Consider the following 72,089-nt stretch of genomic DNA (forward strand, 5'->3'; position numbering starts at 1 on the left):
TTTCGGCGGGAGAGGTCACTTGCAAATCAAACACGCCAGACTACTGTCGGTGGAGTTGTCGCTGTAGTAATTATATAATAGGATAGGAGAATAATAATTGTCCCCTACCCTGCGGGCGCAACAGAGAAATCCCCAACCCTCAGGTTGGTTATTTGGTAGTCTAACCCGAGGCAACACCGAAGTATAGACCATCAAACTAATCGCCTTCGGATTGGATGGTGATTTCTCTGTCACGCCCATAAGGTAGTGGATTGTTTTTTATAAAACCTTATTGTGAATATGTTCATGTACAATTAGACCTAGGTTTTGATACCATTAGATATCAGTAGTATGGTGACAAAACTCCCCAGATTGACATGATGTGCCTGGTCTGTAGTCGTATAAAATAAATACACATATGATAAGCACGTATACAATTTCTATGGTAAAGCCCAAGATGATACGGAAATGAAGGTCACTGAGTGGTTTCTCGGAAAAAAAACTTGTACATCAGGTTTTGATCGCCGTATCTCGAAGTGCGTTAAATGTTTTAACAATATTGCAGGGAGACGGACATAATTATCACTACTCAAGTATACAGAACAGAAATATTTATATTGGAATTACGTACATCAGAAAGGTATGGAACGATTCACACAGTATACAATTAATATTGTTTCATGGCTATTTGGGGAACAATCAAAACTATCATCCCGAGGTACATGTAAGGGAAAGCCCTGGGAACTGTTTGCCCGAGGCCGCTAGATCTAACGAGAGATGATAGTTTTGACTGTTCACCAAACTGCATTGAAACAATTGTTTTATTACCAAATACATATAAGTATCAACGCTGCATGTAATGATGTTAACATTTTTTTAAATAACGAGAGAAGTCAATTAAACGCTTGAATAGGGCTCTCGAGGGGTATTTCTGTGCATCGAATTCGCGCCGGGAAACAGATCGCTCTGATCGGGAAAACAGGTTTGACAGTTTCACCTCTACAGCCGAATTAGGACAAAAACCAGAAACAGTCAAAAATTACTCATTATGATTAATATAGACTATGAATAATAATTTATATTATAACATTGACATTTCCATTATACAGTCATTTTATAAATATAGCATCAAACGGCAATGGTATTAATCAATGATAGCAAGAACTATCACATGTGAATGTGTTCCAGTTAGAAACTTCCGTTGTTTCCATTAAATCGTAAAAGTAATTCTTGACCGATCACGACGTTACCTAAACTTCCGGAATTGTTTTTGAACAGTTCTGTGCTGCATTCTATCATGAATGTTAAAAAGAATTATGTGTAAATCCTTCATTCTCAAATTCAAGGAACCACGCTTAATTGTGTTCTCTGCACCCCTGGACTATCATGACAAGACAAAAAGGCACGAAGTAATCTATTTGCTTGGATTCAAGCATAGAAAAAACCTAACCAATCGCTTGCAGTCAGCTGTTCTGTTTTACCGTGAGGCTGCCGCACGATTCTTTTGATGAAATTTGAAGAAAAAAAACAGTCTACGTATATTACACTCAAAGTGGCCAGTATAAAACTTTCAACTTTGTGATGGCACTTTTCCAGGAGTACAGAGAACGTGAGTGAGTGTCATCCATGATATTGCGAGAAAAATAGTAAATCCTTTAGTGATTAACATCGCTGAACATTTTACACAATTTATGTTTGAATTTCACATGCCAAATATTATTTCCATACAAAAGGAAAAGAGTCGATACATATACAAGGAATGCTTAATGATTAAACAAAACGCAAATACAAGTGTAATATATTCGGGAGAGGATGGAATCAGTCATCAAATGTTAATAAATACCTGTCAAGCCGGTTGTATTCGTCTTGAAATAACTTAATATGTTTTCAGCCACAGGTGTTTATCCAAACACATGGAAAATACCAGAAGTTACGGCATTGTTTAAAAACGTGACAGACATTATCCATCGAACTATAGACCTAGTTCTCCATTATCGCTAGTTGGTAAAGTGTTTGAAATGGTTACCTTCAAACACATACATAATGTTTCGTTGCAAATTCCTTGTTTTATAAGCATATATTTGTTTTTATGGCTGGATATTAGACCTTTTATCAGCTCAGTAAAATTTATCACAGCATATGCCTTTAATACGTTTGCTTTTAACTGTAGTTTTAGTGACTCACATCATATGACTTGGACTGTTTTAAAGGGAATATTAAACCAGTTGTGAAAGAAAAGAGAACATTCAGGTGTTTTAAAAAAATTGATTAAAAAACGTTCAGTGGTGATATATGTAAAATCCCTTTCCATGCAACTTATACTTTTGATGATGTTGATGGTGTTGATGATATTTATTGGGCCAATGAAACACTTATCACTAACATTATTGATGAACATGCTCCTGTAAAAGGAAAGGTTGTAAAACAGAAAAAGTGTCCATTTTTTAATTCAAACTTGCGTAAAGCTGTATATAGAGACATATGCTTTTTAACAAATATATTGGTTGCAGATTAGACTCAAATTTGGAAGCATGTTGTAACCATAGAAATTATGTGTCTAAATTACGTAAACAATCTATGCGCAATTATTGTTTTCAAACGCTGTGCAGGTGGTCCCAAAAGAGTTCTGGCCCACCATTAAACCATTTGTATCAAATAAGATGCAATACTGTACTTTTAAAGGAAGATGAGGACATCATCAGTTATCAAACAGAGGTCAGTAATGTTTTTAATAATTGTTATGTTAATGTTGCTTCTGATATTGGTACAGAAGATTCTTCTGATGAAACTATTTTAAAAGATATAAAGGCACACAATAATGATGAGTCAAAATTTTGTGTTAAAGGCTATCTCTAAGGTGAAGGCGAAGAAGGTCACCGTTATCGATGGTATATCTTCAAAACTCCCTAGAGCCTGTTGTACAGACATCAGTGTGCCTATGAGCGATATGATTAACCACTGTTTTGATAAATCAGAGTTCCCTTGTAGGCTAAAGAAGGCACTGGTAATTCCTGGGTTTCTTTTAAAGACAAAATATATTTTAGAAAAAAATGAAGCCTTCCGACCAGGATTTGGGTGTCTACCACCCTGTTGCGACTTGTTGAGGATTGGCGTAAAGCCCTGGACAACCATGAGTATGTCACCGCCATACTGATGGACCTCTCCAAGGCTTTTGACTGTGCTCCCCAAAACTTGTTGGTCGGGAAGCTGGAGGCCTATGGCCTGAGCAAAGCCTCAGTTAACATGGTGTCCAGCTACCTGAGCAGCAGGTAAAAATTGGCTCCAAATGCGGTGACTGGCTGGAAGTGCTAAAGAGGGTACCACAGGGATCTATTTTAGGACCCTTTCTTTTTAATGTATTTTTAAACGACATGTTTTTATAAGTGATATCATGTAAATTGTATAATTATGCAGACGGCAACACTGTCAGTGACTCAAATATAGACCCAGATGTTTTAAAACATAAAATTGAAAATGACTGTCAAAAATTAATACACTGGTTTAAATTAAACCAGATGAAAGCAAACCCTGATGAATTCCAGACCATTTGTATAGAGAAACGTTTGTTAGATGCTATACAGTCTTTTAATGTTGGTGAAACAGATATTGTCCCTGACAGTGTTGTCAAACTTTTAGGTGTGAACTTTGATTCAATTTTAAACTTTGAAGCTCATATCTCTGAAATTTGTAGGAAAGCTTCAAGGCAATTGTCCATTTTAAAGCGAATTGGGAGTTTTTTAAATTACAAGGTAGACTTGTAATTTGTAATTCTTTAAGGGTTATTAATAATGATCACAACTCATCCTTCAGGCACTTACTCAGTATTACCAACAACGATAGGCTACATGTAAGGCGTGTGAGGGATATGGGTTGTGAGGTTTTTATATATGAATATATATTCATACCCTTATAAATATTTATATGTCTAATTATGACTTCAGGAAAGAAAATACAAAGCTGCCCAGGGTCAACACTGTGAAGTATGGACATAAATCGTTTGTTTTAGAGGCTGCCTAGGTGTGGAACAGTCTCCCAAATGATTTCCGAAAAGTTGAACAACTTCAAAAAATTCATGAGGCTGGTCCATTCCTAGGATGGCCCCATCTGCATTTGAAAAATCTGCAAAGAGTGATACTTCATACTGTGCACTGGCTACCTCTGCCACCAGACATTTTGGATTGTGTGATACTATTATTGTCTTATTTCATTTCGTATATGTTTTAATTCTATTCTATATTTTTGCAGCATCTTATTCGTATTTTAATTCCATACATTTTAAACTGTAAATCTTTACAAAACTTGACAAATTTTGTTAATTGATATTGGTATCATTTTTCTAATTTCACACTATATAAGTGTATATTCTGTCAATTTGTATATTTTGCTATATCATCATTGTATGTATATTCCACTTCATAGTGCTTTAATCCTTAGTCCTAAGTAAATCTTATGTTATATACAAGCATTCATTCACTATTGACTATGTCTTTTATTTACTTATTCTGAATACTACTCATCTGTGATATTAGCACTATTTTTATATGTTTATTGTTTCAAAAGGGTCATATCCCGGTGGCCTTTGAAGGCAGAGGACTCCCAGAGAAACCTGGATTATGATACTTTCTTTTTTCTGTGACAATTATAACTGCTTTTTATTATACATGTGATTATCTCCCTTAACGTGTAATATTATTTGTTATTGATTTTTTACATATGTTTGTCGCAATAATAGCTCTCAAGAGATAATGTTCCTTGTTTACCTGTATGCGACGTTAAAGTTTCTTTTATCTTGCTCTGGAAGATACTTTGCGACATTTCTAAGGCTTCCGATCAAGTTTGGTAAAAAGATGTGACGGCTAAGTTTAAATTCTATGGAATTACTAGTGAATTGTATATTGTATTTGTTAATTTGAACTACCCACAGCACAATATAACGGGTAGTGCTTATTATTCTTACCATACATTTGTTTTTATACTTTTTGAACACTTTTATTCATGTAATTACCATGCTAATTTGGTACAAAGGCCACGAAACTGTTATCTTTTAATTAGAAATGCATCCGACTTTCAGAGATATTAGTCCAGAATAAAAATAAATATGTATAAATGCATACTTTTTGATATATCTGAAAGTCGGATGCATGTCTTAATAAAAAAACAACAGTTCAGTAGTTGTGAGACTTTTGTGCTACAAACACTAATTATGAATAAAAAGTGTTGATGAAGAAAATTTCTCCCCCTCTCCACCGCTTATTTCGACTTCCTCCCATCCACCCGATTCTTTCGACCCTCATTTATTGAAATTTGGTAACGATACCTGTAAATACAATTTAGTAAGTTCATTGTATGGTTCTAATATGTATTCAGGCACATAAAAGGAAGAATTGTTGACATAATTAATCCAATATATAACAAGGTCACAGTGACCTACTTGTACAACTATGTGCTACTATTTTCGGCCATTGTATTATTTGCAGCTTTAGTGTTACACAATAAATCAAAATTATGATGGAACTTTCAAAAATAACATGTAACTTTGTCAAAAAGAGACCATTTGTGAGTATGTGTCCCCCAGTTTACCCAATCATATCTCGGAATGATCCCCAAGCTGACCTTTATTGATGGCATAACCCCAATGTATGTATATACAAAAAAGAAACTTACCAGAAGGCCCAAATTAGTACCCCTCCTTTGTCTCGCACTGCAATTGTTTAATGACGTCAGTAACATTCAAAGTGAGACAGAATTACATTGTTTCGTTTGGGGCAAGTGATTGTTAATGACGTCATTAACAGTAAATTACACATCTTTTCTGTTCTCTAATTATACACGTTGAGACGGCATATCGGGACCCCATTCTAATTTATTGAATCTTATATTACATGGTAATTTCGAACTCTAAATAGAACTGTTTTATTTATTTATTATTTGTTTTGCTTTCATGTTTTATATCCTTTTCAGAGCGGGTAATAATACGTCCGATTGCATTCCATCGCTAAAGATCATGAAAAGACGAACTTTCTGCGGGATGCTATAAAAAATGGACTATCCAGTTGGTATGCATGTTTTTATCTCTATAACTCCATTTTTGTTTTGATCTTTCAAAAGTGCAAACAAATGAAAATTAAAAAAAAAATCAATACATGTAAGTTCCGATTTAAGTCACTATCACTGAAGTTAATGTTTTTTTAGTTTATAACCTTTAACTGCAACCGCTTATAGAAGAAATTAACTCGGTGATGATACTTTGTGTTTATTGTAGAATGATTATCTAGCATATTTTTCATTGACCTTTAGTGAATTTCCGTGATTATGAAATACTGGTAAGGGAAAATTATAGTTGCTGCTGACTCGCTTTGATTTTAAGGAAATAGCACCAATATGTTTCCAAAAAATACAAAAAATAATTTCTTGAGGCCTGAATATCTTACAAAATAGTTAGATGTCGTGCCTTCCCGGGTTGCGAAGCTGATATCTCAAAGACAAATGTTGTTAAACATGCTAAATTTTATATAATAAAATAATAAAAATACATTTTTGAGTGCTACCATCTGATATTTAGAGATGGTCAATCTTTTGTAAATAATTGGCTCTACCATTCATCCTTATTAACAAATTATCACGTCCAACTTGTATTACAAGCTGACAATCCGCCACAACTTGTGTTAATATTGACTCGATGTTATAGCTGGCACTCCGCCACGACATGTGTAACTCTTGACTCGACACAATAGCCGGAAACTGCCACGACTTGTGCTATTATTGACTCGATGTCATAGCTGGCAATCCGCCACGACTTCTGTTATTATTGACTCGATGTTATAGTTGGCACTCCGCCACGACATGTGTAACTATTGACTCGACACAATAGCTGGCAATCCGCCAAGACTTATGTTACTTTTGACTCGATGTTATAGCTGGCAATCAGCCACGACACGTGTAACAATTGACTATCGACACAATAGCTGGCAATCCGACACGACTTGTGTAACTATTGACGCGATGTTATATCTGGCAATCCGCTACGACTTGTGTAACTATTGACACGATGTTATAGCTGGCAATCTGCTTCGGCTTGTGATACAATTGACTCGATGTTATAGCTGGCAATCCACCACGAATTGTGTAACTATTGACTCGACGCAATAGCTGGCCATCCACCACGAATTGTGTAATTATTGACTCAATGTTATAGCTGGCAATCCGCCTCGAATTGTGTAACTATTGACTCGACGCAATAGCTGGCAATCCGCCGCAACTTGTGTTTCTATTGATTCGATGTTATAGCTGTCGATCCGCCACGACTTTTGTTACTATTGATTCGATGTTATATCTGGCAATCCGCCTCGGCTTGTGTTACTATTGACTCGATGTTATAGCTGGCAATCTGCCACGACTTTTATTACTATTAATTCGATGTTATAGCTGTCAATCGTCCACGACTTGTGTTACGATTGATTCGATATTATAGCTGGCAATCCGCCACGACTTTTGTTACTAATGACTCGACGCAATAGCTGGCAATCCACCACGAATTGTGTCATTATTGGCTCAATGTTATAGCTGGCAATCCGCCTCGAATTGTGTAACTATTAACTCGACGCAATAGCTGGCAATCCACCATGAATTGTGTCATTATTGATTCAACGTTATAGCTGGCAATCCGCCACGAATTGTGTCATTATTGATTCAATGTTATAGCTGGCAATCCTCCACGAATTGTGTCATTATTGACTCAATGTTATAGCTGGCAATCCGCCACAACTAGTGTTATTATTGATTCGATTTTATAGCTGGTAATCCGCCACGACTTGTGTTACGATTGATTCGATATTATAGCTGGCAATCCGCCACGACTTTTGTTACTATTGACTCGACGCAATAGCTGGCAATCCACCACGAATTGTGGCATTATTGACTCAATGTTATAGCTTGCAATCCGCCTCGAATTGTGTAACTATTAACTCGACGCAATAGCTGGCAATCCACCACGAATTGTGTCATTATTGACTCAATGTTATAGCTGGCAATCCGCCTCGAATTGTGTAACTATTAACTCGACGCAAAAGCTGGCAATCCGCCACAACTTGTGTTATTATTGATTCGATTTTATAGCTTGTAATCCGCCACGAATTGTGTTACTATTGATTCGATGTTATTGCTGGCAATCCGCCACGACTTCTTTTGTTACTATTGACTCGACGCAATAGCTGGCAATCCACCACGAATTGTGTCATTATTGACTCAATGTTATAGCTCGCAATCCGCCTCGGCTTGTGTTACTATTGACTCGACGCAATAGCTGGCAATCCGCCACTACTTCTGTTACTATTGATTCGGCATAAAAGCTGGAAACCGACACGACTTGTGTTACGATTTATTCGATGTTATAGCTGGCAATCCGGCATGACCTGTGTTACTATTGACTTAATGTTATAGCTCGCAATCCGCCTCGGCTTGTGTTACTATTGACTCGATGTTATAGCTGGCAATCCGCCACGACATGTGTAACTATTGACTCGACACAATAGCTGGCAATCCGCCAAGACTTGTGTTACTTTTGACTCGATGTTACATATACAGACTATTTAATACTTCCTTGTTTTGAACAACATTATAACGAGTTACCACAAAGATGTAAATATGTGTATAACTATGTCAACATACCCAGATCAGGATCAGATCAGCTAGATGCTGATTTCCTTATTAATACATAGTCGTAGTTTCTATTCTTTGATCTGAATGTCAATATCTATCAAAAAAGTGGTAGGAATCCCTACCCAAAGAACGTTTTTCATATACATTTTTCTCCTTGTAACACTTAGTTTCTTAAACAGTATGTTGTAAATTACCCTAAAAATACTTTTACGACTCAGACTTTCTAATCAACATTCTACCTTAAACGAGTGCGAGGCGTGGACGAGTCATACAATTATCGCCAGGTTGTATCTGTATTTCTATATTTTTTTCGAATCACATTATATCGAGTAACAAGAGATCCCGGAGGAATCTTGACATCCACCATTGTACAATGTGTACCATCTTATTAAGTTCTGTCAGTTCGATCTTTTCTCTTATTTTCACCTATCTGTTTGATCGAGTCATGCTAACAATAATTGCACCTTGAGGTAACTGTTGATCTGAACGTCATACTGATGTATATAAAATAAAACCCTTCAAAGTGAAGTTGTCTTTTCACATGCATTGTATTTACTAGTACAGTATTTACAGTATGAAAGAAATTGACTCGATCATTGCAATATGGGGAAGATCTGTTAAGTACTTTCTGTAGCCATTTTGATTCCATGATCACTCTACAAATATAACAAAAAGACGCAACAGAACATACATATTAGGTTTGGAAAATATCCCTCCAGCTGCTTCCGAGAAATAGAGATAACAAACATTAACATTTACCACTGTCAAAATCCAAGACGGTCGTCTGTCGGCTGTTTTGTAAATTTGATCACTCTAAAAAACAATTCACACAATTAAGAACCAGGGTTAGTCTACATATCAAATTTGAGAAAGATACTTCCAGAACTGCATGTGAAATAGCGATAACAAACATTCATTCACAAATTCCAAGATTGCCGTCTGTCAGCCATTTTGTTTATCCAATCAGTCTCATGAAAATAAATTGAATTAAATGCAATGAAAAAATCCGAAGAGTAATTCAATGAATGAGACCATTAAATAACTTTAATTAATTTTCATTTAGAAATTAAATATTACATTTTAAATCAGGAAATGAAAACTTACTATTCAAACCGAAACAAATATTTGTCATCATCCATCCCAGCACTTCACCATTGTAGTCATTTAGTCGTGACGAGTTTCCCCTGTCAGTAGAATGATAACTGTTGCTTACATTAACAATATCTGACTTACGATTGTAGTACATCGTTGATGCTGGACTATTAACGCCGGGTCTATTTTTTATACAAACGTCACACAGGTTCGCATTCACTAACGATAAGACGTTGTGGTGTTCTGTTCTAACATCCAAACACACTCTTACACCCTGAACAATGAAACAGACTATAACGCGAACGATAAACAAAGAAACCGAAAGTAGGACATGACTAAACAAACCCCCACATATACACCCTGCTTGTGATGATGTGTTATCAAGATGAATAGATAAGGGGATGTGTCGCCTTCGCGAGCCAGACACATACTGACTCGCATATCAGAGTGGTCAACTGAACAGGAAGTTAGTAAGGTAGAACCGGCGGGAAATTGAAGCGTGTAATATGTGTTCCGGTTTAAATGTCTTTAGGAGAATCCCCTACATTTCTACCATCAATAAGGTTTATCCTATGTTTGATGATCTTTTACAAAACAAATCCATTGTATTGGTCAGCAGATTTTCTTCGGCGAGCCTAAGTAGTTAAACATGGCTGAAAAACTCAGAATAAAAAACCTAAGGGATGACAAATGGAATTATGTTATTAAACAATTATGATTTTTTGTGATACTAAAACATTTATTTCCGGTCTAAATCTCATTATAAACACTATAAGGAAAGTCAATATTTATATAATAATATATGTAAGAGGTCATTTTTTCAGTTATGCAAACATCATGGTCATATCCATTTAGCAAACTCTGTTCAATGTAGATGCTGCTAATGCTGCTGTTGTCCAAGGCAGTCTGGAGAAACTAAAGGACCTCATTAAGAGTGGTTGTCCAGTTGACAGACAAGATAGTTTTGGAGAAACTCCTTTGATGGAAAGTATTATGAATGGTCATCAACATATAGCCGAGTATCTACTAGGCAAGGTATCGCCTTGTTCCTTTGGGTTGAGGAATCATAAAAATAGATGGAATGCTCTTCATCTCATGGCAAAGTATGGCCGTTCTTGGCTTGATATATGGCACAAGATAGAGCAGATTGCACCGGAATGTTTACATCATAAGGACAAGGAAGGTCTAACACCTACGCAATTACTTCAGCAGCTGTCTACGAAGAGTGAGGGGTATAAAACACTTTACAAAGGTAAAGAGGATTTGATTTCTACTCAATCTGTAAATTAGGCAACACGTAAAGTGCGTAGTGTAGACCATTATCATCTAATAAACACACTTGGTTCAAACACAATCACGACATTGCTTTTAAATTCTATTACATATTCCCAGGTTTTTTTTCGAACAGCTGATTGCTCGAGTAAATACTCACCAGAAAACAACAAAGATAACAACGAAGTGTCGATAAAACTGTTTTTCGACTAACAAAGGAGAAATATTCTAAATGAAACATATCAACTACTTCAGTTCCCTTGTTGTTTATAAAATATTATTTACAAATTACACTAGCTGGCCAATTGTTATAAAAAAAAAACGTCATGGGTTTTCGCAAGTGTATTGACTTCCTTGCTTGTTTCTTCTTAAACATACGGCTGGCAGTATTATATATGTTGATTCATTACTCTTAGTTAGGCATCAATTTTTTAGTAGTTCTGTATTTCAGCAAGAAGCAACGTCCAAACGACATAGTTGTTTCATTAATCTAATAATTATAAGAATGTATGTGATCTTACATAAGCTTTACTGAGATGTTGCCATTGCAGTCCATTAGTATATAAACATATTTTTAATGCATACATTTTTTACGAAGATGAAACGTTTTAATAAAAGTGATGTTTGATCGATAAATACTTGTAATTGCGCGTTTCTTTTATAGATTGTGTTGCCGTTGATGTCAGTAAATTAATTGAAACAGGGGATCTTCAACAGCTCAAAACTCTTCACGGAGAAGGACGGACATTTACGACAGAAAACGCAAGCCGGCAGGATTGTCTTATGAGTGCAATTACACTTCAAAAGGGAGACATTGCACTGTTCCTTGCGAAAAATTTATCTCGGAAATCTTTAAAGGTAAAAGACATTAATAATAACAACTCTCTTCATTGCATGGCTGTGTGGGGGCGTCCATGGTACGAAGTCTGGCGGATACTATCTCAGAAATGTCCAATGTTTTTGTCCGAAGAAAATGATGATCAGATGACGCCGGTCGCCTTGGTGATCAGGAACCGAGAGAAAAGTATTGGACACAAAAAGTTGCTCGAGTATGCAATGAAGAAAGGTGAACTAAAATTTAATCAATTATATTGAATATATTCTATTGCATCTTGTTCAGTTCATCAATAAGAATTTGAATAAATTACCACAAATGAATTTAATTGCTCATTTGGTTATCAGTGCTTATTTGTACATCATCATGTCATTGAAATTGGTGATCTTTACCTCTTTGCTTAATAACATTAGCTAATGTTTGCATGTTGATATTATTGCTATTGTACTGTTTCGAATGTCTTTATTCAATGTAAACAAAAAACCCGTAGAGAGTAGAAACCTACAATACAAACAAAAGGTATTTGAGGATCTAATAAAATGGACAATATCCCATTATTTATATGATATAAGTCTCACTAAATCTGATTACCCTGTAAACAATAACCTAAATAACAGACGTAATCTCCATGTGCGTTACATGCTTACATTAATATTGATATTAACACTATAGCTCACTTGGAAAACAGTATACGTTTAAAACAATATGTGTCAAAAAGATCATGTGCAAAATCATGCTATGGACTATTACCCCATAAATCAGCAGCAGTGAGTCCTTTCGCACGAGGAAGGGTTTCACCGGAAACTCATAACAAGAACATAAATGATGTAGGCCTCTCGTGCCAGTCAGAATTATAAAGGTTTAGCAACACCAAAGGTCAATGTTACGTTACAGCTATTGTTTAATACATGTATTTTCTCATTTTGCCTTATTTATTATGCTACAGGTGATACGGAAAAAGTCCCGTTAAAGACGGAACATGTCCACAAGGAAGGTATTTATTGTCTTTTCGATGTTTCAAGATAAATCGTATTCAAACAGAAAAAGGAGATAGACGCCAAATAGGAGACACATCACTGTTGTATGTTATGACTAACATTTTTCAAATGCATGTAACCATTTATTCCGTGCCTTCATTTCACCCTTTCCTGCACGGTACAAGGCTTTTCATTAGTCCTATGATGTATTTTGAAACTGGCTGGTATTTATTGCATGTTCAGCGTTAGATTTGTATTATGAAATAAGACCAACAACTGTGTATTAAAATCATGTTATGATGCTTTATTTGATTTAAATATCGGAAAACTAAATTGTTTATCAAACTCGATTATCAAGTTAAATGATATGTGTAGAATTGGTTTTAACCATATTTGGATATCTCAAAATGTACAAAATGAAAGGCAGTTTTTTAATGGTATTCTCAACGCTTGCATGATATATTTATTCAAGAATGAATAACGTTGTGCAATTGATAACTCTTCTTAATGTGTCTTATAAAAATATCTTGCTGATAAATTTCAATTCAATTTTACTTAACAAAACTCCTTAATCCAGTATCAAAAAATTACTGAGTAAATATTGCCCAGGGTTGTAGGATAGGGAAATTCCACCCGAAGGGTTTTCAAATTTGGCGTTTTTTTCCAAATTTGAAAATCCCGAGGGTGAATTTTTCCCTATCCTTCACCTTTGGGCATGAAAGAGTATTTTTCTCTCATTCCAACCACCAGAATAAGCTCAGAAACCACAAAAATGCGTTTGGACTGGCCACCATTTTGAGAATATCCATTTTTCTTTTTAGTTTTTTAGACGAAAACGAATCCGTCAGCAAGATTTAGAATACCCCATATTTGCAAACATTTTTTGCGCAGAAAAATTGATCACCTCTTTCTTACGTTTACGGTAAATAAGGTGAACTTAAATTTAATCAATTATATTGAATATATTCTTTTGCATCTTGTTCAGTTTATCAATAATAATTTGGATAAATTACCACAAATGAATGTAATTGCTCATTTGGTTATCAGTGCTTATTTGTACATCATCATGTCATTGAAATTGGTGACCTTTACCTCTTTGTTTGATAACATTAGCTATTCTTTTGCTTCCTGTAGCCATTTTGATTCCATGATCACTCTACAAATATAACAAAAAGACGCAACAGAACCTATATATTAGGTTTGAAAAATATCCCTCCAGCTGCTTCCGAGAAATAGAGATAACAAACATTAACATTCACCACTGTCAAAATCCAAGACGGTCGTCTGTCGGCTGTTTTGTAAATTTGATCACCCTAAAAAACAATTCACACAATTAAGAACCAAGGGTAGTCTACATATCAAATTTGAGAAAGATACTTCCAGAACTGCATGTGAATATCGATAACAAACATTCATTCACAAATTCCAAGATTGCCGTCTGTCAGCCATTTTGTTTATCTAATCAGTCTCATGAAAATAAATTGAATTAAATGCAATGAAAAAATCCTAAGAGTAATTCAATGAATGAGACCATTAAACAACTTTAATTAATTTTCATTTAGAAATTAAATATTACATTTTAAATCAGGAAATGAAAACTTACTATTCAAACCGAAACAAATATTTGTCATCATCCATCCCAGCACTTCACCATTGTAGTCATTTAGTCGTGACGAGTTTCCCCTGTCAGTAGAATGATAACTGTTGCTTACATTAACAATATCTGACTTACGATTACACCTACGCTTTGTTATACACTAGCAAATGATGATGTAGATGAGAGTCGTACATTGAAGTACATCGTTGATGCTGGACTATTAACGCCGGGTCTATTTTTTATACAAACGTCACACAGGTTCGCATTCACTAACGATAAGACGTTGTGGTGTTCTGTTCTAACATTCAAACACACTCTTACACCCTGAACAATGAAACAGACTATAACGCGAACGATAAACAAAGAAACCGAAAGTAGGACATGACTAAACAAACCCCCACATATACACTCTGCTTGTGATGATGTGTTATCAAGATGAATAGATAAGGGGATGTGTCGCCTTCGCGAGCCAGACACATACTGACTCGCATATCAGGGTGGTCAGCTGAACAGGAAGTTAGTAAGGTAGAACCGGCGGGAAATTGAAGCGTGTAATATGTGTTCCGGTTTAAATGTCTTTAGGAGAATCCCCTACATTTCTACCATCAATAAGGTTTATCCTATGTTTGATGATCTTTTACAAAACAAATCCATTGTATTGGTCAGCAGATTTTCTTCGGCGAGCCTAAGTAGTTAAACATGGCTGAAAAACTCAGAATAAAAAACCTAAGGGATGACAAATGGAATTATGTTCTTAAACAATTATGAATTTGTGTGATACTAAAACATATTTTTCCGGTCTAAATCTCATTATAAACACTATAAGGAAAGTCAATATTTATATAATAATATATGTTAGAGGTCATTTTTTCGGTTATGCAAACATCATGGTCATATCCATTTAGCAAACTCTGTTTAATGTAGATGCTGCTAATGCTGCTGTTGTCCAAGGCAGTCTGGAGAAACTAAAGGACCTCATTAAGAGTGGTTGTCCAGTTGACAGACAAGATAGTTTTGGAGAAACTCCTTTGATGGAAAGTATTATGAATGGTCATCAACATATAGCCGAGTATCTACTAGGCAAGGTATCGCCTTATTCCTTTGGGTTGAGGAATCATAAAAATAGATGGAATGCTCTTCATCTCATGGCAAAGTATGGCCGTCCTTGGCTTGATATATGGCACAAGATAGAGCAGATTGCACCGGAATGTTTACATCATAAGGACAAGGAAGGTCTAACACCTACGCAATTACTTCAGCAGCTGGCTACGAAGAGTGAGGGGCATAAAACACTTTACAAAGGTAAAGAGGATTTGATTTCTACTAAATCTGTAAATTAGCCAACACTTAAAGTGCGTAGTGTAGACCATTATCATCTAATACACACACTTGGTTCAAACATGTTGATATTATTGCTATTGTTTAATACATGTATTTTCTCATTTTGCCTTATTTATTATGCTACAGGTGATACGGAAATAGTCCCGTTAAAGCCGGAACATGTCCACAAGGAAGGTATTTATTGTCTTTTCGATGTTTCAAGATAAATCGTATTCAAACAGAAAAAGGAGATAGACGCCAAATAGGAGACACATCACTGTTGTATGTTATGACTAACATTTTTCAAATGCATGTAACCATTTATTCCGTGCCTTCATTTCACCCTTTCCTACACGGTACAAGGCTTTTCATTAGTCCTATGATGCATTTTGAAACTGGCTGGTATTTATTGCATGTTCAGCGTAAGATTTGTATTATGAAATAAGACAAACAATTGTGTATTAAAATCATGTTATGATGCTTTATTTGATTTAAATATCGGAAAACTAAATTGTTTAACAAACTTGATTGTCAAGTTAAAATGATTTGTGTAGAATTGGTTTTAACCATATTTGGATATCTCAAAATGTACAAAATAAAAGGCAGTTTTTTAATGGTATTCTCAACGCTTGCATGATATACTTATTCAAGAATGAATTAAGTTATGCAATTGATAAATCTTCTAAATGTGACTTATAAAAATATCTTGCTGATAAATTTCAATTCAATTTTACTTAACAAAACTCCTTAATTCTAGTATCACACAATTACTGAGTAAATATTGCCCAGGGGTGTAGGATAGGGAAATTCCACCCGAGGGGTTTTCAAATTTGGAAAAACCAGAGGCTTTGCCGAGCGTTTTTTCCAAATTTGAAAATCCCGAGGGTGAATTTTTCCCTATCCTTCACCCTTGGGCATGAAAGAGTATTTTCCTCTCATTCCAACCACCAGAATAAGCTCAGAAATTACGAAAATGCGTTTGGATTGGCCACCATTTTGAAAATATCAATTTTTCATTTGAGCTTTTTAGACGAAAACGAATCCATCAGCCGGATTAAGAATACCCCATATTTGCAAACATTTTTGCGCAGAAAAATTGATCACCTTTTTCTAACGTTTACGGTAAATAAGGTGAACCTAATTTAATCAATTATATTTAATACATTTTTTGCATCTTCTTCAGTTTATCATTAAAAGTTTGGATGAATTACCACAAATGAATTTAATGGTAGCGACAATTATCAAAATAACAACTAAGTAATAGACTTTGGAAGTATAATGTCACGTATTGAGTTCGATAGATTTACACCCATTTCATCCTTCATATTTTTTTTTTTATTTTTTTTTTTAGAGAGACACCAAAGAAAGGAAAGAGTAGGTAAGAGCGATTAAGGAAGAACAGACCCTAAGTATTGCAATGGCGGTGGCAGATCAATTATGGTCTCCTAAAAGTCTTATTTCTCGAAGTCACCGAAGAATATAAGGCTCTTTCATGCCCAGGGGTGTAGGATAGGGAAATTCCACCCGAGGTGTTTTCAAATTTCGAGGCTTTGGCGAGCGTTTTGCCAAATTTGAAAATCCCGAGGATGAAATTTCCCTATCCTACACCAATGGGCATGAAAGAGTATTTTTCTCTCATTTCAACCACCAGAATAAGCTCAGAAACCACAAAATGCGTTTGGACTGGCCACCATTTTGAGAATATCAATTTTTCATTTAGCTTCTTAGACGAAAACGAATCCATCAGCCGGATTAAGAATACCCAATATTTGCAAACATTGTTTGCGCAGAAAAAATGATCACCTCTTTCTTACGTTTACGGTAAATAAGGTGAACCTAATTTAATCAATTATATTGAATACATTTTTTGGCATCTTGTTCAGTTTATCAATAAAAGTTTGGATGAATTACCACAAGTGAATTTAATGGTAGCGACAATTATCAAAATGACAACTAAGTAATAGACTTTGGAAGTATAATGTCACTTATTGCGTTCGATAGATTTACACCCATTTACGTACTCATGTAACTGTATATGTTTTTGTCTATGAATACAAAATAAAAATAAAATAAAAAATGTACACGCATTTCATCCTTCATATTTATTTATTTTTTTAGAGAGACACCACAGAATGGAAAGAGTAGGTAAGAGCGATAAAAGAAGAACAGACCCTAAGTATTGCAATGGCGGTGGCAGATCAATTATGGTCTCCTAAAGGTTTTATTTGTAGAAGTCACCGAAGAATATAATACTCTTTCATGCCCAGGGGTGTAGGATAGGGAAATTCCAACCGAGGTGTTTTCAAATTTTGAGGCTTTGCCGAGCGTTTTGCCAAATTTGAAAATCCCGAGTATTTTTCTCTCATTTCAACCACCAGAATAAGCTCAGAAACCACAAAATGCGTTTGGACTGGCCACCATTTTGAGAATATCAATTTTTCATTTAGCTTTTTAGACGAAAAACGAATCCGCCAGCCAGATTTAGAATACCCCAAACTTGTAAACATTGTTAGCGCAAAAAAAATTGATCACCTCTTTCTAACGTTTACGGTAAACATATTGCAAAAGGTTTAGTTTCATCACGTCGCATTGTCCACATTGCAGCATCGGCGATTTCAAAATTCGTGCCGTCACGTCATTGTTGAGCCATTGTGACATCACGTCACGTGAAATTGGGTGTAAGATAGAAGTTTCCTACATCCTTTTCTTACCCTGGACAACTCTATCTTACACACAAGTATATGAGACAAAACTATCGAATCTTCAGTGGTCCCCCATTAGTCGGCTTCTAGACATGAAGTGCTATACAGCAGGCCTCTTTTCACGAACCTGCTGGAGAATAGTTACGTATGGATGGAAGGATCATTTTATAATTTTTAATAAACACATTAAACTTTATTGTTTTACAAAACAAAAATGGCAGAGAAAGCATTTCTACCCTATTTGTTTCACGTTTAAAAACATTTCAGAAAACGTTTTTGATCTTAAAACCCAAATATCCCAAAAGTTAATCGAGAGTTTCAAGTTTCCTTTACACATTTAAAACATAAATGCAATCAACACAAACATAATACATCCGTGTGTTGATATCGGTACAATGCGGTATATATAGAAATTGACACTGATTATGAGTTTTCAACTTTGCGTAGCAACGTTGACAAAGATGTTTAATTATTCTAAAGTGAATTAAAACTTAAGATCTTAATTAAATTCATGTCTATATTTGTAGATCGCAAACATGAAAAATGGGACAAATTGCTATCTAGAGTATACATGGGAAAACGCCTAACTGAAGGAGCTCAAGTGAGCTATCACCATTACAATGTCATTTATCCTTGTTATAACTTGTTTCATTTGAAATGTTTTTGCTCTTGGATGGATAAAGGAAATGTCTTTGCTACATTTAAAATTTTGTCCATGCTTTTTTTCGGTAACAAACCAGAAACAGTTTGGTATGATTAAATGAAGTATTCCTATTTATAGATGATATGACCAACCGTGTCAACGACTTGGTAAGAAGTGGAGACCTAGAGGAGCTTCGAAATCTTCACTGCAAAAGAGTGCCACTTGGAACACAGAGCATACTAGGACAATCTTCTCTTATGCTTGCAATCGCAACTGACAGGGAAGACATTGCAATGTTCTTAGCAAGTGTCTTGCCGGACTATGTATTCCTGTTACAAGACAATTCCGGTAACAACGCTCTTCACTACATTGCAGTTTTTGGACGTCCTTGGAACGAGCTTTGGCAAAAGCTTTCTCAGAACTCTCCAGCACTTTTGTGCCACCAAGATGATGAAAAGATGACGCCAGTCGATCTAGTGATCAAGAACCAAGAGAAGAGTGAAGGGCACAAGAGCTTGTATGGATATATCATAGAAAGAGGTTGTTTTACGTTCATTTTATTCATATTCGAAACACTTTAGTTTAATCAAATTTTGTTTACTTTATCAATTTACATTTGCATAGTTTATCATCAGTAATTAATTACACAGCAAGGAATCTTTATTTTCAAAATGACATTTAATTGATTGATTTTGATAGGCATCTCATACAAATCTAAAATTTTAAATGAATCAGTTTATATTTTAGAATAGGTTTACAATAAATATATTACAGACATGCCAACCTTCGTGAAGACATTAGATGACGACACCGTAACAAAATTTGTTTCTGGATTGGAGGAGCATGCAGAAGAAACTAGGAACATTCAGATTATGGTTATTGGACATGAAATGGTTGGGAAAACTTGTCTGGTGAAACAGCTTCTCGGTGAATACATTGATCTTGAAAACCTCATCTCAACAAATGTGGCTGATCTTCATCTTCGTAGACTATTACTGGACATGTTGACACTGGAGAGAATATACGGGACTTCAGCGAAGGATATTGTACTAGAACGACTTCGCATGGTTACCAACAAAATCAGGGAAAACGAACGTAAAATTGAAATAGCACCCAAAATGAAAAAAGAAAGTAAGAAATTTACATATGTATCGAAAAAGCAAATTTATGACAAAAAGGTGATGAATTATTATGCCATCTTATTCACATTGAAACCAATTGCTCATTTGGTTATCAGTGCTTATTTGTACATCATCATGTCATTGAAGTTGGTGATCTTTATCTCTTTGTTTGATAACATTAGCTAATTTTTGCATGTTGATATTATTACTATTGTTTTACAATGTATTTGCTCATTTTGTCCTATTTATTATGCTACAGGTGATACAGAAATAGTCCCGTTAATGCCAGAACAAGTCCACAAGGAAGGTATTTATTGTCTTTTCGATGTTTCAAGATAATTCGTATTCAAACAGAAAAAGGAGATAAACGCCAAATAGAAGACTAGAAAGTTACACATCACTGTTGTATTTCATTACTAACCTTTTTCAAATTCATGTAACCATTTATTCCGTGCCTTCATTTCACCCTTTCCTACACGGTAAAAGGCTTATCACTAGTCCTATTATTCATTTTGAAATTGGCTGGTGTTTATTAAATGTTCAGCGTAAGATTTGTATTATGAAATAAGACAAACAATTGTGTATTAAAATCATGTTATGATGCTTTATTTGATTTAAATATATGAAAACTAAATTGTTTATCAAACTGGATTGATCAAGTTAAAATTATTTATGTAGAATTGGTTTTAACCATATTTGGATATCTCAAAATGTACAAAATGAAAGGCGGTTTTTTTAATTGTATTCTCAACGCTTGCATAATATGTTTATTCAAGAATGAATTACGTTGTGCAATTGATAAATCTTCTAAATGTGTCTTATAAAAATATCTTGCTGTTAAATTTCAATTCAATTTACTTAACAAAACTCCTTAATTCTAGTATCAAACAATTGCTGAGTAAATATTGCATGCAAGCACTATCTCCTGAGATTGAGTCAGGACGTTACAATGTCGCCCCAAAGAGGCAAAAGAATATGTACTGTTTCTAAAAAATGATGAAGAATATGAAACGCATTTTATACTAAAGTACTTTGTCCAGCATATTCTGAATTATATAAAATACATATTGTTATCGACATCCAAATATTAAAAGCGTCAAAATTAAAAACATCAATGCATGCAATCGCCAAAGGAAAACCCCTTGTGGGACAGTAATTTATATGTTAAATGTGAAAAAGGAATTATCTGTCTCCATTTTGTATATCCTGTTTTATTATGAATCATATGATATGCAATAACAACTTGAACTTGAATCACAGAGTCTATACACATCGCAATCAGCAATACGGTACGCTGTTTTGATCATGTGCACTTTTAGTTTTGTCACCTGACCAACATTAATATTGATATAAGATTTGACCCCGTGACCCATCTAAATGATATTATTTTAATTTGGTTATTGTATTAACGATTTAACTATACAGACGCAATACTGATTACCATGCATTAATGTACAACAGTTTTGTACGTAAATAGTTACATAAATAACGCTGCGTTTTCATCAATTACTTACTGCAATCAGGATATTGAGAATGACTATTTTCAACCGGTATGACGATATATCTAAATATCTTAAAAATAAATTTGGATCGTTTACAGTTTTTAATGTTGCAGAAATCTACGAATTTACAGAAAGTCAAGAAGCAGGTAAAATTAATTATCATAATATAATACTTTATTTAATGAAAAACATATAAAGTCGTTACTAAACAAATTAATAGAAGTATCAGGAATGACTGGATACAGGCAACATGTTGATCAACAAAGTACGTCGAACTTAATTTTTAGCTCACCGGGTCCGAAGGACCAAGGTGAGCTTATGCCATACCGTGGCGTCCGTCGTCCGTCGTTCGTACGTCAACAATTTCTTTATAAGACTTCTTCTTCTTAATCACTGATTGGAATTTAACAAAATTTGACTGGAAGCAACCCTAGATGGTGGGGGCTGAGGGGCGGGGCCAAAAGGGGCAATTTGGATATATTGCTTTAAGCAACTTCCTCTCTGGAAATAAGAGATGGATATCAACCATATTTGACTGGAAGCATCCCTAGGTAGTAGAGATTCAAAATTGTACAAATGGTTGGTCTGACCCCCAAGGGAGCTGAGGGGCGGGGCCAAAAGGGGGCAAATTGGCTATATTGCTATAAACGACTTCTTCTGTAGAACTATGCCATGGATATCAACCATATTTGACTGGAAGCATCCCTAGGTAGTAGAGATTCAAAACTGTACAAATGGTGAGGCTGACACCCGGGCTAAGGGGTGGGGCCAACAAAATTGTATTAGTTGAAAATGGTTGAGATCTCCATCGTATAACCATATATACGATTGCTGAGTACAAAGAGAAGAATGCACATTTGGTTACAGGATGGCCCTAAGGTCTGGCCCCACCATTGGAGACATGGTCCCTGGGTCATAACTTTGAAACGGTTGTTATCCCTACCCCAGAACTATATATACGTATAACCATATATACAATTGCTGAGTATAAAGAGATGAATGCACATATGCTTCCAGGATGGCCCTGGGGTCTCCCCAACCCTTGGAGACTTAGCCCCTGGGTCATAACTTCGAAATGGTTAAGATCCCCACCCCAAAACTATATATACAATTGTTGGGCATAAAGAGATGAATGCAGTCATGGTATTAAAATTGACTCCAGGGTCTGCCTCACCCTTTCAGACTTAAAGCCTGGGTCATAACTTTGAAACGGTTGAGATCCCCACCCCAAAACTATAAATACAAATGCTGGGCAAAAAGAGACAAATGCAGTCATGATATAAGAATTGATCCTGGGGTCTGGCCACCACCCTTGGGACCTAGTTTCTCAGTCACAGCTTGGAAACAGTTGCGATCCCAACCCCATAATCATACATAAAATTGCTGGGCATAAAAATTCTAATACAGATATGCTACAAGGATTGGCCTTGGGGTCTGGCATATTCCCTTGGATCTCATTTGGGGAATATTTTGCCATGATTGCTTAGATATCCAGGTGAGCGATACAGGTCCTCTGGGCCTCTTGTTTTTGTCTAAAAGGCTTCAATAACATAAAGCCATACACCACGAAGAACTGCTTATATACATTATAAACCTTTCGGGATAATTGTGCCGTATCCACGGAATGAAAGTTGTTAGACCGGCGGTTTCAAAATTGGTTGGCTTTATTTTAGATATTCTGGTTGTTCAATGTTAATATCTTATCATGTATGCATTTTCGCGGATGTATCCTGTATTCATATTGAGATCTCAAGTGAAGCATTCGAATCGTCAATCTGTGTGGACTTGTTGCCGCTCAACACATCATGACGTCATGGATTTAACATTTGTGACAAGTATAATTTTCAGGAATACGTAAATGAGTAACGTTTACAGATGCGACACTGATTGCCATGTATTTATGCAATTTTCAACAGTTTTGTACGTTAGTATGTAAATAAGTGACGCTGCCTTTTCATCCAATACTTAGGGCAATCAAGAATTGTTTCAACCGGTATGACGATATATTTAACAATTACTTTGGATCATTTACAGGTAACAATGTTGCGGAAATCAAAGAATTTCGAAAAAGTCAAGAAGCAGGTAAAATTTATTTTATCTCGTTTTTATGAAAAAGAAAAATTAATAGTAGTGACAGGATCGACTGGAGAGAAGCACTTTGTTGACCAATACATTACTTAACGCTGAGTTCATACCTAAAAGGCCTCAGTTTTCCATGATTTTCGTACCTTAAAGCTTTGGATCACAATGGCTGCATGCTTAAAGGCTTTAATTAGACACGGCATTATCCCTAAAAGGCTTCCATTGATGAATAACTTTCACGACTTTCAGCTTGCCCTAATGTCAAAGTGTTATCATGGTATTATTTCTAAACATATGCTATCTGTCATACCTTTAGGATGACACAAAAAGCATATCCAATGGGGTTGTAGAATAATCGTGAACATGTTTTACGGTAGATGATTTTGGGAATGGAAGAAGAAATCAGTCTTTATCATTACTATCTATAGGTCGTTGGGGACATATATTTTCCCTGTAAATGATGGAATATTGTATAATGTCTTACATTTCTATTTTTTGACAATACTTATTCTGATTTCTTTCACTGTTTTCATTCCTATTGCATGTGTGTACAAATTTTGACCATGTGTATTTGCGCTGTCATGTTTAGACGAAGGCTACAAGTTCACGAAAAGAAATGTTCCTGACGTAAATTCAAAAACACTGGTCAAAGTTTTTTAACTCACGACTTTTGAATAAGCAAAATGTCTATGAAAAAGACACTTGGGCAGTAATTTGATGTATTGAAGAGCTATAAAATGTGCAGTTAGAAAGACTTAAATACGTATGAAAGGTCAGATTTGTTTAAATACTCAAACGCCTTCTAAAGAAAAATTGAAATCATGGAGTGCTTGAATTTTTTTGGAAAAGAAATAACCTTGTCCTATATTGATGGCCACATGAGGCCAAATTCGAATAACACTCAAACATCTCTTTTAAGGGAAAACGTAGTGATAGTTGTTTAATACGTTACAGGCTTACAGCTACAGAATTACAATCAGAAATTACTTAACCTAAATTCTGGATAACAGGTGTCAAATATGCAGAAATATTAAACAGCTACCTCTAAATGATGACGAAGCTAATTGTTATGATGTTTAGACATTACTGTGCTGAGGTATGTTCAAAGGAATCAGACTAAGGGGGTTTTATAAAAAAAAAAGCGATGTACACTTGAGTTTTTCAGAGATACAAGTCAATTTAAATGAAAAAGGAGTGAAAGACATTTTTTTAACAATCTGAAAAAAAAAAAATTGTGCTTAAATGAAAGTCTTAATATCTTAATCTATAGTCACTTTTTATAAACCACATCCTATTTAACGTTTATTTTCAGATATAAACAACACGAAGACATCGTTATCATTTACAGATGGCACAGACAGACAAACTTCAAATCCAGAATCGTTCATTGAGAATCTAACCGAACAACAGACGAAGCTTATTGACTTGGTGCTGCATAAGGAGGCCGATTCCCGGTACAAGACAAAGGCATTCGTGACAATATACGATTTTGGAGGAGAAGAGGTCTTCTACAATACCCATCATTCCCTCATGACGAGTGACAGCATCTACCTGTTGGTGTTCGATGTGGCCATGTGTCTCAACAAAATGGATGAACAAGACGGTTTCGGTGTGTAATGCATAAGTCTGAATTAAGAAGTCTATGGTGACATATTTTCCATTCCTTCTTTCCGTGGCAATAAATACATTTCGAATTTTGTAGTTATGTTACAATGCAACGAACATAATGTATAGTTACAATTTAGGTTCGAATGTACCTAGCTTTGTCATAATTAGCATGAAATGGTTACTATAGAAAACCAGTAAAAACGTCCATGTACAAGAAAGTTACATTGACCTGTTCAATTTGTTTTATACAGAAAGCATAGAAAAGTGGTTATATTCGATAGCGACACATGCAGTGGATGGCGATGAAATCAGGAAAGGAACACCACCAGTGTTGATGATAGGTTCTCACATGGATCTGGTGAAGGGAACGGTAAGTTGGGGTACATCCTCCATTACAATCTTTAGCTGAAGTGGTTTCCTTATCCAAACTGGTTATTTTAATTAACGTCATTATAGCTCCATATAAATTATTTCAATGCTATTATAGATTGTAACCTAAACAAGTGACATATGATGTTGCTTAGTCAAAGTTCTAATGTGATTCTTTTCCTGTTTATTGTAGTACATGCTTCAATATAACTTTTTGTTTTTTGCAGAAGGAGCTAAAAAGAGAAAAGCTTGAATTTTTTCTTGCCAAACTAAGATCTGTCCCAGGTATAAAGGTGATATGGGACGCACATATCAAGGGAATCTTTGAGATTGCCAACCTTCACGACAGCTGCAAAAATGCAGATATCTTCCAGAAGATATGGAAAACCATCAAAGAGGTGGCCCCACTCCAATCTCAATGGAAGAAACTCATCCCAGGGAAATGGATTGCCCTTGAATTCGAATTGCTTCAGAAAAAAGAGTCAGGAGTGAAAGTCATGACCATTGAGGAGTTAATGGAGATGAACAAAAACCTGGCAATTCCACTGGAAGACATCGAAAGCGTGAAGTTATTTCTAAGGTAAAGGTAGTTTTTGGTAATTTTAAGTACTGTTTCAAACGGAATGAATTAATATTGTTATACTGTTATAAACAGTCTAATGATAGATAAAATATGTTTGGCTGATCGACCAAAATTCTTCCCATAGCAACATTACAGGTTATAAAAGGCGAAGTAAAACGAATGTCACACACTTTTTTACATTTAATATGTAGCAACCACTTCTTTTGTTCCAATCAGACTGGAAATGTTGTGAAACAGGCCTCAAAGATGAAACCGACTCTGTTAGGTTATTTGTGTGCATCGTTTGACGTTATTGTAATTTCAATGATAAGGTGATAATAATGATATGGATTTATCGATAAACGGAGGTACATTTAACCATAAACGGGGGTACATTGGCAATGAAATAGATATTTACATTGTCCAAACCCATCCTGAGAGTAAACGAGGTTAAATTTTTGAGCTTATCAGGACTTGTAACACAACACCTACGAAGTCCTTCAAGTTTTCATTCAGATTTATCGACGATGTGCTGTCTTGAAAAAGCAAGAAATGTATTGACAACGATAAAGACCATTATTGAGCCGCAAAATGAGCAGAATGGTTTCCTTTTTCCGAGGTTGATTATGATAAACTTTCCCTTTCTTTATAGTAACATCCCACGTCCCCAATCGTCGGGTTTTAAGACCTTGCTAAGAATATCATGACATGAGGGGAGGATTTTGCATGCAGTAGGTCCGGGGTCCTTAATATTGAAGTTTCAATAAATCTCAAATAAAATACAAACGAAGCTATACATTCATGTTACCTTAGGTACAGTAACAAGTCCATCGTTTTCTAAAATATTTCAACTAACCGACAGCATTTATTTATTTATTGCTCAACTTATCAAGATAATTGCATTTTGTTTCAAATTTTTTCAATGGTCACAATGCTGTAATATCTTAAGTGTTGTTTTGCTTCGTTATTATAGGTACCTCCATATGACCGGATTCATGCTCTGCTTTGATTTGGAGAGTGAAAACCCAATCATTGTTTTGAACGCTCAATGGGTGATTGACGCCTTTAAATGCCTGATTACTGCGATCAAGTTTGTTACCGGGCTTTCGATTTACGAGAAGACACTTTGGGAAGAATTTGAGAAGACAGGATGGCTGCCATTTGAAGTTTTGAAAATGCTTTGGGGAAAACATCCCAACGGCAACTTCCTTGATCATATGCATGTGCTTGTAGCAGTTATGGAGCGCCTTGGCCTACTGATGAAACCGCTGCCCAAAAACAAGAAAGACGTGGTGGATGTCTATGTTGTCCCAAGCATGTTGAAGAGGGCGGAAAATCCTGAGATAGATGCGATGCGACACATTCTGTGCGAATCCACAACTGTTAAATCTTGGACACTTTGTATTCAATTTCAAAATCGATTCATCCCACAGGCCATATGGGACAAATGCATCGCAGCCTGTATCCACAGATTCCAGCCGTTTATAGTCCCTGACATGAAAGGTTTCCGTCACTGCTACAGAGGCTCCGTTGCCCTAGCCATCGACCATTTCTGGAATATATTGATCAACTGCAGAGACAATGTGATGAAGATTACTCTTTTCAAGATGCAGAACGAAAGTCAAGTAGCCCCAGGAACAGGATATAATATCAGGCTCGTGTTGGAAGAAATCTTAGAACAAACATTGACCATGAACCATCAGGGCCACCTTAAGTTCGACTACTACTTCCACTACGACCCGATAGTGAGCCATGGTGATGTGATTATAGAGGCTAAACGTCTTCTTATGAATTCACCGCTTGACTCTATCCGAACAACGATTGATGGGCAGAAACAGGTCTCCATTGAAAGGAAACAATATGATGTCTGGTTCCAAGAACTACCCAAAGTAAGTTATTTATAACAGTTTCACCATACAAGTAATACATAGTTATAGACAAAAACACTTAATTATTGCTTCACAAATGTAAAATTAAGATTGATTGGACTTTAAGTGTCATGCTGTTTCACCTAGAAATGATCCTTTGTAGTTTTTAATATTATATGCTGTTTTCGCAGAGCAAACCTTCATTGATGTTTCACCATTACTTACCAAATGTGTAACGTGGATGATTCTGGGAAATGCAAAATGTCAAGTATCAAATTTATTAGTAATGACTTTATTCGAATGCAATGAAGAAATTGTCATGCATCAACTTTGTTATTTTTCAGAAGGCATATCACGTTTCAGGTGAGTTTTGTTTCGTCTATGACTGTACCAATAAAAATGTATTCTTTCAACACAAATGTCCCATATTTTAATTTTTCTTACCATCTTGTAAGTGAAAGTTTTATTGAAAATGTAAAATAAAACATGAAAGATGGTCAGAAGATTGTCTTGAGGTTTCTTGGTTTCGGAGTTTTCCCCCTTTTAATGTGACGAAATGCCATTAAAATAAGAGCGATGAAGAAAAATAAGTAATTCAGGTTTAACTGTTATGTATATTACACTCACAGTCGTATTCGATATGGACATTGTGAAAGGGAATACCAACACACTTAACACTCATTAACAAAATCATACGCTCATAAAAGGAGTTAATAAACTGGATTTCTTGTTTTACATAGATGTGGATCTACATAGACGTCCAACCTTCAAAGAGCTAGGCCGTATCGCAAAGCTCATCTACGACGGCCATCACATGTTCTTTATAGAACTTGGTCTGAAAGATGCAGAAATCGGTCAGATTCGACAAACTTGTGGGAACCTGTCTTTCCGGTCACAGTTGACGAAGATATTCCTCTCTTGGTGCAATCGCCGTCGGTATATTGATTTATACCAGATCGCTTGTGCCATGGATGCACTGGGATTAGGCAGTCAGAGTATGATGGAGGAGATAGAACACGTCGAGGACGAGGTTATCTTGAAAGGTATTTATAACAGAAGCCCTTTTTATTGAGGAATCTTTAATTCGAGTGTAGACGGTGTAATGGTATCCAACAAAAATACCAATCTTATCCTTTCTGTTCTTTTGAAAACAGTTAAATATCTAGTCATTAAGTATTTTTTTATAATTAAAAAGAAGCAAGTCCAAACGTTTATTAAAAAATATCATAATTCTAAAATACCGTTCCGGCAAATAGCAAACACAAACACAAACACAAAAAGAATTGCAAAAAAGTACCGATGATAATTGCAAAATGACAAGTATGACTCGTTTGTACATATTTGTTTTAATTCAAGATTCAGGAATACCGGAAGAGCATTTAAACAGACCTCCTGTGCGAGAACAAGTTGAAATCATCGCAACATTCATTGATGCATCGTATTTTAACTTATATCTGGAACTAGGAATGAAACCTCACATTATCGTTCAGTATGAACTGGATTACAAAGATTCTGGTGTGAAAACTATGTTCATCGAATTGCTGAACGTATGGATACGGCATATTGGGGAGGAGGCGACACTTAACCGCATTCTGGTAGCAATGCAAGAGTGCAATATGGCTGTATATGACCTGGCAGATCAACTAGTGCTTAGCATGGGTTGTTGAGAATGTTAAAGAAAGGAACCACGTTTCGTTGAACACACCTAGAAACCATTCCCAAAAGACAACACGGATATGTAGTATCATCCTCTAAATCCAGGTGTTGCGTTCTCTTATGTCATGACAAAAGGAATGTTAAGTGTGCGCTACCTTTATGACAATACTAGAAGAGTAGTTTGACCCTTTGATGTAAATCAAAAGAATCACAAGGTAGCATAACTGTAAAATTGACAGGCTTTAAAGGCGGGTGTCTCTCCCTGTAATCCTCAAAGGACATGATAAGCCTGGCAATTTGTCAGGTTTTTACTTTCAATTCTGACATTACAAAATCAAGGGGTGCGGAGAACATAGGTGAACGTAACCCGTAGAATCCCAAGGATGATATATTCATAGAAACACTGAAAACGTGTTCCTAAAAACATTTTAAAAGATGTGTTTAGTATTGTATGGCTTAGAATTTCTTATTAACACACTAGTTTAAAGAGACAAAAGGTCGTTGCTATACCTCCAGTTTTAGCGACAGCATTAGATTCAGCGTTTCCAATATAATATACTGTGGTTCTATTTCATTACTGTACGTTGATATTTTCCTTGATATTATTACAAGCAAAATATTATTTGGCATACAAAAAATCCTTCAACAGCTAATATTGATTCAGGATATCGCTAGACAGAAAGTCTCCGTACTGCCAGAAACTTGACGTCAAGTTTTCGTCATTACCCAGGACATTTTAAGGTTCATACTGTAAATAGCTGTTTTGTATGTTTTTATTTAAACTGGTGTTCTCAATATAAGGTTATAGAATTCAACATAATGTTTTAATTTTCATTATGGAAGTTGAAAGAAATCCGTCATATTTTTTAAAACAATAACTATTGCTCAAACATGAATGTGTATAAAGTAATTTCGTTGTGAAATCGTGATGTGGAAATTATCTATAAGGGAAATGAAGAACATAGCTGCATGATATTTTTAACAAATACATAAATTTTGAGGTGATATTTTTTTATGCGACTGATAACGTAAAATTGAAATTATATAAAAATAAAAAGTTAAAACTAGGATGGCACACATCAGATATTGACAGAGGACATCATTCATATCTTCATGTTGGGCTTGGTGTCCATATTGACAGAGGAAATCATTCATATCTTCATGGTGCGCTGAGTGTATATATTGACAGAGGACATCATTCATATCTTCATGTTGGGCTGGGTGTCCATATTGACAGAGGAAATCATTCATATCTTCATGTTGGGCTGATTGTCTATATTAACAGAGGACACCATTCATATCTTCATGGTGGGCTGGGTGTTCATATTGACAGCGGACATCATTCATATCTTCATGTTGGGCTGGGTGTCTATATTGACAGAGGACATCATTCATATCTTCATGTTGGGCTGGGTGTCCATATTGACAGAGGACATCATTCATAGCTTCATGTTGGGCTGGGTGTCTATATTGACAGAGGACATCATTCATATCTTCATGGTGGGCTTGGTGTTCATATTGACAGAGGACACCATTCATATCTTCATGGTGGGCTGGGTGTTCATATTGACAGAGGACATCGTTCATATCTTCATGGTGGGCCTTGTGTCCATATTGACAGAGGACATCATTCATATCTTCATGGTGCGCTGGGTGTCCATATTGACAGAGGAAATCATTCATATCTTCATGGTGCGCTGAGTGTCTATATTGACAGAGGACATCATTCATATCTTCATGGTGGGCTCGGTGTCCATATTGACAGAGGACACCATTCATATAGACAGAGGACATCATTCATATCTTCATGGTGCGCTGAGTGTCTATATTGACCGAGGTCATCATTCATATCTTCATGGTGCGCTGAGTGTCTATATTGACAGAGGAAATCATTCATATCTTCATGGTGGGCCTTGTGTCCATATTGACAGAGAACACAATATGGACACATCTGTAAACCTTTTAATAAGAGCATTTTATTCACTTTATACCTATTTGTTAGATGTGTAATATAAAACTTATAATGGGACACTCGTACCATATAACCCCTGGGGTGAAGTCATGACAGGTGTGAAGGTGACTTACCAGTGAGGAGATCTTACGGTAGCCGAACTTTGGGAGGAAGATGCGGGTAGGGGTAAAGAGCCTTAGGGGATTAATACTGTTAATTGTAATCGTAATTGTAATTGTATGTTAGCAGGAATTTTGTTTTATATCAATGAACAATTCCCTTCAGAAGTTGAACAAAAACGAAGGCAACTTTACCCAACATATAAAGACCTAAAAGCCAAACACCATAAGGTCAAGCTTGTCAGAGACAAGCTCATAGTGGACGGCAAGTTGTACACGGGGCCTTTGGTAAGTAGTGACGTCAGAGCGAAGAATAGCAACCCGCGACAGACCAGAACTTATAGTGACGTTGCTCAAAGTCCGTCAAATGGGTCTCCTGGTGCGCATGCCCAACCGACAAAACGTTTGCACTTTAACAGCAACACTGAGTCCCCAAGGCGCCCTGCCCGTTTCTCGCCATCTTCCTCACCTTCGTCATCAGGTGAAACTATCCTTAAGACTGTATAGGATGAGGAGGAGAGTGAACTCTCTACTGTTAACGTTTCATGGAATGTTTGCAGATAACTTGTTGATTAACTGAATGATCTTGATTTTTTAAACATTTTATGTAAATATGAGATTGCATGTTTATACGAATGCTGGATTGGTAGTGATGATGACATATCTATAACAGGGTATACTGATCATGTCATACCTAGGCTCCAAGGCATTGTAATATATATCAAATCTTGTATAGCTGAGAAATGTCGAGTTGATGAAACTGTTACAGAAAGCATCAGTGAAATCACATTGTCATATCCGTCTAGAAGGGATATTTTCTTAGCTGATGATTATTTCCTGCCCGTGAATTGCACGTATTATGAAGGGAATGATTTCGATTTGTTTATATTACTAGAGGAAACTGTAAGTAAATATAAAGAGTATGATGACGTTTTAGGAATAGGAGACTTGAACAGCCTTACTGTTTATCTGAGGACATTATTGCCTTTGATCGAGTCAGTGAATTTTCAACCCATGTTTTATCCAATATATTAGAATACCTTCCTGATTCCAATGTTTGTAAAAGGGCAAATATGGACGTATATGTTAACCAATTCGGAAGGCAACTTTGGTCTCTTTGCAGAACAACTGGTCTCAAAATTTTGAATGGTAGGCATGCTGGTGATGGTAATGGTCATTATACGTTTTTCAGTTAAGGAATGATTTTTATTTTTTCAACATTTATGAGGTCATAACAACAATGCGGCTTTTTGGACATATTTTACATGAATCGCATTGTTATGACCTCATAAATGTTGAAAAAATAAATATCATTCCTTATATTTACATTGACGAATCCTTTCAGTGGATCGATATAACAACGAATAAAACAAATAAACAGGGTTTGTTCCTGCTTATACACGGGTGCAACGCAGTGGCGAGAACAGTGTTTTTTCGCGGGGAAATGTGACACTATCGTGAGAGATCTTAGCAACCGTCAACAACAATAACACAACAAAATGTAGTTCCATATTCAATGTTTATTTGTAGCACAGGACACGTGAATACGTGGATATTTCACAAAGCACAGTTCAATAATATTTTAAGATGTAAGAATTAAGCATCTAGGTCGGTCGTTCCGAGTGAGTAGTTTTTGTAGTGTATTACTACGCAGTGTGATCAGGTTACTATCAGTTCCCACGTGCTGAGATTCTATGAACACCTGTGTTATGCATTTATGAATGTAATTTTTGTCAATGGGTCTAAGCATACAGAATGTAAATATTAACAATTGAGCCAGTCTTATTGATTATGTTCTAGTCCCTGATACTATGTTAAAGACCATAGCACAGTTTGAGTCTGGTGTTTTTAATCATTTTTCTGACCACTCTCCAGTGTCATTCTCATAGTCCTCGTTGTTTTCCGCCGTTCAATAACCTAATAACGTAGAGCCTAAACCTTATAGATCTACCTTTAAATGGAATAAGAACGAAAAAATGTCGATCAAAGAAACACTGCTAGCTTATTCTGCTGACTTATTAGATCTATGTAACGACTCGGATCTTAGCGAAGGGGGTTTCAATAACGTTGTAAATAAGTTTTCAGAATATGTAAAAAAAAATACAGGCTCCAGTGTCTGATGAACTTGATGCTGATATTACAGGTTGTGAAATAGAGTGTGCTATTCAAAACCTTAAATCCAATAAGGCGTGTGATATCGATGATATGCTGAACGAATATTTTATTCATTGTTCTGAGGTTTTTGTACCTTGTCTTGTACTTTTCAACAACATTTATAATTGAGGTAACTATCCTCGTATGTGGACAGTTGGACATATAGTTCCAGTATTTAAGAAAGATGACCCAAGTAACCCTGGTAACTACAGGGGTATTTTAATTGTCAGTTGTATTGGTAAACTTTTTACGTCTGTATTGAATAATATGTTGGTGAAATTTGACATGGAGAACATAGAGGATATGTAATGGTGTCTTCAGTACTACCAAATATATTTCACAAGTGTGGCTATAATTTTGATATTTTACATAAGTGCGCAGCAATATTAGTCACACTGTATTTCCCTGGGGTTAACCCTTCTATGTAAGGTCGTGTTCTATCTAAGCTGGAAGTTAATCATATTTTTATTTTAATGATACATCATATAATATAAAAATAATATATAAAAAATATAATAATATAAAAAAAAAAAAAAAAAAAAAAATATTTCAATATTTATTGTATAGATGAATATATATTCAAGATTAAATGCATGAATTTTGTAGTCCTCGTGCTACTGATATATCGACATATGATAAGATGAAATGTGTTATTTTATTTTATAAAATGAAACTTTTCTGTATTATTGTAACATGTAATAAGATTCCTAAATTGCCTAGTTAGAATGTTATGTGTGACAAAGAGTGTTTTGTTTAACCTGGAAAAGAGGAATTTTAGTTCTGATATACAAAGATGGACATAAAAAGAAGGACGATCCGAACAACTACCGGCCGATTTTCCTTCTTCCTGTGGTATACAATTTAACGGAAATGGTAATTATAAATCGCATTATACGCTAGACAAATACAGAAAATATAGAATTTCCAAAAAAAAAACAAGGATTTTCAGCATGGAAAGAGTTGCACAACGGCATCTTTTAACCTCCATGAATAGATTCATGAAAATTTAGAACAGAATAGCAGTGTGTATGTCGCAATCCTGAATACGTACAAAGCTTTTGATACTGTTAAGCACAAAGACATATAACACAAGTTGTATGGACTTGGAGTAAGAGAGAGGCACGGTAGTCTAGTGGTTAAAGGACGCCGGACTCGTGACCGAACGGTTGCGGGTTCGAGTCACGGCACAGCACTGTGTTGTAGATGCGTTACTCCGCTTGTTCAAACCGTAGATTCCGGAAGTCACCTTGGAGTTATCATATCATCTTACCTATTTTCTCTGGAAAGCAGCACAGATATATTTTGATTCCAGTTAATTTATCAATATGATGAAAATTCCAATTGCTGCATAGACAATGGTAAGGATATAGAAGGTGCGTAATGCCAGAACATTGCCAACAAGTTTATTTCTTAATGGAGAAATGAAATATCTTTTTTGTAATAAACCACTCTCATTGTTTGAGGAATAAAGAATGATGATGATGATGATGATGATGTAAATGAAATTTAATCTATTGTAATTTATAAGTATTGATATATTTGACTGTAAACTCTTACTATTTAGTGATGGTTATATCTGTATTGTGCATCATGTGTGTAATGATCGTATCATGTGTATAACCTAAAATTTGATAAACAGACAATTAAGTGTTTATTTATTATTTTATCAATTTCATACACCCCAAAAATTATTAAAACTGATTAAATATATATATTTAAAAATACCTAACATATCACATATGGTACACAGAAAAGCTTCAAGTCACACAGGTAACTTTCACACAGGTAAGTTACCTGTGGGGTAAGTATGAAACAGACTATAATTGGTTTGCTGTTGTCTTCCTATATCAAAACTTTTCTTTGTTTTCTAAAAAGTGGGGGAACTGAGAACCTGAGAACACCCCGTTCTATCTAGGCTGGAAGCTGATCATATTTAATTTAATAATACATTATGTAAGATTTTAAGATTTTTAATAACAAATGTGAAAATTTAAAATATTTCAATATAAATTATATATTATTAATTATATGGATATATCTAATTATATTTATATGGGTCAAAGAAGTTATATAGACGGTAATTATATTTATATATATTATATATATGTATCCATTCTCCAGTCCTTGTGCTGCTGATAATACATATGATAAGATGAAATGTGTTATTTATTTTGTAATAATAATATAAATAGTTATAAATTGATTTTTTTTCTTTATCATTGTAACATTCAATATAATGCCTAAATACCTAGTAAGAATGGTTATGTGTGACCAAGAGTGTGGTGTTTAACAGTTGATAATTAAACTTTAAAAGAAGAAATTCATCTTAATTCCTTGATGTTAGAAGTATATTATAACTATCATAAAAATCATTTAATATCTATGATTATCCAAGCTATCGTTTTTATTATGGTGGGCTAGAATTGATCACGGCCTATGCTAATTAGTGAGATAATACAAATGTTTTGAGATCGAAATTCCCCCGTCTCAGCCCTTAGGTGAGGCTAATATATAAACTTTCCCTGACTGGAAATGTAGATATCTCTGTCTAATGGGATAGAATAATAGAATATTTCACCCCCCTGTGGATGAGATAGGGGAATCTCAAACCGAGGGATACAACAACTTAAGAATCTTTCCCCTCTAGTTAAGAATCCATTAAGATTCTAATAGACGTCCATATACTATACCTGAATTCTTTCCTTCACTCTGGCTGTATTCCTTCTTAACCTAATATTTCATGAGACAACGCATTCGAACACATCGTTTGCCATGGGACTTTGCTATATCTTACTCTTAAGGATAAAATAATCGACCCGTGACTTTGGGACATGGTCAATGACTCAAGGGCGAAATTGTTCCAAATGTGATTAGCTTGGTCACTGATTAGCGCATATACTTTTTGTGAATTTTAAAGCATAATCATTAACTTAGTTAAAACTTTCCATGTAGGAAATGGCGTCCCGTCAACAATGCTTTAACGTCACGCCATCATTGCATTGAACCCAAAACCACAACAATGCATTTAGTACACTCACTGTATATGACAAAGTCAACAAGGTAAAAGAATAATATAATATCAAACCGGGGAAAGTGTGACTACACCTATCAAGGGTAAGAGAAAATGCGTCTTCAGGTACAGAGTAGACTATACTCAATAGAATGTATGTGGATATCCAATCACGACCCTGAAATCTAACATGTGGTGTAGTTATCTAGCAAGTAAATGCGGACAGTATTAATTAACGTAGAACTGACAAAGTCGTTGACTTTTAACAGAATGAAAAATACATAGGAAACAAAGACAGGTTTTTCATTTGAGTTTGTTTTACCATTTTTTTCGACAGAAGCCTTGAACATTCTTTTATTGTATCTGGTTTTGAGTATAATGCATTTTCAGAAAAATAATCTGTCGTCAAGGCAACCCAAATGCCGTGCTAAAAATATATGTATTATAAATAGTAGCCATGTCAAAAGAATTAGATATAGCATCCGCTTCTTATATTATTTGAGAATTACAGAACAATGTTGTGTAATTAGAATTAAGAAATAGATTTCTTAGAAGAACAAATATTGGAGCCGCAAACGAAAGCTACATTTATATAGTAGTCAATACCGATTAGACCAATATCGGTAGACCAATATTCAAGTACAAATATACATTGACCAGGACTATATTTCATTCTAACGCACTATTTTGCAGAAATTAGTTACTTCTTTATTGAGAACACAGTTTTGAAATTTTATTTGATACATGTTTTCAAAGATTTAAAAAAAGATACTTCAGATAGGACAAACATGAAAAAATAACCTTTGGTTCCAAAAACGAGCACGTTTTCCAAACATAATGTTGATCTCATCATTCAAATACTTCTTTTATTACCACTTAGTTATACGTCTTTTCGGTTATTCATTCGGTGTTCTCGTTAACTGTTTCCAGTTTAAGTAACAGTACACCTAAGGGTGATACAGACACTTAAACACCGTACATAATTCATTTGACTGAAATATCACATATTACCAATTTGCAATTAGCTCCTCAAATTCCATATTGTCGATTAAAAGACTGTTTTGTTTATACTTACTAAATGATTTTCGGATGCCGCGTTTTACAACTGTACACTGAAGTCATGGATTAAACTAAATTATCATATACTTGCTTTAAATATCGACCAAATTGCATATGTGATACTGTTTCATTCCAATAATTGATATTGCCCGCCCGTGTAATAAAATATCAATAACAGCCCGCATCCGGCGATATCCGCCCGCATCCGGGTCTTCAACACAGTCCGGTCCGGTGACCGCTTCAAATTTTAGAGGTTTGTTGTTGTTGTCGTCTGCACCTCTCGTCTACAAGGGAGTCTCATGGAGAGGCAGTACTCGAGTCGTTAGCTCAACGAATACTTGAATTAGAAGAACTTATCTACAAAGAAAATGACCAAAGGTTGGAAGAGGCAAGGTTTGTTAAGATCGAAAGGGAGGACACCAGTAGATTTGTCAACAGCATGAAAAACGGCAACTCGAGGAGAAAAACTCAGAATGACATAAAGAAAAATGTATATGATACAAATGTTATAACATGCCTGTTTTCATATCAGACTCCATATTGGCCCTCAACCTATATCAGGCCCCCGCGCGGGGTCTGATATGAAAACAGGCATGTAATAACCTCTAATTATATTGATTGTTTTCTTATCATCGTTATGCTGTAATTATTTGTTTGTTGTAGTTTCATAGTAAATACTACGTCCATATGTGATTTTTTTCTTACTGTACCAAGATTATGACGAATATGTCATGTACGCATATATGTTTGTACTTTTACCTATTATACTACTGTGTATATTTATGTCACGTGGTGTGTATGTGAGCAAGCAAGTGTGTGGGAGATTGAGCGTTCATGTGAGAACGAACGTGGAATTGTTATTGTCCACTTGTCGGGTAGCTTTATGCCTATTTCCACCGGGATTGAAACCATGTAGAAAGCCCAGATAGCAGACTTGGGTAAGTAATCTGTCTTCTGTAATTTGTTGTAATTGTTGTTTTGTGCCTTATTTATTGTGACCCTATTACCGGTCAAGCCATCTATCTATCGATGTGGTCCATTCATGGTGGCAGCCGTGGGATGACGGACGTGAAGTATTTCTTGAATAGAATACTGGATATTGACCAGGTCAGAGTTAGGTTAGGTTATGTTGCTTGACAGTTTTCCCTCTTGTCCTGTCTTTGCTGTACCTTCTTGAGCATCAAAGGATCCTGAGATGTAACCCAGAGCTTTACATGTATGTAGCCTATCGGTTTAGGCTAACCGTCATTGATATGACAAGGACAGACAAGGTAAGTAAATTTCATATATTTGTAGTTAATGTTTTGTATTGCAGTGTATTATTGTTGTGGTTTGCTATACTGATTACCGCCATGTCGAAACTTCATGATCTTATTACTATGGGAAAGGAATTGGGCTATGAAGGTACACAGCTGCAGGAGTTCATACGAGAGGAGCAAGCTAAGGAAAGGAAAGATCGTAAAAAGGAGAGACAGGAGAGACAAGCAGAAAGAAAAGCGGAGTTTTCTTTAAAGATGGAGGCAGAAAAGAAAGCCATGCTTGCTGAACAGGCTAAGATAGAAGCAGAGCGAGAAGATAAGATGAGAGTGATGGCAGAAGAAACAAGAGTAGAGGCAGATCGTGAGGTAATGCCTGAAGAGAAGGCACAGAAGGAACATTTACGCAAGTTCGAACTTATCTAAGCTGGAATGGGAACTCAAGAATAGTCAAACACCACTGCTCCTAGGGAGCCATCTGAGCAGAGAGGTCCTAGGTTACCGGCGTCCTTTTGATGAAAGAAAAGACAACATGGACGCCTACATACATAGGTTTGAGAGATACACTACAGCTCAGCATTGGAAGAGCAATGACTGGGGACCGTGGGAATAGGTATATACTGACGGTTGTCGACTATGCAACGAGGTACCCTGAGGCGGTAGCGCTAAAAGGGATCAAGACTGAAAGTATGGCTGAGACACTGGTAGAGATATTCAGTCGTGTTGGAGTACCTACGGAGATGCTTACAGACCAAGGAGCACGGTCCAAATCGAACCTGATGAAGGAGGTAAGCAGGCTTCTTTCGATCGGCCAATTAATAACGACGCCTTACCAAACGCAGTGCAATTGTCTAGTAGAGCGCTTGAAGCAGATGCTGAGGAAGATGAGTGCAGAGACCCAAGGATTGGGATTGATATCTAAACTCCCTCCTGTTTGCTTATCGGGAAGTACCACGGGAGAGCCTGAGTTTCTCACCTTTCGAAATGCTGTATTTCAGAGCTGTCCGAGTCCTCATGATGATACTGAAATAGTTATTTACCAAGAAAATGCCAGATGATGACATAAACACTACCTATCAGTATGTCATTGATTTGAAAGAGAAGATCGCCATGGAACATTTGAAGGGAGCTAAGGTGATACAGAGGAGGCATTTCATTAGAAGGGCAAAGTCAAGAGAGTTAAAGCCAGGCGACAAGGTACTTGTTCTTTTACCCACCAAGGCGAACAATGTACTAAGGTGGCAAGATAAAGACCCTACACATCAAACCTTCTGAAGTAGTATTTGGATTCTGAGAGAAACATCACTGGGGAAGTTGGAGGAATCCTTGCCTTGGTGATAATGGCAGTTATATCAGAGGAGCAGTACTAGGAGGATGACATTGAGATTTCAAGTAAACTAGAAGTTCCTCCAAGTGATACAGCGAAGAAAACGTACAACATGTGGCAATTTCACCGGATTTGACTGAACAACAAAGTGATGAAGCTAAGAAACTCATGGATGGTTACAGGGATGTTTTGACAGATCTTCCGGGAAAGACGAACTTAGCTGTTCACGAGATCAACACTTCTACTATGAAACCTGTACATGTAAAACAATACCCTTACAAAAACAATCTCTGTCTGCACCTGTTGTTTTGATCAAAAGGAAGGATGGAACAAACCGTTTCTGTATCGATTTCCGGAGATTAAACCAAGTCACAATTTGTGACGCGGAGCCTATAACCTTATACTGAAGAAATATTCGAAAGAGTCTCTAGTGCCAAGTATTTCTCGAAGCTAAACTTCTGCAAATGCTATTGGCATGTTCCTCTCTCTTCGGAGGCCAGACCAATGACCTCATTCTCAACTCCCCAAGGACTGTTCCACTTCAAAGTGATGCCTTTTGGGTTGAGGATCGCTCCAGCGATGTTCAGTCGGTTAATGAGAAAGCTATTACGTGGGATGGAGCATATCGTTATTGTATCTATGACATCCTTATCTATACAGAAATTTGGGAGGAACAAATGGGCATTCTGCAAGAACTGTTCAGACGCTTACGTGAGGCAGGACTTACTGCAAGGCCAAGTAAGTGCGCGATAGGATTCAGGAGTCTACCTTGCCTATGACATGTTGTGGGAGACGGCAGGTTACGTCTTGAGGAGTCAAAAGTAGTTGCCGTTGAAAATGCACCAAGACCAACCACTAAGAGGAACACACACAACCACGGTGAGAGATCGAACGTTTAATGACGGAGAACGGAAGAGCGGCACATACGTGTAACACACAAAACGGAGCCCGGTCCGGGATCTCCGGAACCATAATAACTAACATACATTACACTGGCGCTACCCTCTTTTTCTTTGTAAATGACTTATGGCTAAGTTATTATGAATGATAAGGAAACATTAACCGCAATGTTGCAAACAACTATAAAAGAACGTTACTAAATATGGTGACACAACAGTTCTATATGACTCACAGATCGTTTGATAAAAATATAAACTAACACTAGTAACAGTCAACTGGAATTAAACTTTGTAAGAGTAAATGGTGTTGTTTTTTGTTAAAACATTGTCATGATTCACAATAAAGTGTTAAACACTAGCCACACAATTAATAACATAGGTTATTTGACCAATATGAATGTGGGTAAAATGAATTACTGATCCAACACTGAGTAGTGAAAGTTCTGCTAATACAGCTCATAGTCTTTGAGTTTTTGGGGCAACTGACGATCAAGTTCTTCCAAGTGATACAGCGAAGGAAAACGTACAACATGTGGCAATTTCACCGGATTTGACTGAACAACAAAGTGATGAAGCTAAGAAACTCATGGATGGTTACAGGGATGTTTTGACAGATCTTCCGGGAAAGACGAACTTAGTTGTTCACGAGAGATCAACACTTCTACTACGGAACCTGTACATGTAAAACAATACCCTTTGCCTTTCAGCCCGAAGGAAATTATCAGAGAAGAGATGGAAAAAATTGCTTGAAATGGATATCGTTGAGCCTTCTACATCACCCTCTCTGTCTGCACCTGTTGTTTTGATCAAAAAGAAGGATGGAACAAACCGTTTTTGTATCGATTTCCGGAGATTAAACCAAGTCACAATTTGTGACGCGGAGCCTATAACCTTATACTGAAGAAATATTCGCAAGAGTCTCTAGTGCCAAGTATTTCTCGAAGCTAAACTTGTGCAAATGCTATTGGCATGTTCCTCTCTCTTCGGAGGCCAGACCAATGACCTCATTCTCAACTCCCCAAGGACTGTTCCACTTCAAAGTGATGCCTTTTGGGTTGAGGATCGCTCCAGCGATGTTCAGTCGGTTAATGAGAAAGCTATTACGTGGGATGGAGCATATCGTTATTGTATCTATGACATCCTTATCTATACAGAAACTTGGGAGGAACAAATGGGCATTCTGCAAGAACTGTTGAGACGCTTACGTGAGGCAGGACTTACTGCAAGGCCAAGTAAGTGCGCGATAGGATTCAGGAGTCGACCTTGCCTATGACATGTTGTGAGAGACGGCAGGTTACGTCTTGAGGAGTCAAAAGTAGTTGCCGTTGAAAATGCACCAAGACCAACCACTAAGAAACAAGTACGATCATTTCATGGATTGACCAGATTTTACAGAAGGTTTATCACAAATTTTGTCGCGATTGCTGTTCCATTAACGGATTTGACAAAGAAAGGGAATCCTACACAGATAAAATGGAAGACGACTCATGAGATCTCAATAAGTTGCTTGTAGCAAAACCTTTTTAATTCGAGCAATTAAGGGTGAAGACAATGATGGGGCGGACTACCACAGCAGGACTAAGGAACGTATGTGGTTCGTGATTTGGATAGAAACTTTCCATTTTCTCAGGGAACGGGTGGATAATGTCACGTAGGCAAGTGAGTGGGATTTATAGTGTTCATGTGCGAACGAACGTGGAATTGTTATTGTCCACTTGTCGGGTTGTTTTATAATCATTTCCACTGGGATTGAAACCAGGTAGAAAGCCCAGACAGCAGACTGGGGTAAGTATTCTTTCTGTCTTCTGTAATTTGTTGTAATGGTTGTTTTATGCCATATCTATTATGACCCTATTACCGGTCAAGCCATGCGTTGTGTTACTGAAGGCAGGTGTTTATATGCACGTAACGTTGTAAATCATAGTAAACAATTAGGAATAGTCTTTGTATAACTATTGTCGGAGAATGTATAAGTAACTTCATTGTTATAATCATTTATATTGAAGCCCCAAGTGGTCATCGTGTTTGTATGTACTAGTATGGGTGCGCGCAGGTGAAAAATCTACGGAAGCCTGTAAACGGCGTATGGCGAGTAATAGTCGTTTATGTAAAGAGAGGTGAAACAGTCATTTTTGTAGAATTTGGCCACGCATCTAAGAATATAATAGTTTGGTAACATTTTTGGAATGTGTATTGTAAATGTCAGTAATTAATTATTAATAAGTTGTAAAATTAGCAGTTAATGAAATCTGTAATGCAGTGTATGGAAGTGTGAGTGTTAATCTAATATTCGTGTACGTTTATTTCTATAGCTTCACATGATGGGCAAATGCCAGGGCTCCTTCGCTAGGCCAGCAGCGATTACACCAGACCTTCAGTAAGGCAGCATCAGGACCGACCAAACCTCACATCGAGTTATCAGGGTCAATGTCAGCTGTTTGAAGATGTGATTATACAGACAGGCATGAAGGATATGTGAGCCGATTATAAGGAAAGAGGTTACAATGTAGTGATGTCATTTGTAACCTTGTCGTTGGAGGACATCTGTGCTTTGGTACAAGGCATTTGCACTTACGAATTTTGGTGAAAGGTCAGGTTCGTGGAACCCTATGTTGAAACTTATACAGAGACGCTGTGTACGCTGATAGTCAACTACGTGTAATTGGAAACTGGATTATCGGACTTGTAGTTTTATATATAGTAATGTAGTAAAGGCAGTGAGAGTGATAGTGAGTGTTAATACTTGTGGGTAATTTATTTAATTTTGCGTATGTGAATAAATTTGTATATGTAATATCCCTTTGTCCTGGTTTTACCTGTTTCTATTTCCTGAATACTTGACTGAGGCTCGTCCTGCGTTACAGAACACATATTGCAAGGTGTACGTAATAAGTCAACTACAATCAGGTAATAATACGTGTTATCAAGGCCTTGAGATGCGGAAGTGGTCCAATAACTGTATGGTCTTCTCATCCGTCTCGTTTAAACCCTTTACTTGACCCTCACCCACCTGCAATAAATATGACATTACATCATTTCATAATATAGAAATCCAAGAAAAAAATGTTATTGTAGAAAATTATTACAGAAAAGGGAAAAAATGCAACAGCTTGTACTGCGATTCGGACCCAGAACCTCCGATTTCTAGACAAATAGTCAGGCAATCAAATCAACTGAGCTACCTGATCACCAGCGATCAAACTAGTCCAGTTAGTATTACCTTGAGCATAGTTTAATTTCACATTTAATTTCCTACATTACGTTTTATCTTGTGTCAAGAAAAATATCACACTTTTTATAAACAAATCTACACAAACAGGTGCACATGCAAAGAAGACCAGCAGTGCCCAAAAGTGACATCTTTTATTTTCATGAATAAAAAGAATGACAACCGACAGGAAACGTCTGTTAGATGGGCCTAGGCCCTATACATGTATATGGTGTTTACGATGTGGTCACGCTTGATCCTGTTTGTAACAAGAGAGGGAAAATACACGGCCACGTCGGGATTCGAACCCGGGACCCTCTGAACTTTAGACGGATGCAATTCCAATGTGAGGTAGGCCTGCATGGTCGCTGGCGGTCAACAGTGTCCAGTTCCGCTACATACATACGTTATCTCGAAGTCGACAGAGTCGTCGGAAAACTTCGAGTTACCCGGGTATTCGAGTTATACGGGTTCATATATTTGGTATGAAATTTGCTGTTTTGACATAGCACTAGCAGTCGTTGATTTTAATTATAGCCAATGTTTATAATCAAGCGATGAATGATATACATGGAAGTAATCAATTTAACAAATACAGATATGTAATTTTACAATATACACGATTACAAAAATAGAGTAAGTTATTTCCGAAAAACGTAATCTCGTTTAAACGATTGGGCCATATTGTGAATTCGTTATTAAATATGGACGGGCCCAAATCGGATCAGTACCCAAATCAGATCACTTTTTGCGAAAATACTTTTAAATCAATAAATATGTCAAAAGATCAGTTATAACAATGATGTAGCCTTAGATTAGAAAGCCATGCCCCATTTTCTGTCTACAGCTGCTAGATGATTAGTTTTTAAATCCAAAAAGCACCAGAAAACGTAATTCAAACTCAAAAGTCAGTGTTTTGTTTGCGTTTTAAAAATTTGGCGCGTACGACAACTATTCATTCTGTTTTGGACTATAGGAATAAATCAACCCTATAGAAATACTTTTTTTCATATAAATTCCAAAAGTAAACATTCAAAGTTAATATGCTGACCAAAATATATTCATTTGGAGTGTAAGATACTGCAAAATCCAAGCCTTGATCCGATTAAGGTCCCGACATTCGCAAAAGCCGGAACCACTAATTAGTTTAAACTTTGTTTTATTCACATAACATAATAAAATATTATTAAACATAAATGAATTGGAAACAGAAACAGGTGTTGTTACACTTATACAAATCGGTTACTTTTCATCGTAACCAGCATTAACAGCTATAGCTTAGGGATAGTGACGTGAATAAATTACAGGGGAAGTTAGAAGTGAGTTGGGGAAATGCAGTGTAAAATATGGTACATGTACAAAATACGTTATATTCATAAAATCAGTGCATTGTGGTCAAGAAAAATCCTTCTGTTGCGTCATCGTTAATACCAGAGACCTAAAGTAGCTTTAGGTCTCTGTTAATACACATTATGGTTGATTTTCAGACTGTTTCAAGAAAGGTATATATATGCATATAAGACCGAAATATAAAATATACTCTATTCATGGTCAGACTTTAAAGGAGAGGATACAACAGTGGGAGCTGAATACTCCAACCTAGCTGCGATAACGTAGCGTTCTGACGACGAGAGATTTTTTATATATTGCGTCGTCAGAGCTACGAAGGGGTCCTATGCCAACTAATGGAGCAAAATCAAAAGTGCTAATCTGTAAGATTGCATATAATTCACGCCTCATATGAGTATCAATGCTATCAAAATAGTGCATAAAAAACGAATCCTTACCCATGCAAAAACTCTTTTACGAAATTAACAAAGTCCGTATCGGGGAACAAAATAGAAACGACCGCCATGACAGATCACGCGTGATGTTATCTCAATTATCCTTCATGGCCAAATATAGTATTACTACTGATGCCGCCATGTTTACTACAATTTCCATATTGGGTCATGACACCCATATTTGGACGTCTGGCCTATATCGGAAGAGAGACGAACTTTCCAGCACCCGTCGATATATAACCAAAATTGAATGCAATTCATCATCAGAATTTTTAATGAATGAATAAAATGCTGGTTTAGTGATCCGATTTGGGTATTGTCACCTTAAATGTTGTTTTTGGCTAGTCTTGGCAAAGTCTTTCCAGGTCTGCATTTGTATTTGCAAGTCCGTCAAGTTTTACCTCTGAAGTGTTACATTTAAAAATCGAACTATACCGGAAATGAACGTGCGCAAGTATAAAACAAATCACTGTAATGGAGCGTACGCATAGTTGATTCTTTAAATGAAAACAAACACAAACAGATTATATCGTACATGTAACACATTTACTGATTCATTAAAGCCAAATATGACACCTGACATCAGTTCGATTTAGTCAACAGCAATTATCGTATTGTTCTTTAAAATACATGTATTTCGATCGACTTTCAAAGCCCTACCGGCTCCTGTAAAAACATGAACCCGTGGATAGCTTCTTCCCTTCTACAATGGTAAAATGGAATGCGCTTGATAGCACTGTACGAGGTTCTATCTCAATTTCATCTTTTAAAAATTGTCTCAGAAACTTTTATCAACTGTGTTCCGATAAAGCTTAACATCATTCTATGTCAGCTAAGAAATTCTAAAAGAGATCTTAACTTTGATAAGTTACAAGACCATCTGATTGATGATGCTTCCTGTGTATGTGGTGCACAGAGGGAAGATCTAATACATTTTTTCTTTCAATGTCCTCTATATTCAAATATTAGGCATCATATTACCACTATTTATAATCTATTAGGATATTTAAATCTGCACTGTTTATTATATGGTATTAGTAATGCATCTGACCAATTAAATAAAACTATTCGTATATGTTACATGTTGACTTTTATATTAAATCATCAAAACGTTTCGTTACTGATACATGCTAGATAAATTCCAAATTAATGTTCATGTATTGTTATTATTATTATTATTCAGACAAGTTTTGTCCCTTAAACAATTAGTATTACACGTAAGCTGGTGTGGGTGTGCATGTGTGTGAGAGGAAAACGAATTACAACATTCTATTTCATTTTGATTTAATCATTGTACATAGCTACCGGAAATAGAAGAAGACTGATATAGGCATAGCCTGTTGTCTAATTCTTTTGTCAATACTGTTCTAACATCTTCTTTAATTTGAACTTATATGTTTGTATTATATAGGTATTGTCAATACAATACTTTTAAAATAGAAACCCTTGAAGCTGTCCTAGGTTGTGATTTTAACTGTGGAACTCTTTTATGCATGACCACGCTTTGTAACGGCAGGGACTGGGAAAATACTTAGAGATAAACATGGACTTCGAGTTAAAAAAAAGTTCGAGGTAACGAAGTTCAACTTACAAAGTAGTCCTTCGTACTGTCATCAGATGGATTTATGTTGAGTTTACTTCTTGGAACCTTATAGACAAACGCCAAATCAAGTTTCCTCGAAACAGGCATCGGTCTTTCTTTAATCACCTTGACCTCCTCAACTCTTTTGGAAAACATAGTTTGAAATTGTCCGAATCCAGAGGCTAGGCCTCCACCAAACAATTGCCTTCCTAACAGCTCCCTCGCTGAAGCCGACCTGGTGGTGGACTTGGGTTCAAGTTTGGCCTCCTCCACTTCGATCAGTTTTGGTTGCCGTTCTTGTGTCTCTTCTGCTTGGATAGGGATGTCTTCAAATTTGAAAGTCACAGCAAGATATCCCGCTTCTTGAGGTTTCTTGGCTTTTGCTTTTTTTGAAGGTAAACAACCCATCTTTGCTCTTAACTGACTAGAATTTTAACCGTTTCGCTGCTACAGTGAAAACCCTGATTTTCTGTCAGGCCAAGATTTCAGCGTGGTTTTGAAATGTCCTACTATGACGTCGTTGGACTATGACGTCAACAGTTTATGCGTAGACCAAGTTACGTTTACCTAGTAAACGTCATGGAAAAGTACATAGAACTACTTCATATTCAAATAGGCATTGAACGGTGGTTGTTTTCATTTTCATGCCGGTATGAACGCAAATCGGTTACATTCATATTGCATGCGGGCTTCATGTTTAATATTGTTATAACCGATTTGCGTTCATACCGGCATGAAAATGGAAAAAAAAACGCCGTTCAAGCCATATATTTAAATTTTTCATATAGAAAATTCTTTCATTTTATTTATTTTTTCTTAAATAATTAATTTATTAACTGCGTTATGTGTCGTCCTTTAAAAGACATTGGCGGAACAGCCCTATTTAAATAAAATTGGCGCCAATAATTAACCGTAGTCATTTGAGCGTTTGATTCAGAGGCATTCTCCATGTTATCCGAAGCGATAAGACTCTTATTGAACAAGGTAATATATGACGTCATAAGTAAACCACGTGTTTCGTCACGAGAGTTTATGTTTAGATACTCGAATCATATAGTGGGTTGCAGCGCAAATGTAAATATAAGATCATATAAAACTATTACGATCACCTAGAACCATATATGTTATACCTCTGTTACATTTGGCGAGACAAAACAACCGGCATCATCAGCGATATAATTGATGACAGACGATGCTCATTTATTTATTTTCCTATGTGCTATATGCATATACGTGAAATACAGTTAAATGGAATGATGCATTTCACTTGTAATGTTCATCCGAGTTTCGCTTGTGTTTGAAGGAGGTAAACTTGATGCACAGGGGTTCGTTACAAATGCCTGAAATACACATATGTGTGCTGTGACTCATATCAGTATAGCGTATGTGTATTTCAGACATTTGTAACGAATCCCTGTGCTTGATGCGTACCGCGTCTACCAAACTTTAGCCTAATCAGGTTCAGTATACGTTTTCCTCTCGTTGAATGCTGCATTTTGGAGGAAAAGAAGTGAGAATGGGAGAATAGGTTTAATCTACCCTTCATCATTTGTTTTATTCAACTATCCATCGATTAAACAATGTTTGCTTATCAAAGAAATGTGTGGAATATTTATGGTTCTATATTAAGAAATTCAAATGTATTTCACATGTATACATGGAATTTTATGACAATGTGAACATTAACAAAAAAACCACAAGAATAACTTATTACAGATATAGTTTTCTGGCATATATAGGACATTTGTAAAAGACATGCATTTAATTTTCAACAACTTTGCATATTTTTAAGTGTCAGATTTTCCTAGAGGCTTAGGTTTGTTCGCCACTGGTCAAATCAAGATTATGTTGAATAAGTTGAACCTTATTATTGAATATGGTATTAGGCAGACACGTGTCTTGTGAATCTTGGTAAACCGATTTGGCTGCTTTATTAATCTCGCTTTTAGTTAATTGAACAAATTAAACTTCTATTTAAATGAAAATATAGCAAAACTAGCATTACGTCTGTAATGTAATGTTTTTTCCCAATTTTAGTGACTGTGCACATGCAAGTTACGTCTCTGTTCTAACAGAGACGTATAGAATATGTACAGGCGTTTTGGCAGACCAACCAGTTAGAGAAGTGTTATTTAAGGACCCCTGTACCACTGCAAACTAGGCATTGGACACTGATTTTTCCGGCATGACATTATCTTTGATAAATCATTTCTGAAAGGAAAACCTTACCTTTTGTGACTTTCGTTATAAAAAAAAAAAAAAAAAAAATAAGATGAAATAAGATAAATAAAAATTAATAAAGAAAATAAAGCAAAGAAAAAAAGTGTTCCGATTAGAAATTTTAAGGAATATATTGCAGATCAACGGCATTATGGTTGTTGCAACAGTTCCATATGGCGTTGAGCTGTTGAGCTTCAACATTTAGAAGTCATTAACCCCCAGTAACCGACCAACAGCGATCCATAGGCTCCCTGATAGAGATCTCAACCCACAGCCTACATTTAGCCACAAAAAGGCAATCTAGTGGTAACCTACCCAAGGCCACCAGCGGGCGCTTTAGTGGTAACCTACCCAAGGTCCCCAACGGGCGCTCTAGTAGTTACCTACCCACAGACACCAACATGCGCTTTAGTAGTTACATGTACCTAACCAGGGTCACTAACAGGTGCTCTAGTAGTTACCTACCCACATACACCAACGGGCGCTCTAGTAGTTACCTACCAACATACACCAACGGGCGCTCTAGTAGTTACCTACCCACAGACAACAACGGGCGCTCTAGTAGTTACCTACTCACAGACACCAACGGGCGCTCTAATAAAATCTATTACCTGTAACTGAGCGAGATCGGGTTTTCTCTTACCCTGGACAGGTGTATCCGCACTTTTACCGGTACGAGATTAATAGAATCTTTCAACCCCTTGGGGTGAGATAGAGGGATCTAAACCCACGGGGGAAGATTCTTATGTTGCCAAACACGAGGCCTTGCCGAATCTTTCCCCGAGGGAAATATCGCACCGGTAAAAGTGCGGATACACCTGTCCAGGGTAAGAGAATAATAGAATCGTTCACTCCCTTGGGAGTGAGACAGGGGGATCTTACCCCGAGGGTTGAGATCCCCTGTCTCACTCCCAAGGGGGTGAATGATTATTTTTCTCTACCCTGTTTACCCTCTTATCTATCTAATATTGCCGTTACAACAATGCAAGACAACGCTGATATGATGCGATTGAATTGTCGACATGACGTCATTGTATTGTTGCCGTGACGTCATGGTATTGTTGCTATGACGTCATACAATTGTTGAGAACGTTCAAAGAGCACGTGTAGCTTGTCTCAACCCTAGGGTGAGATAAGAAAATCTCACACCGGTAAAATGGTGGATATCCCTGTCCAGGGTAAGATAATTCCTTGTCTCACCCTAGGGTTGAAATGGGGGGATTCCCCTATTCATTACAATGATATGACGTCACTTCAACAATACAACGACGTCACGTCAACAATCCATCAATGTCACGTCAACCCTGAATTTAGCATGTAACATTATCATTACATTACACTATGATACACGTTGGGAAACAGGGTAAGAGAAAAAGAATCATTCACCCCTTTGTGGGTAAGATAGAGGAATCTCTACCCTCGGGTTGAGATCCCCCTTTCTCACCCCCAAGGGGGTTAAAAAAAAGATTCTATTAATCTCAATCGAGGGTTAAGATTCTGTAACAAAATCCCAACCGAGGTTGGGATGTTACAGAACCCTAGCCCGAAACTGAGATAACCCAATCTTGCTCAGTTACAGGTAATTGTGTTTTTTTCTCGCACCTTTTTTTTCGAAAAACACTATTCAATTTTGCTAAAAACTACAAGTATCCCGCCTTGGGCCTCAAATGATGATGATCTCTTCACTACTTAAGCTACATTTGAATGCATCCGCGTAAAAACTTGGTCCGTCCTTACATAGATTACAACGTATTTCACGGTGTAGATTATATTTTATCTACAACATCAAATATCTAACAACATCAAAACTATACAATAACGACAAAACAGAACAATTATAATGCAAATAGTCAATTTCAAGCAGTTAACGAGCGGATGAATTGTGTAAAAATTCCGCGAAATGTCACGTAAAGGTACAAGACAGATCGGACGAGATAGAAAAATCTAGCATGGGGTATGACGTGGAATATCTCTTTCTGAGGTGCGATAAAAGTAGTTACCTACCCACAGACAACAACAGATACTCTAGTAGTTACCTACACAAGGCCACTAACAGGCGATCTAGGAGTTGCCTACCCACAGACAACAACAGACACTCTAGTAATTACCTACCCACGACCACCAACAGACGATCTAGTAGTTACCTTACCACGGCCATCAACATGCACTCTAGTATAGTAACCTACCCAAGACCGTTAACAGGCGCTCAAGTAGGTATCTACCTACGGCCACAAGCACACACTGATGTGCTTTAGAAGTAACCAACTTACAGTTGCATGTTTACGCTCTGGACAAGTGACCGACCTGGTTACAAAGTAAGGGGCCCGGGCTTAATAGAAGTGAAGTACACTGTGGCCCCATTGAAATGACCGAGCCACAGTCACACATACATTTGGGCTTAATAGAAGTGAAGTACACTGCGGCTGAAATTTGGGCTTAAATAGAAATGAAGTACACTAGGGCCCCATTGAAATGACCGACCATAAGTCACAATGATCGAGGGCCTCTAAAAGTGACTGACCCACAGTGAGGTGACATACATTAAGTGACCGACGCCCAGTCACACACTCGTAGCTGTAAGACGCCCTGGAAGTGATCGTCCCACAGTCACAAACTTATTAGACGCTATAGAAGATGGCTAGCTGTTACGTTGATTGTGTAACAGGAGAAAGAGAAAATGTAACGGCCTGACCGGGGTTCGAACCCGGGCCGGGACCTTCCAAACTCTAGACAGAAGCTCTACCAATTGAGCTACCTAGTCGCCGACGATCGACCCAGTCCAGTCCAGTCCAGTCCATGACAAACATCATGTCAGAACTGAACGATAGAAAGTAACCTTGTGATATATGGCATCAGAGAGCTTAATTCTCCTTCAAGTCAGGACAGGATAGCTCATGACAATAGGAAAGTCAGTAATATCCTAAACCGTTGTTTAACGAATTCTAGCAATTAAAAGCAATTCACCAAGGCTGTTAGGCTCGGAAAATTCCAGAAAGATGTTCCACAGGATCACAGAATAGATAGAAGACTCTTTACAATAAAAAGAGACGGTTGCAAACAAATGTATCCGGATCTTTATCTCATACTAATTTAATATATTATTATTAATGATGATATGTATTTGATTATAAGATACATGCAAAGGGATTAAAGGATGAAAGTGTGGTATGAATTGATGAATATATAAGTACGTACGTGTATAGAGTTCAGTATATCTCTTTCGTTTATTTTGTAAATATGATGTATATGTGTCATCTTGTAACCTGTTATTGTTAAATTCTATTGGGAATGGGCTTTATATAAGTTATAAAACGTGTGCCCAATCCCAATTTATATTTTGATGCAAATAAAATATGTTTAAATCAATTGGAATAACATAAGTGTATCCGAAAAACAGCAGATTTTTACCCAACAAAGCTGAAACTCACCATGGAGGGTTACACTCCATTTATAAACGAAAATGACCACCATCGTGGCGTAGCAATCTATGTTAGGGATACCATGTCAAATGAATACTCCCATCTTCTTATTATGGGGGATTTCAACATCCCCAAGATAAACTGGAATACATTCTCTCCTAAAAACGGCCAGGAAAGTGAACACTTTATTGAGTGTTTAAGAGACAACTATATAACACAGCATGTTAGGGAATCTACCAGAATGAGGATAGGTAGTCCGAATTATTCTGACGTTTTATCAACTTTTTTCATATCTACGACAGACCGATATGAAAAAAGTCGGTAAAACGTCAGAATAATTCGGACTAGAGGACAGGCTATGAACAAGCTGTACTGGACATGTTGGTAACAAATAAAGAAGAAATGGTGAAAGAACTTATCTTTGAAAGTCACAGTGACCACTTCGTTCTGAAATATAAATGTATCTGCTATAACTGCAAATCTGATAATGCAGTGTATCGCCCGAATTACCACAAACAAAAATATTATAGAATTAAAGCGGAATTAAACCCAGACACAATGTACTGTATTTTTTTAGGATTAGTTCGCGCAAGTATTGATAAACATATTCCAAAATCTAAAAGAGGGAACGGGATCGACAAAGGATATCTCCCACTAACAGAAGAAGTAAGACAAAAAATCAACAAGAAGCACAGGGCTTGGCAAAGGTACATGGAGACAAGATGCGATATAAAATACAGCGAATACACTAAATTAAGAAATCAGGTTTAGATCCTGGTAAGGAAATCAAGACGAGAAATGGAAAAGACAATAGCCGAAAACGTTAAAGAGAACCCCAAGTGCTTTTGGATATACATCAACTCTAAAAGAAAAGTTAAAACTGGTGTTCGGACTGGAAAGGCTTATAATTGGAGACATTTCAAAAATGGCTGAAATGATAAGGATAGAGCTGACATACTAGCTGAGTTTTTCAGCAGCGTGTTAACAGAAGAGCCACCAGGTGAAATTCCAACATTGAATGAATTTATATGTGAAAATACATTTGAAACGCCAAACTGTACTAAAGAAATTGTCTGCACATTATTATCAAGACTAAATGTAAATAAATCACAGGGCCCTGACCAGATGCACCCAAAAGTAATGAAATAAGCAAACTGACCAGTGAGCCGTACAAGTATCGTAGATAAAACAATGGAAAGGGTAATACGCGATTCCGTTGTTACACATATAGAGAGAAACAACCTGTTCAGTAATAAACAATTTGGATTCATCTCAAAACGTTCAACGGTGCTGCAGCTATGGTTCTAGAAGATTGGACTGAAATATTGGACAAAGGCGGAGAAATAGACGTAGTGTACATGGATTTCGTGAATGCCTTCGACAAGGTCCCAAACTAAAGATTAATAGGAAAACTTCGAAGCTATGGTTTAAGTTATCCAGTTGTAACATGGATTGAAGACTGTTTGAGTAATAGAAATCAGCGTGTAATAGGTAATTAACAGCCTCGATATCCAGGGGTTACGCTCACTTTCGCTCTCTGCACCCATGGAATATGTCATAGCAAAATTGAAGGCACGGAGATAGCTGTTTGATTGGTCTCGGGTAAAAAAAATACTGACCGATCGCTAGGCTGATACCTGTCCTTTGAAAATTACAAAGGAGAGACGCCCGACTTCAAATCCTGTCAATTTTTACCGTTACGTGACCGCGAGATTCTTTTGATGTATATCAAAGGGTCGAACTAGTCTTCTTGTCTCATCAACAAGATGGTGCACACCGAGCCTAATTCAATTTAGCTATGACATATTCCAGGGGTGTATGAGCGAAAGCGAGCGTAACCCCTGGATATCGAGGAGGAATAGCCGGAACGGCCTCCAAATAATATCCAGCAGTCAGCGGAACCCCCAGGGAAGCGTACTAGGGTCGATCTTGTTTGTCATTTACATCAATGACTTGCCAGACAATACAAAATCTAAATCATTTTTATTTGCAAATGATACCAAAATATTCAGGGATATAAAAGGTAACGAAGAATGGAAATTACTTCAGGAAGATTTCAACAAATTACAAATATGGTCCGATAAGTGTCTGTTAAAATTCCACCCACAACAATGTAAAGTACTTACAATAAGCGGGAAAGGCAGAAGGCAGTACTACACATGACGGGATCTCGGGAAGGAAGGATAAATCTAGAAAATATCTCACAAGAAAAGGACATAGGGGTGTTGGTAGACGGGAAACTTAAATTTCTCGGCTCGTATACAGGAAGCAGTAAATAAAGCAAACAGCATATTGGGACTCATTAGGAGATCGTTCGTTTATTTGGATCGGATTTCTTTCAAATTTGTTTTCAATACATTAGTAAGACCTCATCTAGAATATGTAGCCAGTGTATGGAGTCCACTTAAAATAAAGGACATTGAATGCATATAAAAGGTACAAAGAAGAGCCACGAAACTATTACCAGGTTTGGAAGAGTAACCATACCCAGAGCGCTTGAAACGGATAGGTATTCAAACTCTGGCATACCGGAGATTGAGAGGCGACATCATAAATGTTTTTAAAATAATGAACAACCAACATGACCAGAAGGTAACAAAGGAATCTTCGAGTCAGATACGTCATCTAGAACAAGAGGACTTGCACAGAAAATCAGGAAAAACATTGCAAGCCTGATATTCATTTAGCTTTAGGGTTGAATCTGGACAGTCTCCCCGAATATGTTATTACATCGCCAACGATTAAGGACTACGAAATTGATCTTGATACTTATTGGAAAAAATCTTGAACTGAAATACAATCATTTGGCCGGCCATAAAGATATCTCAGGAAATAACAATTTTCTAAATACGTTAAAAATATATTAAGATATGGATATAAAGGCTAAGTGTCTGCCTGTAACCATAATGTATCTTATTGTATGAAACAGGTTCTGCATATGTCGGCAAATCATCTATTTTACAACGATGCAATTAACTACGTTACAATTTTCCTTTTATTTGGAGAAAATCTCGAGGCTGGGGTATGGCAAGGCCAAATGACATTTAAAAATGTATATATTAGAAATTAATACTACTTAATTAACGATTAAATATTTTAATATAATTAAAGTCCTTTCATAGTTTAAATAACATATTTCATATTAAAAAATATATAATGTTTTTTTCAAATGATCAGAAAATCAATTTTCAACTATTACAATCGCAACGTTTCAATGCGTTAAATAATGTCATTTTTTTAAACAATGCACATACATTTGTAGGTCGATAATCACTGAATAGGCCTTTGTACAGTTACTGTTCAGCAGCCCGTTGTCGGTAAACTGCACCGCTTTTAAACTGTGTCAGGACTGCGAGTAACGCATTGCTAAATCGATCTGATGTACTGTAGATTGTATGGCATGTATGTTGAACTTGTATTGCTGCTTTAAGTTATTCCTTCTATAAAAGACGATCGATATTTTTTCTTGATATTCTACTGTTGAGTAATGTAGGCCTACATGAAAATCGATGCTTCTCCAGAATGACCTTTGACTGTCTGGAATATCTAGCTATCCAATCAGAAGAGGCGTTACAACTTCTTCGCGCCAAAGGTCTCGCGTGAGGCACGCGAAATCGCGGGAATTGAAAATATAATTGAAACTGATCTAAGAGAAACTCCAAAAACAGCGGAAACTACAAAGAAAACTGAGTAAAAAAGGGTCCCACAAAGAAGTATTGCTATGCCTCCAAAGAAGCGAAACCCGGATAGCGATGTCAACCTCGCAGTTAAGCGTAAGAAGAAGAAGAACAACGATTCAGACGATGATTTTGACGACGATGCAGGAGAAGATGCAGAGAACAATGGTTCTGCTGAAGTGGTCGGAGAATATCCAGACGTTGTGAGTTTGTAGCTGCTGTCACATACAAATGATCGAAACTCATTAAAATAACACATTATCGCAATATCAACACACAAATAAAGTACCGGTACAGTGCTGTGATCAGCTGATCGACAGTGAATATATCTATAATGACTGATGTGATTGCTTCCTTTCATAAAGATCGAATCCACAACAAAGCACTGACTCTTTGTTATGTTACCCCCATGTTTTTGTTTGTCCTTGTCTTGATTTATTATAGCAATTATTCATTTCAGTAGGATATTGTCATCTAAGAAAAAGGTGATAACCGGTTTATGACGCAGTATATTTACATGTGATGGTGTTAACGTTGTAGTAGTACACTAATTATAGATAGGTAAAATGGACGACATGTCATTTACTCGATTTGACAGAATATGTTTACACGATCAGTGTCACGTGGTGTTTGGGTTAAATATAAACATGATGACAATATTGATTTTGAAAGATAATGTCTGAAAAAATATCAACTGACAATAATTTATTTTGGATGTTTGTGTAATTAATGTTTGTCTTTGGGGTCAAAGGCTCCCATATATAGTAGGGAACTTCTTCATATTTGGTCTACTGTAGTTCAGATAGTACATAGTTGTTTTACTCGTTGTAACAGTGTTACTATTGTTGAATTTGGAAGTACCTGATACGCTACCCTGAATGGTGTACATGGCCTGAAAATGTTCTAAATAGTAATTTAAATTTGTATATTTAGCTCTTGTGGTATCCAATATCCATATATATATATATATTCATCAGCATTTCCCCCAAAATGTTTTTTTGTGTGACATTTTAAGAGTGCTTGATGACTTCAATGTAGACAGGCCAGAAAACTAAAAAAAACACCTATATTTTCAGTGATTTTGACATTTCAATTTCTAGACATGTTGAAAATGTTTTCTTGTCCTCAAAACTGGATAATAAACAAGTTTATATGACCCGTTGATCAATATTGTATGTATAAAGCAATATATTTAAAATAAATCGTTTTGTTACAATCTGCACATCAACTTTAACAAAATATATTATTATTGTGCTTAAAAGGACACACACAAATGTCAGAACTGCTATGTACAATTAAACTTGCCACACATTTCATTTCTTTTACATTTTCTTGATAACAAGCAATATGTAATATTTATTATATGGATTTATAAATTTTATATTTCAATAAATATTTCACTATTTAGACACTGGAGGGTTCCATGCTGAGTGGAGAACTTCTTCTGTGTGGTGGAACAAACTGGGATCTCATTGGACGAAAACAGCTTCCAAAGAATGGTTTGTGACGTGTTTAAGTCATTACAGGGTATATACAGTCTTCTACACTGATATTCCCATGTAATAATTATAATGCGATTGTTGTTGTTTTTTTCTTAACTATTTTTTATAGATTTTGATGATAATGTTGAACACTTGAAATAAAGAGTATAAACTTCATTCTCAATTTCTGTTGCTGCAAATTTGTAGATTACTGATTTTACAACAATGTTTTGGGTGGGAAAACTGAAAAAAATAAGTCTGTTGGATTACTTTTAGGGAAGTGTTTATGTGACTTTTTTGCCATGTTCCTTTTCATGCAGATTTACTTTCCTTGAAATTGGAAAAGAGTGTGTATATTAGATCGATATATCTATCAAATGAATCAAGGGTTTTATAAATTGTGGTAAAGTTAATTATAATTGATATAATGCTGTAATTGTTTGATATAGTAAATCCAGTCTTAATGATACAATATTTTTTCGATTGTAAAGACAAGTTCAATGTGCTGGTAAAATAAGAAGAAAGCATAATTGTTTAGAAACATACTGAATGGCTTCATATTTTAGCTAAAAATGGAGGAGGACCAAACCTATGGGGCCCTCACAGAATGGACAACATGATCGGAACCAGAGTGAGAACAGTGGTATCCGGGTCCACAGCCTGTCACAGTGTAGTTATAACTGCAGACGGCAAGGCCATGACATTTGGTAAGTTTCTAAAATTGTTCGTGATATGAGTTTTGATTGGAAGCAGTCCTACAGTGATAATTGGAACACGGATATTTGAGTACTTGACCCATGTTTCCTGTTGGACTCGCCCTTTTTTCGAGAACTCCAGTCCCTACATCTATCAGAAGAAGGACTCCTCACCATTTTTTAAATCATGTCTAGGACTCGTACAAATATCATTATTCCAGTATGAAAAAAATGTTCATGGACTGCAAATTACTTTCACTTGCGAAGTTCTAGACTTTTTTCATGCTTTTTTGTCTTGGTCTGTTATTAGGTTTTATGAGTTTTATATTTCTATAAGTTTTTCCTAGAATTTGTAACAGCATATGATTAGACGAGACTAATAAAAAACAAAAATCCAAGATTTCCCATTTTCTTCAATCTACATTTGGAGAAAAGAAACCTTGGTCTTGTTTGTAAATTAAATACAGAAGGATGATACCATCTATTTAGTTAAGTTAGTCAATCTGACTTTAAACTACATGTGTTACATGCATATTGTGAATGGAAAACAAAAAATCATTATTCACAGGGAAAATCCTTGAATTTGAGAGTAGTGGGCCTATTTTTACTCCATATCAAAATTAAGAGGGACCACTCTATGTAAAATTAAAAGAAAACTCAAACATGAAGGGGTCAAGGAGACTCAGTTTACCCTGAAGCCATTTGAATACAACCTTTTTTACAAAAGAAAAACAATCATCTTCATTCTTCAGTTATACGAAATGCATGTATGATCATGTCACAGACTTGAAAAGTTTAGTTTTGTCAACCTACCCTAATTATTTGCGATCCAAAAGTAGAAACATGATCAGTATTATATTTAACGTATGGTCATGTGAATGTTTTATTGATTTGTGTAAGTGATAACATTTTGAGTGTTATTGTGTCTGTAGGCAGAAATGACATGGGACAGCTAGGGCAAGGCGACTGCTTACGTAAAGATGTGCCCACTCCCATCCCCTGTCTTGATGGGGTCAACATCGTAGATGCATCTTGTGGAAAGAACCACACTTTATTTCTCACAGGTGAGTAATGTGGTTGATTTACATGTTATTGATGAACAAGGTCAGGCATTTCTCAGTTTGTATGGGGAGGGCATTTTTTATTTAAATTTTATTGCCTATGGATAATTATTTTCTTAATCTAACATTCACTAATATACATGTATTTTAACCAAAGGACTTGGCCAATGGATGTATCTAATAAAATACCGTAAATTTGCGCGTATAGTGCACACTTTTTTGGGTATTTATATTGTCATGTCAAAAAGGGGGTGCACACTATACACAGGAACAAGTCATTTTTGGTTTATCGTTCTCAAGTTTCTGGTTCGCCATATTGGATTACCTCCCTTCAAATAATTTTATTTTAGTCGTCGGTCATATATGATAAGATTGAAGATTAAAATAACAACAAAGAATGAAATTTTTTGGCAACACAATTTTTACCTTCTCTTAGTCTTAAATGATTAAAATCGGTAATCTGTGGTCATGAGTGCTGATTTGGCGACAAACATTAACTGGTCACGTTATTGACACTTATCATCACCACGGTTAATACAAATTACAATGCAGTAATTAGCTAACACTCTTCAGTGATGACCGATTAACAATAGCTCTACTGCAAATTGATTGAAATTACTTGCAGTCGCGATCGAGGGACCGTGTTGTTATCACTCCTCAACATTACTCCCATAACACGAGAGGCTGCTGGTCGGCCTTTTTCAATCGGATATGATTTTGCCGACTGCGACCTCTCATTTCCGAAGCACTAGTTCTTTGATGCAGTTTCCGCCCGAAATCCGGACGGAACAAAATCGGCTTGAAAAACTCACATAAGTGGTTAACGAACTTTGAAAATGTGATAGTCAGCATCGAGAAAATCAGCTATGGGCAGTTAGAGGTTACGCGGCGCCTGTCAAAAGTTTTTCGCCGTGTAAAACCTCTAACATTGTTGGAGTATCCTCAACATGTGCCGTGGTGTGAAGCCCCACTGTACTGTTAGAACTACAGACTGATTTGACCGTAAAGGGATTATAAAAAATATGTTTATACTAGAAGCGTGGACATTCAACACATCCCCTTCAAATCTACTTGAAGGAAGTAAATAAAAGCAGAATACACAATTTTTATGATGCTTCATAATATTGAAATAATACACGAGGTTATCGATCATGTCAACTATACCCGAGTGCACACTATACCCACAAATTTACGATATGCAAAAAATTGAAAACAAATGGGACTGGGATTTTATTTCATGTTGATTGATGTGTGTAGCTGTAATAAAGTCCTTAAAATCACAGATGCACTAGAATTTATCTCTTCATTACTGGAATTTATTTGCTATAATGTTATGGCTGTTTGTAGACAAAGGTGTGGTGTATGCCTGTGGTGACAATAAGATGGGACAGCTAGGGTTGGGCCACCAGAGCGGAAATATAACCAATCCAACACGGGTAGGTCAAACAGAATCTCAAAGGAATTCTCTCTTGAGCATCAAACGTTAACATAAAAATTCTTGTACCAAAGTAGCTTCATAGATTCCCCAGGGTTCGATATAGGCATGAATATGTTCAATGATAAATCCTAAGGTTGTTTTCTTTTTGATGTTTTTGAATCAAGAGTAATTTAAATGTAATCCTTAATTGAACTGTTCAGGTTGTTTTCTTTTCATCCAATGAAAAACAACATTGGATCAGAGGTGGTAATATAGGCCTAAAAATGGGAATAATCTGGAAGTAGAAATAATCCCCTTTATAGTTTCTGTGTAGTAAGTTTGAAAATGACTCATGAGGTGAAGTAAATCTGTATGATGGGAAGAAATTAATAATGTGGGATGATCTTAAACACCTGTAAATACCTAGGTCGTGTGGCCACAATAAAGCATGATGGTCATTTTCATGACGTTCACCTGTTGTGGTTTCCTTTGACCTTTATTACTGAAATCTGCTAACGCTACCGATCACATTTTCCTGCCGTTTCCGAATTTTGATTACTTATTGTGAAAAAGAAATTAGTGCGAAAATATTATGACAGAAAACAATTTGTCAAATCAAAATCCCAGCCTCTGATTTAATCAAGATGCAATATGGCATAGCCACCTCAATGTGATTTTGTTCAGAGATCTTGGGGACAGAAAATGACCCTTTGTTAGATCATTTTGTCAAAGTGTTTGGTAAATAAAAAAGTTTATGATTTCCACATGAAATGTACAATAATTATCAACACAAACATTTTAAAACAATCTTGTGGAAAGATCTTATCACGATGAATTGTCTAAAGGAAGACATTTTATCAGTTTTGAAAAGTTCAGTCCAAGTTTGCCGATCTCCGCAATATAGGTCATGGTGTCCTTTCAGAGGTGTGAATGATGTCTATTTCTTTGGGAAACACTAAAGAACTGAATGGAGAGGATCATGTCAGGTTTAGACCAGGTTGATGAACTAAAACTCGGATGTTTTATGATTTAGTTAAATACATAAGATACATTTGAATTTTCTGATTTATATGACTTCTGATTCTATCATCTCTAGATTAAGTTATTATATTGGTAAAAAGAAAACAGGGAAAGAAAAGGATTTGTGGTGTTGATAAAGAGTATTGACTCTGTTAATTAAAAATAATAAAGTAGAAGAATGTTAAATTTGTCATTGAGTTTGCTAAAGCCAATTGTTAAATGATAAAGAAAAAAATATGGGGTTTAAGCAACTTCTCCTAAAAGAAATTTTGATCTAGAGTTTGTAGAGCAAAAATATTGGTTTCTGAAGTAAATCTTCAGATTTTTTTATGAATTGACATCAGGACAACTCGATACAGCTTAAAAATCAAATGGTGATATTGAAATTCGTCTTTGCTTGCACCTTTTGTCTCCGGCAGTATGAAGTTTCCTAAATAATTTCTGTTCTCATTATTCGCCTTAGAGAGCAAATCTAAAACTGAAAAATATTCTTGTCTTTTGAAAAAACATGTAACATACTAGTAATAAGAACTGTATTTTTATTGTAGATATCTTACAAAGGACCTCCAATTAGAAAGGTGTCATGTGGAGCAGAGTTTAGCATGATTTGTGACATCAGAGGCAACCTCTACTCCTTTGGTTGCCCAGAATTTGGTCAGCTAGGTAAGTTTGGACAAGTTTGTGTGATATCAAAGTGAACCACTATTCCTTTGGTTTCCCAGAGTTGGGTCAGCTAGGTAAGTCTGGACAAGTTTGTGTGATATCAAAGTGAACCACTAGTCGTTTGGTTTCCAAGAGTTGGGTCAGCTTAGTATTATAAGTAAGTTAAAACAAGATTGGGTGCTATCAGCGGGAATTATTTTTTTGATAATGTAGCATGGAACGAAGGCATTTAGGCCTGATAGTAAGTTTACATATGGTGTAATAGTGATCAATCTACAATTTGTGTTCATGGTTCCTTTTCAAGTGTAGGTCCCACAATGTTAAATTAAAGTATTTCCAGAAATTCTATGATTCCTTTCAAAATTCTATGATAATAGGACACATGACTTTTATGTCAATTTATCATTGGTTTGAAATCCTTACAAGTTAAATGCATTGAAATTAACTGTGAATTGATTTGTTATTTCAGGTCACAATACCGATGGGAAATATTTCGTAACAAGCACAAAATTATCATTTAAATGTGAACTTGTCCCCAGAAAAGTGAATGTGTTCATTGAGAAGACTAGAGAGGGCCATATTGTACCGGTAACAGATGTTGAAGTGCGGGACATGAGCTGTGGCACAAATCATGCAGTGAGTCAAGTAGTGATGTTCCCATTAATCAACTTTGTCGACTTTTAGTCAGCAAGCCAATTAACTGATTAATTGGCCTCAGAATTCATGATCGTTTTTAGTCAGAATAATTGTATGTAGGTATTATCGAGTTTTCAGTAGAGTGAATCATGATTTCAGGCTAGTCTAGTGGTAGGATGCCGGGCTTGTGACCGAAGGGTTGTGAGTTGCAGGGATCAATCATGGTTTTAGGGGAAATTACCCTTTTTCAGATTTGGGGGAAATTAAAATTTTGATACAGGGCTCTAGCATCATGAAGGTAAAAGGTGAATGTTTTGTCCGACATACATGTGTGCAGTATATTTCAATTTTTAAACAATTTTAAGCTTAAAATTGTAGAAGTTTTGTTTAAATTAAGTGGAGAAAATGTAAATATGCAGTATTATGCATTTTAACTGTTGAACTTGAGAGAAAACATATTTAGGGGTAATATTTTGAAGAAAAAACGTCTTGTTGAAATAGGCGAATTTTGAAGCACACAGGGGGGAATTTCAAAGAACAGGGAAAATTTCTTCTGAAGGGGAAACTACCCATAAAGGGTAGTGAATCATGTCACGTCACGGCAAAGTGTTGTATCTATAATTTGAACAAGATACTTTGCTCAGCTTGTTCCAGTCTTCTCAGCTGTAAATGAGTGCGTGGTTGGGCAGTGCTAGGATTGTTGAATGCTAGCTGTGAGCACCGAAATGGCAGCACCGGCTGTATGCTCCCCAGGGAGTTGAGAAAGATATTGGCTAGTTGCAAAGGCCTTTAAACTATATGGATAATAATTTGTGAGCCGCTTTGAGACAACCTACTAACTAGGTTGTCTGGAAAAAAAATTGCTCAGTTTTACTGCCGAATACAGGCTGTTTCCCTAAAATGTGCCTTATTTTCCCAAAATGACCAAACACTTGAGGAATAAACTCCCAAATAATGCTTTATTTTCTGAATTCATGAAGGAACTTGCTGTAGAAAAATTTAGACCACAAAAACACTGGTTGTGATAAAGAGGCATAGAAAAATATAAGAACCTCAAATTATTATATTATTATTATTATTATAACACTATAAGAGTTAAGCAGCATTGTTCTGATATTTCTTTTCTGCTGCTATGTTGACATCGTCACTGACTTTAACTTTCAAGCCAGCTCATGGCCAGTTCTGACTTTAAATTACAGGTCAGTGTTTAAAAGGAGGTACTCCTTCCATGATATTTTTTTTTATTGCGTAATCACAACAACAGCTTGGATGTATTTCTTTAAAACCATTATTAATTGATCATCAGTAAGTATTTCAATGGTAACCAATGATTGTTCAATAAATTTCAACCGATTCCCCAAGTCAAGGCCTGCTTCAAAGTTTCTACAAGAACATCCATGACAGATTATTAGTTTATATTTACGCCATAATATGTAACATCAAGTTCGACACTTGATAAGATATCTTTTTGGTTAGGTCGATACCCCTCGCTATTTATCTATCAACCATGATATTCCGATTCGCTGGCAAACTTTTGCCAGCGCGCCTCTGATTGGTTCATCTAAAGGTCACTTGAACGTTACCCTGACCGCAGCACATTCAGATGTTCAGGCGTAGTACGAAGTTAATGAGGCCATGTAACGTGATTTTAATCAGATTGCTTTTAAGTGGAATAAATATCTAGAGACCTCAAGGACTGTGGCGATAAATATCTAGGCAATATATTAGGTACATTGATGGTGGAAAATATGTCTGATTAAAAGCAATCTAATGTCACAAACTTGTTTGAGAACTTATTACATCAAATATGGTATTTGGTTTTGTTATTTCAGGCAATACGCGATTCCAGGAAAAGGGTGTTTTCATGGGGATTTGGAGGATATGGTCGTCTCGGCCATGCTGAACCAAAGGATGAAATGGTACCACGTTTGCTGAAGTTCTTTGAAGGTCCAAACAGGGGTTGTGTACAGGTGTATTCTGGGTCTACGTTCAGCTTTGGACTCAATGAGCTAGGTGAGAACTTGTTCCATTATCCTTGTCTGCTTAAGGACTGGTACAGATAGATTAAGATATTCCATTTCAATTTACAAGTTTTTGGACACATGTATCTGAAGATGTATTGGAACTGCAAGATCATAGGGTTCCTGAGTTTAAGGCAAAACTGAATAAATAAATAAATGTCATTTCAATATTAAATTGAAAGCTATTTGAAAATATTACAGGGAGCTCGAGAGTGGTTTCATTTGTGACCACTGTTCTTAACAACATAAATATCTGCCTTTGGTTCACAGTCTGAAAATTGTGGGGCCTTTGTTAGAAAAATTCTGTGTATACTGTCATGTTAATCAATAAAGATGTTATCTAAAAACTGTTGGTCTATTCAGAAAGTTATAACTAAATCATAGCCACTTTTACAATGTATTCAAGTGACTTTTGTCTTTTACCTTTTCGTTCGTTTGATGTTTTTCCTTTAATATGTTTTGTCTACTGTATTGGCCCTAATGACCTCTTATAAATGTGTCAATGAGCCGTTAAGAATATAATAATAATAATATTGTTGAAGAACGTGTACATGAACATGGGGGTACCTTTAGGGTGGGGTGTTCTTATGTGTTTTAGAACATGTAAACACAGCTGTACTTTTAAACATTAGAATTACAAGTAGTTCAGGAAACTCGAGCTGTGTTTTAGAACATGTAAACACAACTGTACCTTTAAACATTAGAATTACAAGTAGTTCAGGAAACTTGAGCTGTGTTTTAGAACATGTAAACACAGCTGTACCTTTAAACATTAGAATTACTTGTAGTTCAGGAAACTCGAGCTGTGTTTTAGAACATGTAAACACAGCTGTACTTTTAAACATTAGAATTACTTATAGTTCAGGAAACTCAAGCTGTTTTTTAGAACATGTAAACACAGCTGTACTTTTAAACATTTGAATTACAGGTAGTTTGGGAAACTCAAGCTGTTTTTTTAGAACATGTAAACAACTGTTCTTTTAAACATTTGAATTACAAGTAGTTTGAGAAACTCGAGCTGTGTTTTAGAACATGTAAACAACTGTTCTTTTAAACATTTGAATTACAAGCAGTTCAGGAAACTCGAGCTGTGTTTTAGAACATGTAAACACAACTGTACCTTTAAACATTAGAATTACAAGTAGTTCAGGAAACTCGAAGCTTAAAGGGTCAAAGGTAATGTCAAAGATGACATCTGACTTTACCACTTTTAATGTAAATTAGCTTGTGAATACAAACAAGTAAACTGATTACAAACTCTGTCTTGTACTTTGTTTTGTTTGTCGGTTCGGAGGGAGTTGGTGAGTGAGGGTTCAGGGATTAATGCAGGAATAGAAAGTTAGTACCTTTCTTTGAAATAGGGGGAAATGTGAAGGGGAGCATGGATGACATCTTTAAATTTTAGTTCTCTCTGTTCATTATAGATGCTTTGAATCATATACTGTAAACAAGGCTAGCCATAAACAGTGTCGTAAAATATTGACAGTGATTACATGAACACAGGGAAAATGAAACATATCACTTGGTTATCAAACAGATTGGAAAGAAAAGCACAATAGAACCATAACAGATATTCATGTGATAGTATTTAAGTTACATGTGGGGGGGAATCTTTTAACTAAAATAGGGGAGGGGAATTGGCCCATAATCGACCATAAAATAGCCTGTATATATCTATGGGGTAGCCTGGTTCTATGTAAGCCTCTGCTCATTTTATTTTTGTTTGCTATTGCTTTCAAATGATCTATGGCAAGGAATGTTTGTACTTAGAGTATGTAGCACGGTAGTACTGTACCTTAGTACTGGAAGGTACTGCAATCTGATTGGCAGAATTACCATAAATGGTCGTCATTTCTTTAAAAGTGGTGTTTAGATTTGTAGCATGTATTGAACGTTGTAAGAACACACAACCCTGAATATATTGCTAGAACCAAGGTTTTATCATACAGCAATAATGAGGAGCTTCTGTCTGATAGACTTGTAGTTTCCAGATCAGTTCATTTGTTAAATCTTATTTTTGGTGTTGATATATATATCAGTAAAAGAGTGTTTACTTGTGTACCAGTAGGCGAGTGTATGAATCTGCAATGTTGTCGTGATAAGGCTGGTGACATATGCGCTCTTGGAATTCTAGCTACTTTCAGTCTTTTGTTTCCCTTTTGTTTTTGATTTTTGCCGGGGAAAACATGCACGTTTCACATGTGTCAATAAGTAAAGAAGGCCTGGATTTAATTTCTGGATTCCTTTGACAGGTGTCCTGTTTCTGTGGGGCCAGACCAAGCCGACCGGTGAGGCGGCCATGTATCCTAAAATGGTACAGGACCTCAGTGGCTGGAGGATAAGGAGCATCGGGTGTTGGTAAGGGGAGCTGTTCTCATTTTCAACATATACTAAATATTTATTATGCTTTCCACTTATCAAACTTTAATGTAGAATTTAGAATTTACACACCACAGTCAATGAGGCTATTTAATATAGATTTCTGATTGACCTAGATAAAATTTCCATAGACCACATCTTGACAAAGAAAATTTAACTTGCATATAGTTCACGCTAGATATCATGAAATGAAGAAACTATGTGTTCATGAGGTGAGCCACAAAATTGATTTTATTACAAGCAGATTGTTTCTTACTTTAGGGACAGTATGTTCGGGCTATTACGGACTTAGTTTGTATATTAATTACAAGCTTTATTAAGAGACGAAAAAAATGGCGACAGGTCATCTTAAAAAATACAATTACACAACAAAGACATAGTCTTTCACATAGGTATATATCAGTATAGCTTTTTTGTTAGACTTTGCCATTGAGATGGGTTATTAAATTGTAACTTCATTACTGTTGAAAATAAAATACCAATAGCATTCGGCTTCACTGACTTGGGTTAGATTTTCTATTTAACAGTACCTCCATTTCTGTGGCTAGACTGTGTTTACCTTCATTTCAATCAAAGCAGAAGGGTTGGCTTGTTGTTGATTTCATGCAACCATTTTATAGTCAAGAAAAAATAAATAAAATAAGGTTAAGTACACACCGAAATCATATATATATATATGTGTGTTTCTTTTAGGTGAAAGTACTTACCAAAATCAGGAAAAATAAAAAAACAAAATCAATAATGATAATTTAAGATATTTTTGTTTTCAGTAACAAAAGTATAGTGGTCGCAGCTGATGATAGCCTGGTGTCATGGGGACCAAGTCCAACCTACGGGGAATTAGTAAGTAGCCGTTGTTATATTGATGAAACAAACAAACCAAAAAAGTCTGTTTTGAAGATTTCTGAAGAATGTTTTTAAGTTTTTGTTGGAATGAAATTATTAGATAAATTTTCTAGTCTGAAAAACACATTTTGGTCCAGTACATGTTGGGGACCATGAAGAATTAATATGAAGATTTTTAATACAGAATTACCAAAACATTGAAATAAACTGTATAAGAACCAAAATTGAATGGTCATAGTTATAAGGTTAAGAATAAAGCTGAATAGGTGTTATGTATTTGTATTGTTTTACAGCCCATGATAATTTAGGGTAAAATATGTAATGTTACAATGTGTTTCTAATTTTAAGAATCCCTCCTATTTTTAAGCTAAGGCATGTAGCCACATGCTTTTGTCGATACTTCAGATAATTAGCTAATGAATATTCAAAAACGCACATTTAATGGCTTTGCCAAATATCGGGAAAAAAACAAAAACTTAGGTAAACTATAGAACAATAACCCTGGACCACCTGTCACCGTTTTACCAAGTCCATGGAATCGAGATCACCGAAAGGAATTGAGATATAATTCAATATCTTGGTATAACCGATGATGCTCCTACTATATATGTATTTTCTTCTTAGAAATGCACAGTATATTTGTTATTTTCAGGGTTATGGGGACAACAAACCAAAATCGTCCACCACTCCACAGGAAGTGAAGACCCTTGACAATGTGTACATCCACTCTGTCTCATGTGGGTACGGCCACACGCTGATGATTGCCCGTGAGGATGATGACAGCGAAAAGGAAAAAATAGCCAAACTACCCATCTTCAAACCTTGATTTTGTGACTGTATTGTCCAGGAAGTTATACATTTGTGTATTTGTTAGTGTCTTAGAAGGGTACTCTGTAGTCTTATCAGGTAAAATACCAATTGTATAAATAATTATCAGCTGAAACAGGTGACACTGCAGGTAAATGACAAGTTTTGTTTAGATTCTAAATCTACAAATACCGTGTTTAATTATTATAAAATGCTGATCTTTTTGTTCACATTCTGGATGATCTGATCATTGGGAGGACATTTCCATTACGACTTGATGTTCATTTAATGTATCATACAGCTTATGAAATGCTGTGCAAACAGATTTTCTGATGTTAATGCATGTTATGTCCATGGTTGATCCAATGGTTTCTATGGTTACTATGATCAGTACTGAAAACCATGACATTCATGGCAGTTGTTGTCATGGATAAAAAAAACGCAGCTCAAAAAATTGTTTACAAGTGCAAAAAGCTAATCCAGGAAAACAGTTGGCTTTTGTTTTGTTTAGGGGTATGTAAATTTCAATTAATGATTAAATGCATAGAATTAACACTTTCACCGCTGTAGACCATGATGGACTCATCCATATCAATGCATAGTGTGTCTACTGAAGTTCCATAGGGGTGAAAGGGTTAATAGCCTTTATAAAGGTTGGAAAGCAAACCATGGATACTGGATAGAGCTAATTACGAGTACAAACCATGGATACTGGATAGAGCTAATTACGAGTACAAATGTTTTGATACACTTTACATCAAAAACTATGAGACGGGAATTGTAGAGAATTTGTTTTGATACAGTGATGCAAAGATTATGCACAAGAATACAACTAAATACATTACAGATGTATATGGTATTCAGGGGGAAACAATTTTTGAAAAGTAATTTGTAGTTGATTTATAATTGTATATATAATGGTTTAATCAAAACCAAATCATTTCACCATTTGTATGTCTGTAGTTTGGTCAGTTTGGAAGTCCCTTGCAAATTAACAGTTCATTCTATCGTAATAAAATAGGATTTAACTTTTCATCATCATACAATCAATTTCCACATCAAACTTTCATAAATCATCTTCAACTTATCATAGGCAATAAATCTGCGTCTTATTAATATGAAAAGTGAATATTTGTTATTTATGATGTTTTAAGATGCTATGCTGTTTTCTATGTTTTATCTCGATATGTTCTTTGCTGTATCGTTGAGTTTTTGTTAGATGGTTGCAGCCATATAATGAAAACATGTTTTGTGTATACCACAGCATGTTCATAGTGCTTGTTATAAATATCACTCTACTTGGGTGGTCTCATTTAAATCACTATTTTCAAAATTATTTGTATGCAAGCTATTTTCCTTCATCACCTATACCAAATACCACTGAAGCATAACATACGGTGTGAATTGAACAGAAATGAAATTTTCAGACTTTTGGCTAGTTAAAGCCTTTTTGAGAATTTTAATTTTTATTAATTTAGGAAACAGTTTGTAGAATCTTGATAACTGTATGACACATTTATTTCATGTAGAAGTATGTGTCTTACAAGAATGTGAA

At 36.0% G+C, this 72,089-nt stretch overlaps 3 protein-coding genes across 4 annotated transcripts in view; 2 read left to right on the forward strand and 1 right to left on the reverse strand.

Moving 5' to 3' along the window:
* The first annotated feature begins 2,665 nt into the window (after positions 1–2,665).
* LOC110460584 lies at positions 2,666–33,078 on the forward strand. Its single transcript, XM_021513573.1, has 21 exons — positions 2,666–2,694; positions 3,048–3,248; positions 5,941–5,945; positions 10,604–10,981; positions 11,666–12,067; positions 12,783–12,830; positions 15,335–15,712; positions 15,878–15,925; positions 17,082–17,108; positions 17,849–17,875; positions 19,214–19,615; positions 19,850–20,206; positions 20,456–20,503; positions 23,733–23,780; positions 25,093–25,389; positions 25,640–25,758; positions 25,985–26,337; positions 27,293–28,208; positions 28,532–28,550; positions 28,928–29,230; positions 29,544–33,078. Exons 1-21 carry the CDS (start codon positions 2,666–2,668, stop codon positions 29,852–29,854), a joined length of 4,716 nt encoding a protein of 1,571 aa, XP_021369248.1. The 3' UTR covers positions 29,855–33,078.
* A 3,346-nt stretch (positions 33,079–36,424) lies between these two features.
* LOC110460893 lies at positions 36,425–48,699 on the reverse strand. 2 transcript variants are annotated; one of them, XR_002464066.1, is made up of 3 exons: positions 48,202–48,699; positions 44,435–44,628; positions 36,425–38,493 (listed from the first exon to the last, which is right to left on the reverse strand). XR_002464066.1 is itself a non-coding variant. In XM_021514104.1 (2 exons), exons 1-2 carry the CDS (start codon positions 48,598–48,600, stop codon positions 44,542–44,544), a joined length of 486 nt encoding a protein of 161 aa, XP_021369779.1. In that variant the 5' UTR covers positions 48,601–48,699; the 3' UTR covers positions 43,862–44,541. The 2 variants fall into 2 exon arrangements, 1 of the variants encoding a protein (XP_021369779.1); XM_021514104.1 differs by lacking the exon at positions 36,425–38,493 and having other exon boundaries at positions 43,862–44,628.
* Positions 48,700–57,424: 8,725 nt separating this feature from the next.
* Positions 57,425–72,089, forward strand: part of LOC110460914 (protein RCC2-like) — an 18,609-nt gene continuing 3,944 nt past the window's right edge. Inside the window, exons 1-11 of the mRNA XM_021514130.1 lie at positions 57,425–57,711; positions 58,917–59,007; positions 59,556–59,696; positions 60,617–60,748; positions 62,093–62,181; positions 63,731–63,845; positions 64,315–64,481; positions 66,314–66,494; positions 68,755–68,860; positions 69,652–69,724; positions 70,380–72,089. The exon at positions 70,380–72,089 is cut by the window's right edge and continues 3,944 nt beyond it. Coding sequence (XP_021369805.1) covers positions 57,553–57,711; positions 58,917–59,007; positions 59,556–59,696; positions 60,617–60,748; positions 62,093–62,181; positions 63,731–63,845; positions 64,315–64,481; positions 66,314–66,494; positions 68,755–68,860; positions 69,652–69,724; positions 70,380–70,553 — 1,428 coding nt within the window. The 5' untranslated portion in view covers positions 57,425–57,552 and the 3' untranslated portion in view covers positions 70,554–72,089. The remainder of the gene's footprint in view (positions 57,712–58,916; positions 59,008–59,555; positions 59,697–60,616; positions 60,749–62,092; positions 62,182–63,730; positions 63,846–64,314; positions 64,482–66,313; positions 66,495–68,754; positions 68,861–69,651; positions 69,725–70,379) is intronic.

The sequence above is a fragment of the Mizuhopecten yessoensis genome, unplaced genomic scaffold (assembly GCF_002113885.1).
Source record: "Mizuhopecten yessoensis strain PY_sf001 unplaced genomic scaffold, ASM211388v2 scaffold1379, whole genome shotgun sequence".
In the NCBI taxonomy this organism is placed as follows: Eukaryota; Metazoa; Mollusca; class Bivalvia; order Pectinida; family Pectinidae; genus Mizuhopecten; species Mizuhopecten yessoensis.

Bases quoted from the DNA above. Each gene is read 5' to 3' on its own strand.
- LOC110460584 (XM_021513573.1), top strand. From the start codon at position 2,666: ATGAGGACATCATCAGTTATCAAACAGAG. The intron at 2,695-3,047 runs GTCAGTAATGTT...CCTTCCGACCAG, and splicing joins TCATCAGTTATCAAACAGAG to GATTTGGGTGTCTACCACCC. The intron at 29,231-29,543 runs GTATTTATAACA...TTTTAATTCAAG, and splicing joins GGACGAGGTTATCTTGAAAG to ATTCAGGAATACCGGAAGAG.
- LOC110460893 (XM_021514104.1), bottom strand. From the start codon at position 48,600: ATGGGTTGTTTACCTTCAAAAAAAGCAAAAGCCAAGAAACCTCAAGAA. The intron at 44,629-48,201 runs GTAAGTTGAACT...TATTTATTGCAG, and splicing joins ACAGTACGAAGGACTACTTT to GTGGGTGAGGGTCAAGTAAA.